The sequence below is a fragment of the Coregonus clupeaformis genome, chromosome 18 (genome assembly GCF_020615455.1).
Source record: "Coregonus clupeaformis isolate EN_2021a chromosome 18, ASM2061545v1, whole genome shotgun sequence".
NCBI lineage: Eukaryota > Metazoa > Chordata > Actinopteri > Salmoniformes > Salmonidae > Coregonus > Coregonus clupeaformis.
Window position 1 is genome coordinate 8,844,399 of NC_059209.1, and position 72,089 is coordinate 8,916,487.

A 72,089-nucleotide genomic window follows, 5' to 3' on the forward strand; every position below is an offset into this window, starting at 1 on the left:
TGGACATGCAAGTCATTTACAAAGTAAGCAAATACAGAGAGAGACATGTAACCCAGACATATTTAGAGCTTTGAAAACTGGTCATTGAAACCAAATCAGTAGTGAGCAGTCAGTTGGGTAAGAGGAGTCAACTTTATTGTTGTTTTTTGCTCTGTGCTATTGAGCATTCCCATAAGGGCAGACAGGCACTTAAGATATTCAGACAGACTGTCTTTGTTAAATAATTAACTTAGCATAACTATTGTGAATGGTCAATTTCTCCAAACAACTACATTTTGTACTTCATTTAATGGCCTCATAATCCGCTAATGCCAGCCAAATCAGTATAATATTCATTTGTATTGTGCTTCTATTATGGCAACTAAGCTATTAGACTTTATCCCTGAGCTTAACACTTATCTCTCCATGTGGGCTGCAGACATCCATATTGGGATTGGCTGACAACATTTTGGGAATATACAGCCAGTTCAAGTAAGAAATTCAATACCTTCATTGCCTCCATTTGAATTAGCGTTTATCACCTCAATTGTTCTATTGGCCAAACATTACATTTACAAGTCCTGTAGTTCAAGTTTCCCACTATAAAACCGCTATATAGCAACACCTGGGGAACTGTTACTGTGGAATGCTGGTAACCTGGTCCCACATCTGTTTGTCATGTCAACTCCTTGCTCCATGATTTGGGACCAGGCTAGAACGCTGGGGCCAGTGGGTTCTTCACTCTGGTCCTGTGCAGAAATGTACATGTGCAGCTAACTGTGGTTATGTCACAGTGATGATGAGGCAGCTAAGCCTCTCTCATTGAGGCCTTGGACGTTCCTGGTTACAGGCCTCTATGGGCTGACTGACTGACTGACTGGAGCAGTGGTTGCGGTGTCTGGATTAGCCTGTGAGAGGAAACAGCTGAGGCCTGCGTAGCGTCAGCACTAGCTAATCAGCGCGCTGCTCCCCCCAATAATCCCACCCTCCTTTATCCCTGCCCCAGGGGTCAGCCAGGCACAAAGGGCCAGACCCACAAGTGTGAAAGAGACCAGGCCAGGGAGAGCGGGGCCCGGGGGGGGGGGACAAAGGGACACAAAAGTGCTAGGTCAAAGCTGAGCAGGCCGCTGACTCATCATGGAAAAGAAATGTGCGCGGAACGATTACCTGGCACTTCTTTGACAGTCATGCGTCAAATATGGTTAGCGTCCATACTTCGGAGAGCAGAAAATCATGTTAAATGTTCTACTCATGGCCAGATTTATGTGCAGCTGGGTGTAATAAAAAATACTGCCATGATCAGTTAACTTGACACAGGCTCGAGTAGAGCCAATAGCCTTGCTTGAGCATAGTGCATTTTTCATTACTCAGAATGATCCCATCATTGTGCGTGAGATTCTACACTCCTCTTCTTCCTTTGTAATCAATTATTACATAACATAGCTGACGTAATGCAATGGGTTGACTACGTATTACATTGATCGGTTTGTTACCTCACAGTATAAATAGGTCATGTATCTCTTACCCATGCCAACCATGTAAGGCATTTCAAACACAACTTCAAAGTGAAAATACTAATGAAATCATGCAAACTTGCTTTGTTTCTTCTGAACTATTACGAAATAAATGTATCGATTTGTCTTCCTTCATTTTGCTCAGTACAAGACAGTTTGAATGAAATGAACAATGTGTACAGTTAGTACAATGGCTATTGGAATAGAAACACCCATACATTGTATTTAATCTGATGGCCATCCTTTGATATCAATGCCTGATTGGAAGAAATCATGTTCAAAGCACAATAAAACCGAGTTTGTTCTGATCAAACATGGTGTGAGACAACCAGGTGAATTTCGACAAAACGTCCTATCCCCTTGATGAGAAAAGTTAGCATTCAGTGTGAATCAATATACTGTATCATGCGTGACATTGTACAGTGCCTTCAGAAAGTATTCACACCCCTTGACTTTTTCCACATTTTGTTGTGTTACAGCCTGAATTTAAAATTGATTAAATTACATGTTTTGTCACTGGCCTACACACAATACCCCATAATGTCAAAGTAGAAATATGTTTTTTGACATTTCTACAAATTAATTACAAATGAAAATCTGAAACGTCTTGAGTCAATAAATATTTAACCCTTTTGTTATGGCAAACCTAAATAAGTTCAGAAGTAAAAATGTGCTTAACAAGTCACATAATAAGTTGCATGGACTCACTCTGTGTGCAATAATAGGGTTTAACATGATTTTTGAATGACTACCTCATCTCTGTACCCCACACATACAATTATATTTAAGGTCCCTCAATCGAGCAGTGAATTTCAAACACAGATTCAACCACAAAGACCAGGGAGGTTTTCCAATGCCTCGCAAAGAAGGGCACCTATTGGTAGATGGGTAAAAATTAAATAAAAAGCAGACATTGAATATATCCCTTTGAGCATGTTGAAGTTATTTATTACACTTTGAACAGTGTATCAATACATACAGTCACTACAAAGATACAGGCGTCCTTCCTAACTCAATTGCCGGAGAGGAAGGAAACCGCTCAGGGATTTCATCATGAGGCCAATGGTGACTTTAAAATATTTTATTTACAGTTTATTTACAGAGTTTAATACTAACCTAAATGACAGAGTGAAAAGAAGGAAGCATGTACAGAATACAAATATTCCAAAACATTCATCTTGTTTGCAATAAGGCACTAAAGTAAAACTGCAAAAAATGTGGCAAAGAAATTAACTTTATGTCCTGAATAAGTGAATACAAATCATTATGTTTGGGGCAAATCCAACACAACACATCACTGAGTACCACTCTTCATATTTTCAATCATGGTGGTGACTGCATCATGTTATGGGTATGACTAGGCAGTTTTTTTTAGAATAGAGCTAAGCACAGGCAAAATCCTAGAGGAAAACCTGGTTCAGTCTGCTTTCACTGGGAGACAAATTCACCTTTCAGCAGGACAATAACCTAAAACACAAGGCCAAATATACACTGGAGTAGCTTACCGATACAACATTGAATGTTCCTGAGTGGCCAAGTTACAGTTTTGACTTAAATCGGCTTGAAAATGTAAGAAAATACTTGAAAATGGCTGTCTAGCAATGATCAAGAACCAACTTGACAGAGCTTTAAGAAGTTTAAAAAGAATAATGTGCAAATATTGTACAATCCAGGTGTGCAAAGCTCTAAGAGACTTACCCAGAAAGACTCACAGCTGTAATCGCTGCCAAAGGTGATTCTCTGTATACTTATGTAACTTAGATATTTCTGTATTTCCTTTTCAATAAATGTGCAAACATTTCTGAAAACATGTTTTCAATTTGTCATTGTGGGATATTGTGTGTAGATGGGTGATCATTTTGGGGGGATTTAATCCATTTTGAATTCAGGCTCAAACACAACAAAACGTGGAACAAGTTAAGGGGTGTGAATACTTTCTGAAGGCACTGTATGTTCTTCTGTGTTTCCATACTGCTGTAACCGTGTTGGGTGGAGAGGGGGGTCACCGTGACTTCTCAGTCATATTGTACCTGTCCAATCTCTGTACTCAACCCATTGAGTGACCTATGACCTTCACATGGGTCATGACCCCTGAAGCCCCCTGACGAGGAAAGGTCATTGAAGAACTGGAGTCAGTGTCCTTGGTGTCTGCGTGTCCAGCACCTCAGATATCAGCTTGGGCCTGACCCCTGAACCCTCACACCCTGCCAGAGGAACACATCCATGGTCTCTCTAGAAGATTAGCCCACCTCAGCATTTCACATCCCTATAAGTAAACACATTGTATTAGGCTAGAGTATGGCCGGGATTCAATCCAAGGCACATTACAGAGCCGCACTTCGAATTGGACTTTTAAAGGTAATTTACACTTGAGCCGACAAGTGCAGCGTTTACAGTGAATGCGAACATCAAGAAAAATGCCTTTAAAAAGGCGCCTTGTCAGCTGTTGAGCTCTATAACATGGAGATAAGCTGGGAGGAGATAAACGTGTGGTTTGGGTTGGGAGGCCTTACAGCAAGATCACTTTACAGTCCCACACACAACTTTTACCAAGACAAGTAAAACCATGTACATTTGGATATAACTGTCATGCAAGTATTGCTATTCTTTATTTATTTTTGATTGTTTATAGCTACTTGCTTGACATTTCTTTCTAGAAAACCACGACCAAGGGCTCTATTCAATCCGTAGCGCTGAAGAGCGATAGAAATGTAAAGGCAACGTTCCCGCATTAGCAGAGACCGCATTCGCGGTAAACGTTGCACATGTCAGCTCAATTCGGAAATTACCTTTAATTTCAATTGCGCTATAGCGCTGAACTTCAACAAACGGATTGAATCGAGCCCCACGTCTTGTGTCAGGCTCATAAAATTGGAATAGTGGATGCAGTGGAGTGAAGTGTATGTTTTAGGAACAACAAGCAGGGGCGCTGTTGCACTAGTTATGGAAGCTTGGGCTGTGTGTGTAGTGACGCCTTGCTTTCTTTCTAAATGTGGGACTGCTGTACTGATGTTGAGCCCTTGATCTTTATATCCTCTATGGTTGGTTGAGCCTAACTACATTGATTTCAGACAACCTACCTGATTTAAGTTATCAGATTTTTTTTAATCCATATGCTGAAGTTTAATTAGGTCTCATCAAGAAGAAAGAAATGACTGATTCCCACGACAATGTACAATTTTGAACAAAAGTTTATTAAACTCAAAAGAAATACTAGACAAAAGGTTACAATCATTCAGGACATTCATACAATATCTATATATGATCGTGATTAAGAAACTATAAAAGACAAAGGAGAAACTAGACATACAAATAGTGAAGAAAACTAATTCAAATGAGTAATATTGCACTTTGTTTCTAAAACATTTCAGATCCATTCTCCCATTTCTAACGGCTTGATTCCTCACTTCAGTAAGTCAGGAATTTAGCTTTTAACACTGGACTACACTGAGGCCCGAACAATGGACTATAGAATTGACCAACCTGAAACAGATTTAAGCTTATTAATTTTCCTTCTTTTAGCTTGATACATATTCCCCACATAAAATCGAAACAAAACAAAAGTGATTTTATCTTAGAATAGCGGTCTATTCCATTTGTAAGCTAATTCGTTCTCAGTGGGAAGGGAGGGTTGCTGATCCACAGCTGTTCCCTGAAGCTGAAAGGTGAGTAGAAGTTAACTCAATGGGGTTGTCTGACTGGATAACAAACCATCAATGCCCAAGTACATAATCTAGCCCAGTCATCACTAAAACGCATTCAGAAAAACACACAAAGAGGCTTGTCCGGGGATCGTCATTTTTTAAAACACTTTCTTCCCTTTATGTCCCTTTGAAAAGCATGAAAGGACTAAATCACACATACAGACAGACAAAGAAAAGAAAATAGCAAAAAGAGTAAGGTTGTAAATTATATCGACACTCGATAATGAAGCATCATAATTAGGTCAGTTCTGTGTCAAGGCCACTTAGAGAAGATCACTTTAATTCGTAGTTTGTCTGTCACTGTAAGCAGTATTATTATAGTTGCTAGCTAGATCTAAACAGAGCACACACACACATACAAACTTGTCGACTAATTATAACTGTAAACTTTCAAAAAACGTCTTAGATTAAATAATGCATTTATGTCCAACTCAACACTGCTTGACTAAATGTCTCATCAGGAAATGATGTGGTTACCCAACTTTTTCCAGACCTTCACCGTCAATGCAATTTTAAAATGTTTTCCTTATCAAAAAGTGCCTCATGTTTAAGACGATGCCAAATCTCCACTCTTACTGGTCTAGGTGTTGAATGAGTTTGAAAACCAATGTATTACTCATTTCAACCTACCACTACTTGTTCTGGCCAGTTCGAGCAGAGCTTTAGCAATGTCCAATTCTTTCCCAGCATTTAGCCAGGCTGGGTTTGAGTCTGCGTTATTTGAAGCAGATCATACCATGTACTCTTACTTCTTTATATATATATATATAATTCTAGCATTTCAGGCTTCACTGGTCTGGAAAATAAAACAGTTGGTGAATGAAGTCAGCAAGTGCAGTGATGGCAAAAAGGGAATGTCGTTCATCTTGGAAAACTACCTTGCTGCTCTGTGTATGCCTCATCTCTCTTGTTTTGGTAATATACCTTTTTTTTTGTACTATTTGAAACAGTGCAATTTAAACAAAACATAACATTTTCAACCATTTGGCAAGTGAGAAGATCACCTGAGACAGTGCTTCTTTTTTAGGCAGTATGTAAGCCTCTGTGCTGTGAGTAGAGGGGCTGTAGACACAGAGTGTGGGAATTCTGATATGTCCCACTCTTTCCGTCTCACACACACACACAATTCTCTGTGTTTCATGCTCTACTTGAGTGGCAAGCACTAGCCTGCGGCTCCTCCACTCCAGAACAAGCACAATATAAAACACGAAGCAAACAATGCTCGGCTTAAAAGGCATTCTAAGTTTGAAACTAAATCAAAGGACAGAACATAGTACAGAACCAGAAAAAAGGATGCCACACTTGGATCCAAACGGAGGAGGCAATATCGAAAAAGAGCTTTCGGATGGAGAGTGTGCTGCTGCATTCAAGTCCAGTCTGCAAATCATTAAGGAAATGTAATTAGGAAAAATAACATTTTAAAACAGCTTAAACAAGGTCAGTGCATTGTTTTTGTCCAAATATGTTCTCTGCGTTGTTCGAAGTTGTGCGGCGAAGGAGTCTAGGAGTTAAGCCTGCAGTCTCTTTAGTTCAGCATGCTACTAGGCTGAAAAAAAAAAAACTAGTGATAACTGCTTTCTTCTTAAAATGAAGCCACACAACTCAAGCAAAAAATAACATGTGCAAAAATCACAAATGAGGCAGGAGGAGGCTAGTCTTTGCTCCGTTGAATGCTGCTGAGCGCTTCAGACAGTGGTGGTTATATTGTAATCTCTTCTTCCTGTTTTTTTCTGCTCAGGTCTCGACATGATAGTTCTGCTCTGTGTGAAAGCCATGTCCGCGTGTGCCGTGGTTACAGAAAAAAAGCAGGCGATTAAGAGCCATAGGCAGACATTGCCCTGGTGTGTCATCACTCACTCCACCAAGGCTGTCTCCACTACAGGTTAGGTGGATGTTCGACTGGCCTTTCCCCCCGGCCAGGCAGGCAGGCTGACAGGAAGGCAGACTTCCTGTGCCTTTCTCTGTGGGAGGGGGCAGGACTTTGTTCACCTGTGGTATTTGTTTGCTTTGTTTTTTTTCTCTCGACGTTGACGGTGGAGTGCGAACGCTGTCGCCGGGGAAAAATACAAAAACAGAGTTGACTAGAAATGCCCAAAACGTATCCGGGCAGGGCTCTGTGTTTCCTTCAGCGTGATGGACAAGTGTCAGGCCTCCGCTCCTCCGTCCGGCTGGCTTGATCAGGATTGGGATCAATCTGGCGGAAGAGGAGGAAACACTGCTTTAATGAAAGGACCAAGACCTCTTGGCTACCAGACTTTATTATGATCACTAACTGCAGTGTGTAAAAGCATTAGTCTTAGTCGAGGGTGTACGCTGTGCTGATGCATACCTCAGAGTAGAGTGGAGGGGGCTGGAAGCGGAACTCCTGGATATAGGCAAAGAGTGGTCCCTCAAACTCATCCCTGGCTGAGGTCACCTCCAGGCTCTGTCTCTGCTCCTCTGTCACGATCTCTGAATAGCTTGGTGGGGCTTCAGGGCGCTCTGGCAGGGCCATGCCTAGCCAGCTCATGGTCATGCTGCACTGGCTGCTGACACTGGAGGTGCGGCTGCCGAAGGGGTGCAGCGGGATGGTGCCGATGACCAGTGGCAGGTTCAGAGACAGGTTCATGGCTCCGGGGATGTCTACGTACACCTGGAGAGGGTAAGCAGCACACAACTGAGGGTTAGAACTGTAGGCCCACCTTCATTGAACAACAAACCTGTGTGTTCTACAGTGTTAGACTTAGGCAAGGGGCCGTCCGATGACAGGGTAAAGAGGTCATTAGCACCTATAAGACAGGTGTTGCCTCTGATATTCTAGACTGATCCTCTTAACTGCGTATGGAGAGAACACCAGCTAATAATGGGAGTGTCTTTGCTATGACTGCCTAGGTGACAGGCCTCGATGGGAAACGTAGAGAGCTTTCTAGAAACCTATTCAAATGTGCCTAGTATCAATGTGGATCATAATGACGCATATTCTCATTTTACAGCACATATTTATATGGATGATAGCTACAGATCTCTCTCAACCGGTTTGAATTGGTTTACAAATGTCAGAGCGAGAAAGAGGAAGAGGTGGTCTCTCCAGGGCAGTAGCTGTACTAACCATGAGAGAATACTCCACTCGGATGATGCTGCAGTCCAAGATGGAGGGAGAGATGGGGGGGATCTTCAGCATTTTGCCACTCCACGTCTCCGTCTTGCCCGAGGACAGCGACTCTCCTCGGAGGTTGGCCACCAGCTGTTTGACCTCCTTCATTTTCCCTTTGGCGTAGAAGGTCTGTGTTTGGTAAATGGCTGCCTTTGGCACAACCATGCGAGACGAGCAGTTCTCGATCTCGGCGAAGATCTGAATAGACTCTCCTGCAAAGACAAGAAAGAAGGGGTTTAGTTAAATCAGTCAAAGGATAATTTGATTGAGATGGCATCATCAAACATAATACGGCAGTCATCTATAGTCATTAATCTACAAGAGTGCCAAATTACTAATCAATAAGAGTGACAGAGTCGGGGTGTTCTTCTTACCTGGGGTATAACCCTTCCTTTCGATTTTGGCACTTAAGGAGATTGGACCTGAGGTGCAGAACCAGCAGCATAAAGTCTTGTCTTTCGTGCCTGCCTGGGGCGACTGTGAAACAGAGAGCGAAAACAAGAAAATGTAAGTGTTTGGAAATTTCCGTATTCCTCTACCCAATCATCCCTAGAGGGGGGGGGGGGGAATACCTGTTCTTGGCCCCCTGACAGAAACTGCACCTTGTGCAGCTAACATGATGACATACAGCGCCTGAGGCCCGTCATTCAAATACAGGGAAATACCGGTTTCTCTTTCCATATACCCGGAAGACATGTTTAGACAGCAGAGCACATCACTATACAAAGTGGCTGTCCCAGACTATCAAACAATATTTCAAATAATTTCCCCCTCAACAGTCATTTCACACACACACACAAATCAACACTTCATTTTAACCATGTGCTGTGTGTATTAATTTATCTACTATACCAACCGATCAGGAAATAATCTCTGTTAGGTATGGGGAAACAGTGTTTTCCACAACCAATGTCCACGGGTGTCCTCTGTGCTTTGGGTATGGGGTCAGCTGGTACAACACATTCTGCGACCACAATAACATAGGCACTGGCAGCCCACTACACCAAATCAAATTACAACGAATGAAAATCAAGGGGCCTGAGTGCTGGTACTGGCTAATTCTTTCTATATTTGGACAACAATTGTGGCTAGAAATGAGTCACACTTCTGCCTTTTAAGTCACTCTCTTGGCTGCCAATGTAACTCGATCGCCGCTGCCAACTGAACCATTGAACAATTCAAAGACCCTGAAGAGATTAGGGGTAACCAAGGAAGTGCCTATGGTCCTACTACACATACACAACGCACAAACATACAGAAAACTGGACAAGAGAAAGATCCTTAAGCTCACCAGCAGTAAGGGAGTGTTGATGTCGATGTGTTCGAAGACGGTGAATTCTTTCTTGGTCTTCATGGGCAGAAGCCATGGCCTGTGTAGCTCCGCCTTCACCCAGTAGCGCACACTGCCATGTTTCCCTTCGAACGAGGTAGCCAGAGGTCTGAGAGGGATAAGAGAGGGGACAGAGAGAGACAAGGGGGGCAAAAACAGGTCATTTCAGGAGAACATAAAGCCAGCAGCTATTTCAATCTTCAACTAAGGACAGACACACACATATAATGTATATATATATATATATATATATATATATATTATATATATATATATTTGTCCTTAATCTGTCTTTTGATAGGTAAAGAGGAGATACTCACGTCTGTGGAAGCTCAAGGCTGAATGCATACTCGTGTCTTCCTGAATGGATAGTGGTGAGTCCTTCTTCTGAGTTGTCATCATCTGAAACAAGAGAGGGACAATATTCCAACACGTATACCATACCTGGAAAATATGCAGTACGATGTCACCTAAGTATAAGAACACAGATATAAAACAATACCACCACAACAGAGAGGAACAGCACAATATAACTTAATTTCATAATTATTATAATTTTCATTTTTGGACACCAGGAAGGCACAGGCTGTAATGACAATGATGAGGAAAAAACTATGAAAATGTGAAATTATGATCTCTGTGATGAAAATTTTGACCCTTCTGGAAACAACACATATTTACCCATCTATCAAAAACCTTCAAGTCTTGAACAAGAACCTTTTGACACATTGTTTAAATCAGTATTGAAATTAAAATATTGTTTTTATAAAAGCACATAATGTGATATAATCTGTCTGGGAACTGCACAATTGAGAATCTAATAATTATTTATCTCACATTATGTATTCTTCTTGTGTAACGGGGGGGTTGCGTTATTAAGCATTATATGATTTGTAAGAAAATATGTTGATATTTTTTCCTTTACATAAAGGCTACCCTGCTGTGTAATATTTGAAAATCACGCGTTATGGAGCGGGAGCTCCGTTTCTGCCAGGTCAGCGCTCCCTCCCAGCCTTAAGCAGCGGCAGAGTCGTGGTAAACAACTGCCGAACTGTCACTCAAAAGCAGACTGGAGCAGGAGAAGACCAGCCTAAACCGGAGCGAGCAGCTTCCCCAAGCCAGCTCTCTCATAACGCATTCACTGTGTGCGGCATTCAGTCAGTGGCTCAACCGAACTTGCTCACTATCAGGCACAGCCCTCTCAAGACCTGACGCGTGTACTGCAGCATGTACCAGAGAGATTTCACCCACTCAATATTACACGTCAGAAATATTGTAACAGACAGAAAAGAGAAACAAACACCGTTATTGAAAAAGAGGACAGACAAAGAAGCAATTATATTACTTAAACCTTTATTAAGCGCCACTGATACCCTTAACTGCATACATGATTGCAATAGAGACACATAGGAAGGCTTTTACCATTTCAAGAAACTTAAACTATTCAACAATTGATATGAAAACATTAGCAACATGCATATGTTATTCCCCATTCATAGACAGATCAAATACATTATTTTCACCATCAAGAAACGTTCACTCACAGCAAGAAACAAGGAACAGGTAACTACGTTATAACTTGGGCAACCCTGTACAAAATACTTGATGGCATAAATTCCCACCCCACATTCAATTAAACTACTTCAATTATCGGACTGACCTTTCTATCTAATCAGCTGAAAGATCTACTACCCTAGGCAAAGGCTAACAACCCTGTTCTAGTAACTAGGACTACCAAGTTTCAGTGAACAAAAAGTAGTAGCCTACATTCATTATCCGCAAATAGGCTAAATTGTTATGGCTTCAGATTATTATATTCCAACTTCTAGTTCATAGTCAATTGCAGGACTTGTTATGCATCATTCATTCGGATACACAGTAGGCTAGCACTAATCACTAGATAAATGCAGAATAGAATAGGCTAAATGGAACGAATGCAATTTTTCTTTTCATGCGACTTTGTAACATTGTGCTGACAGGTCAGATACAAAGTTGCAGACTTTTTTCTGTCATTTTCTGCAAAAGCATGAGGTAATTGGAAGACACATGAGCACTTCAGCCAATCAACGGAGAGGAACCCAAGTCCCTTCACCCCACACAACCAGTTTCTGAACAGGATTGAACCGCTTTGAACAATGGTGGAAACTTAAGAAAAACTACAACGTTAAACTTTACATGATCGCTCGATAACTATTTTTTGATGAAACTGCACATATGTAAACGGAGACTGTTATGCACCTTCATGTACTGTGTTTTAGAAAATATTGTAATTCATATAATTGTTATATAGGCTGCAATGAAGGATAGAGAATACTGTCATTCAGTCTGCAGCCCAGACAGCCAACTTGATAGACTTTAGAATTTTGTAGGCTCTCTTTAGCCTATATGCTCGAATATGCCTACATGATTATGAAGTATCATGCTTAAATAAATTCCCATATCTTAAATCTTAAAATTCATTGAATACTGTAGTTGACATGTCTCAAGACATAGCCTACATAATGTGTTATAGACGGCTGTATGGCCAGTATTAAACAAAATAAAAAAGGTATTGTTGTGAGCTAGATAAATCGTCCCCAAATCTTTCTCTGTTATACATTCAACTGTGTTCATTGTGAGCCTGTAGTATAGGTTAACAGCATTCTCTGTATGAAACCTCAAGAGCCACCATGACTAGCCTACACAGAGCATCTCAGGAACAAAGTGATTTCTTTAGCTACAAAGAAGGTTGTATATTCTTACCTCTTTCATGTCCAATTAGGATGTCTCTATGGTTTAGATATTCCACTTCTTCAGTGTAATTTTGCGTATAGGCAGTGTTGGATCCAGCATTTCGCGATTCAGTCCAACGAACTTTTGCAAATCCTTTTGCGTGAATTTTAAGAGATTTCACACGGATTTCTCCGGTGACTTCGATGATCACCCTCCCTGAGACGGAGTCCCCGCTTGCGAAAACGGGGACATTGCTGTCATTGAGACAGTCGTAGCTTACGGTGAAGCTCTTCACCTTTCCTAGCACCATGGTGAAAAAAATACAGGTAGCCTACCGACAAATAAAAGTATATGAAAAATAATCTCATAAGAAAAAAAATCTGTATTTTAACGCCGATCAATATCTTTGCCCTGCAAAAGCAGTGGGCATGATCAGGGCTTTCTCTGACAAAAGTTCATTTAGATGTAAAGGCTTAATAACAGCAGTGGATGCTGTTATCGTCAGCCCGTCTGCGCGTTGGTCTCTGGTCAAAGACAAGGAACTTTCGTCGCTCAGCTCACTTTAAGCGAGGATTTTGTGAAAAACAACCTATAGAGCATGCGCAGAACTTTATCTGCCCCCTCCTTCCGCCTTATGGAACAAGGGAGAGAGCAGTGGCATTCAGTCAAATGACAAGTTTGGTTAAACAGCTGATTGTATTGCAAAAGCATCCCCTGTAAATAATTCAAGTTTAATGTTAACCCTACAGAGCAATATTCAAAGTGAAATAAATAACATAAACCTGTCACTACAGGCCTATGTTATGTTGGTAGGCCTATAGCCTAAATCTTACAGTGGATTTCCACAAGGATTGATGCATCACACAGCCACACTGACTTCCCCCAGAATGGTTCACCATGTGGTTGCTAGCAAGTCGACAGCATGCTAGGTAGTGTTAGGTATCAACAGCCAATCCAATAGCGTCTGGAAGCTATCAGTGGTGTAAAGTACTTAAGTTCAATTTTTAAAGTACTACTTAAGTAGTTTTTTGGGGTATCTGTACTTTACTATTTATATTTTTTACAACTTTTACTCCACTACATTCCTAAAGAAAATAATGTACTTTTTACTCCATACATTTTCTCTGACACTCAAAAGTAGTCGTTAAATTTTGACAGTAAAACATTTTTGACAGTAAAATGGTCCAATTCACGCACTCATCAAGAGATTATCCTTGGTCATACCTTCTGCGTCTGATCTGGCGGACTCACTAAACACAAATGCTTCGTTTGTAAATTATGTCTGAGTGTTGGAGCATGCCCCTGGCTATCCCTAAAGAAAAAAATCAAAAAAAGTGCCGTCTGGTTTGCTTAATATAAGGAATTTGAAATGATTTATACTTTTAATTTTGATACTTAAGTTTTAAAAAAAATAGTAATTAACTTACTTTTGATACTGAAGCATATTTAAAACTAAATTGTTTTAGACTTACTCAATTAGTATTTTACTGGATGACTTTCACTTTTATTTGAATCATTTTCTATTAAGGTATCTTACTCAAGTATGACAATTGGGTACTTTTTCCACCACGGGAAGCTATAGTGGGCTTCGATTGGTCAATAGCGCCGCGATATCGCAGAGTTTTTGCATAGATTCGGCTTTCCCCAACTTTGGTCCCGCCCTGTTCAAGCTCCCTCGCCCATGCTAGCATCGCCCAATGATCCCTGCCCACCTCGCTTCCCTCTTTTGTAAATTAATGGCTTCCGAAGTTTAATCGCCCCCTGTCGTCTCCTGTGGACATCCACTGTTAAATGTACGCTATTATGTATTTATGGCTATAGTAGGGACTAGGGCCTACACACCTGTCCACAACTATGAATAGGCCTAAACCCATTGCTGGTGGACATGACAGCGTTCAAAATAGCCTATAATACCCTCATATTCATAACCATTAATCCTGATTAAAATCTAAATAATACACAAAGGCTGCGTTTACACAGGTTTCCCAATTCTGATCTTTTTTCCACTAATTGGTCTTTTCACCAATCACATCAGATCTTTACACATCAGATCTTGTTCAGAGCCGATCTTATTGGTCAAAAGACCAATTAGTGAAAAGAATATCAGAACTGGGCTGCCTGTGTAAATGCAGCCATAGATCCTTGGTTCCAGTCAAACAATTATGATCTGGCATTGCAGACTTTGAGACACGGGACGCCATCTCGTGGCTATCTTAGATATTGTTGTCAATTGGTGCAAGTGAGCATGACAACTGTTGCATGTTTACTTCACACCAATTTCAAGGAGAGATCGTAGTGGCACAATGCATATTTAGAAAATCCCTAGTTGATAAATAAGATAAGAACCGATAATTTAAGTAAAATGCCAACTGATGGAGGCTCCAAACATTATACTTCCACAAAGCAATGTATGATTAAACTTCTTGTAAATACTGAAATCGAGAGGTCCTGACCTGAACCGAGGATCTTCAATCACGATACAATGTCTGATCAGTGGTGTAGTGGGAGCTATACGCTGGTATACGCCATAAACCAACCTTTTCTTTAGTGGGCATTGCGTAGGCTATACTCACTTCTTAATCCTCACTGATGCGTATCAAAGTAGTATAGTGGAGGTATACGCCGTATCATTTTACTATCTGTGATGTGCTAGATGCCTTGCTTAAAATGTATGTAAAAAAAAATCCACTAGAGCTTATATGCTTGATCCATTTTTGCTGCAGCTCTCTGCCCCCCTGACTGCTGAATCATTAACCCATATTTTTTACCTTATTATAGCTGGTACTATCCCCGAAGTTTGGAAGGCGGGCCCATGTACCCCCCCTTCACAGAGGTGGTGACCCTCTTTCTTGCCTAGCTAAAATATTAGAATCCTTGATTAATTCTCAGCTAAAATCTTTCTTATCTTTGTAATCCATTCTAAATGTACATCAGTCAAGTTTTAGACCAGGTTATAGCACTATCTCTGCTGCATCCCTAGTTATAAATTACGTGGTTAACTGTATGGATAAAAGGCAACATTGTGCTGCCCTCTTCATTGACCTGTCAAAGGCTTTCAGAACTGTTGATCGCTCACTGCTAATTCAGAGGCTTTCCTCAATTGACCTACATCAGGCTGCATGTAACTGTTTCAGATAGAACTCAATGTATATCTACTGATGGTGTTAAAACATGCTTGAAACATGTTGGTATTACAGACTCAGTCAGGGACATGTTGAAAATGTCAGTGAAGACACTTGCCAGTTGGTCAGCACATGCTCGGAGTACACGTCCTGGTAATCCGTATGGCCCTGCGGCCTTGTGAATGTTGACCTGCTTAAAAGTCCTACTCACATCGGCTACGGAGAGTGTGATCACATAGTCATCCGGAACAGCTGGTGCTCTCATGCATGCTTCAGTGTTGCTTGCCTCGAAGTGAGCATAGAAGTGGTTTAGCTCGTGAAGAGGGCACGACAAAGCCTATTCCCCCTCAGGAGACTGAAAATATTTGGCATGGGTCCTCAGATCCTCAAAAAATTATACAGCTGCACCATCGAGAGCATCCTGACTGGTTGCATCACCGCCTGGTATGGCAACTGCTTGGCCTCCGACCGCAAGGCACTACAGAGGGTAGTGCGTACGGCCCAGTACATCACTGGGGCCAAGCTTCCTGCCATCCAGGACCTCTATACCAGGCGGTGTCAGAGGAAGGCCCTCACAATTGTCAAAGACTCCAGCCACCCTAGTCATAGACTGTTCTCTCTGCTACCGCACGGCAAGCGGTACCGGAGTGCCAAGTCTAGGTCCAAAATACTTCTCAACAGCTTCTACCCCCAAGCCATAAGACTCCTGAACAGCTAATCATGGCTACCCAGACTATTTTCACTGCCCCCCCACCCCATCCTTTTACGCTGCTGCTACTCTGTTCATTACTTATGCATAGTCACTTTAACTCTACCCACATGTACATATTACTTCAACTACCTCAACTAGCCAGTGCCCCCGCACATTGACTCTGCACCGGTACCCCCCTGTATATATAGCCTCCCTACTGTTATTTTATTTTACTTCTGCTCTTTTTTTTCTCAACACTTTTTTTGTTGTTGTTTTATTTGTACTTTTTTGTAAAAAATAAATGCACTGTTGGTTAAGGGCTGTAAGTAAGCATTTCACTGTAATGTCTGCTCCTGTTGTATTCGGCGCATGTGGCCAATAACATTTGATTTGATTTGATTTGAAATCAGGTTTCCTGGATATTACTAAAGGTGTCTCGCAGGGGTCGATTCTGGGTCCTGTACTTTTTACTGTTTACATTAACAATATCGACTTGTCAGAAAAAAATTGTAGCCTGCACTTGTATGCCGATGATTCTGTTGTGTATGTATGCTATTGCCCCCACGGTTGACCAGGCTATATCTGAACTACAGTCTGCCATCATTGTATTACAGAAAAACTTTACTTACCTGAAATTAGTACTGAATGCGGGTAAAACTAAGTATATGTTGTTCTCTAGAGCGCATCAAAATAAGTCTGATGATTTAAGCATATGTACTTTGGATGGTGTCCATATTGATCGTGTCCCTGCTTACAAATATCTGGGCGTTTGGATAGAAGAAAAGCTGTTTTTTAAAAAGCATTTTGATGAGTTAGTTAAGAAGCTGAGAATAAAAATAGGCTTCTTCTATAGAAATAAGTCCTGCCTCTCACTAAATGGTAGAAAGCAGATTATTCAGTCAATGTTCCTTTCGGTCCTAGACTATGGCGACATCGTCTATATGAATGCAGCTGCCTCTTCATTAAAGCCGTTAGATGTAGTTTATCATAGCACACTGCCCCTTTTTACGGCAACAATTTTAGTACTCATCACTGCATTTTCTACCAGAAAGTTGGTTGGCCCTCTTTGATGTCATGTAGGTTGATACATTGCTATGTTTTCATTTATAAATCCTTTTTACAAAAAGTCCCACTGTACCTAACATCATTACTAAACTTTAGACATACGTGTTACCACACCCGGTCTCAGGGCTGGCTAACTCTGGAAATTCCTTTGGTCTCTATTGCGTTAGGTTAATTAGTGTTTCGTTTTCTTGCACCTTATTTGTGGAACAATCTTCAAAATGTTCTTACATTTGATGTTCTGGTGCCAATTCAGAAAGTTCATTGAGGACTGTCTTGCTGATGAATGTGATTGTTTTTTATTATGTGTTTTTCTTTCTTTCTGCTTGCATTTTGTTTTTATATTTTGATGTGTGTATTTTCTGTAATTTATGTAATTCAGGGCTCATCTGTAAAATAGAACTTGGTCTCAGTATGACTTCCTGATAAAATAAAGGTTAAATAAATAAAATAAATAATGTAGTACAATAGAGAAATCATGCACAAAGCCTACACAATCGCAAAGTACGTGAAATATATTAACATGTGCACTGCACCCATACACTATATATACAAAAGGACAGCCCTTCAAATTAGTGGATTCGGCTATCTCAGAACCACACGTTGCTGACAGATGTATAAAATCGATCACACTGCCATGCAATCCCCATAGACAAACATTGGCTGTAGAATGGCCTTACTGAAGAGCTCAGTCAATTTCAACGTGGCACCGTCATAGGATGCCACCTTTCCAACAAGTCAGTTCGTCAAATTTCTGCCCTGCTAGAACTGCCCCGGTCAACTGTAAGTGTTGTTATTGTGAAGTGGAAACGTCTAGGCGCAACAATGGCTCAGCTGCGAAGTGGTAGGCCACACAAGCTCACAGAACGGGACCGGCGAGTGCTGAAGCGCGTAGCGCGTAAAAATAATCTGTCCTCGGTTGCAACACTCACTACCGAGTTCCAAACAGCCTCTGGAAGCAACTTCAGCACAAAAACTGTTCATCGGGAGCTTCATGAAATGGGTTTCCATGGCCGAACAGCCGGACACAAGCCTAAGATCACCATGCGCAATGCCAAGCGTCGGCTGGAGTGGTGTAAAGCTTGCCGCCATTGGACTCTGTAGCAGTGGAAACGCATTCGCTGGAGCGATGAATCACGCTTCAACATCTGGCAGTCTGACGGACGAATCTGGGCTTGGCGGATGCCAGGAGAATGCTACCTGACCCAATGCATAGTGCCAACTGTAAAGTTTGGTGGAGGAGGAATAATGGTCTGGGGCTGTTTTTCATGGTTTGGGCTAGGCCCCTTACTTCCAGTGAAGGGAATTCTTAACGCTACAGCATACAATGACATTCTAGATGATTCTGTGCTTCCAACTTTGTGGCAATAGTTTGGGAAAGGGCCTTTCCTGTTTCAGCATGACAATGGCCCCGTGCACAAAGCGAGGTCCATACAGAAATGGTTTGTCAAAATCGGTGTGGAAGAACTTGACTGGCCTGCACAGAGCCCTGACCTCAACCCCATCGAACACCTTTGGGATGAATTGGAAAGCCGACTGCGAGCCAGGCCTAATCGCCCAACATCAATGACCGACCTCACTAATGCGCTTGCGGTTGAATGGAAGCAAGTCCCTGCAGCAATGTTCCAACATTTAGTGGAAAGCCTTCCCAGAAGAGTGGAGGCTGTTATAGCAGCAAAGGGGGGACCAACTCCATATTACTGCCCATGATTTTGGTCATGTAGCGTAGCTAGTTTCAGCTGGATTTTATCAGGCAGCAAGAGTGTGCAGCTCTCAACTGGTTGTTGCATGGAGAAGCTCACAGAATTGAATGACATCTGTAGCCGGTAGGGTAGGAAAGACATTTCAACTTATGATATCTACCAGTAAATTCAAACTAAGGTATGCAAACCAGGTATTGAAAAAGTTTGGTTCGAAGTCTTGGTTAAATCTTTGCAATGCACAGTTCAGTCATCATGCACTGTTTGAATGAAAATGTCTAAATAGGGCATTCCCAAAAAACTTTCCCAATTAAATGTTGACTGCAAAGTAGTCCTACCTGGCAGAATGATATCATGATGATTTGAAGCCTAACAATTGGAGGGCATTTGTTTTGCAAACTCTGCCATCACATGTAGCCTACATTGTACAGTAGGGTGAATTCAGAAAGACTGGGACATCATATAAACTGGGAAAGCTTAATCCTGATGCGTTTATTTATTGGTCTGACAAGAGAAAATCAAAACAATTGTTACTAAGCCCTTGAAGAGAAACCACATGATCAAAATCACATCACTTCATTGGTGCGGCATCAGAGGGGGGCAGAGCAAGCTTCAAATAGGAAGCTCACCCTGCGAAGCACACAGCAAGATCAGTGACATTGCTTTTTTTGTGTTTTGATGTTATAAAACTGTCAAATAATGCACTGTGCCAAATTGTGATTTAAATGTGCATACTATGTACTGGTGCATCAAAATACATTAAAAAGTTGACAATATTATGTTTAAATTTTGTAATTCAGTCATTTGTTTAGTTGTCCCGCTTTACCAACTATAGTTAGCTAAAGTAGGACAGCATGGAGTAGCTAAAGTGGGACAGTTTTATAGGCTTTTCCAATGGAGAAAATAGATCCATAGGTCTCTGGTTCTTGTAGTACTATATCCTGTATTTTGTTTTATTGTGGTTCTGTTATTTGAGTGAATTCAGAAAAAGTGTGACACTTTTTGCATTTCTGTCTTCTATAACCTACAACCATCCTGTCCAACATATTAGCCCAACACATGATACATTTATGAAATCCTCAGATGTTTCCTAATCACAAAAAATTGAATTGTCATTGGGGTACAATTAGGACTATAATAATGGTGTCCCAGTATATCTAACCTGCTGTCCCAGTCTACTAAATGCGAACTGAAAATATGGTTTTGAGTCATGACTCCTGTGAATATGATATCAACATTCATAATTTTTTTGTGTGATTACGAAACATCTTGAGGATTTCAGAAATGTATCGTGTTGGGCTATTATGTTGGATAGATGTTGAAAGAGATTACAGAAGACGGAAATGCAAAAAGTTTCCCACTTATTCCGAATTCACCCTACAGAAATATAGCTAGCTAAACAGTCTCTTGCTAGGTGTGCAATTGAATTAAAGGCCAACAACACCCTCCTGATGTGGTTTAAGCATTGTTGTGAACATCTATTTTTTTGTGTCTTTCTATAAAAGAAAGGTGTGGTTTTGAGAGTGAAAACCAGAAAAATATATAGCAAAAGTCATTAAAAACTATAGGAAAACATATAATTATTCACACAGGGTGCAATTTGGAAAATTTCTGTCAAAATTAGAGTAGGGGAGATCGGGGCACAAAGTAACAATTTTAGACTTTTGCTTATTTTGAAAAGATTGAGGTAGATTCATAATATTTTTATACAAACAACATACATATCTTAGCCACCATTACACACTGTGACAACGTTTCTAGGACATACCAGTCGTTTACAATTCAACCGAAAGTGACAGAAGTAAAATGGACTCCCCTATACCCACTTCTCCAAGCACCACTACACCACTGATGATCATGATTCATGAACAATGTTGCAGTCATACATACATTGTTTAACTTGTATAACGCTTTTCAAAGAATCTCAAAGCGCATAAAAAGTTAAACCACAAGGCAACAGTAAACATGTCACCTCCCACGAATAATGCAGGCTCCGTGCTAATTAGTGACAGTTATTGAAATGTATGTTGCGTGGATTAATGAGAGAAATGTATGTTGCGTGGATTAATGAGAGAAAAAAGTATATGTCTAATTTGCAGAAAATGTAATAGGTCCTTATGGGAAACGTGTTGCACATGAGGATATGCATATATGTACAAAATCTCATGACTGTAGCTCAAATGGGACAGGAGATATGCTTGTTCAAAGTTTGGAATTTCAGTTGATTACTATAGCACCACCCTTGGGCCAACAAGTGTAATTTTGTAAATACGCATCATTCAACCAAGTTTGTGCAAAATCGGCCCAGTGGTGTCTGAAATATTGCGTGTGACTAACTTAAGAACGGACGGAGACAGATCCATAGTCCCCCCCTCGATTTAATTGTGGGGGACAAAATAATAATAATGAAATGATGAAAATGGTCCTCTGTAGCTCAGCTGGTAGAGCACGGCGCTTGTAACGCCAAGGTAGTGGGTTCGATCCCCGGGACCACCCATACACAAAAATGTACGCACGCATGACTGTAAGTCGCTTTGGATAAAAGCGTCTGCTAAATGGCATATTATATTATTATTATTATAAAATGTAAAGTCTCTTCGGATTAAGTTGAGGCAGTTTGGGCTGGAAAGGCAGTCATGAATACAGTGTTGCAAAACTAGACCTCTGTCTCCCTCTACTGTTGACGTCAAGCTATTTACATATTACTGCCCGTCACCAGAGTTCGCCATCACGGCCCCGTTTTGTCTTGCAGAATACTTTTTGGGCAACTGGGCCACCGTAGTTACTTTGCCAACGGAAAGTGGTGAACGTGTGATATCTAGCTAGCTAACTACTTGAACAGGTGAAAGTATGTTTTGAATTACATTTTTTATTGTATTAATATTTTCCCTCAAACATACCCAATGCAATATTTAATGAACTGATTTGATTTCCAAATTATAAAAGCATTTGAGTCTGTCATGTAAACGAACCATAATACGAGCTAGCTACTTAGCTAGTTTACAGCTGCAACACATGGATATGGCTGCAATATGTAGCTATATGTGCTAGCTAGCCATTTAGCTAGAACTCTTCTATTTCTGACTGAGCTAGCTAGCTAGGCAACAACATTCGATGCTTTCGTTGAACCAAGCTAATCGGACGACACGGTTTCTTTCGGTAACACAAGTTAACTAACGTTACTTTAGCTAGATATCCAATAACCTAATGCCAACTTCCCTCTGCGCCGAGTTGTAAACTTTAGTTTGAAACAGTGTCAACCGACTATAAAGGCAACCCAGTTAGCTAAAGAAGTGAAATGCCAGCACAGTAGCCCTTCATCGTGACTCAGTTCCATTCCATTACACATAGCTAAATAATTGTACAAAGTCGTCTTCTGTACGGGTGAGTTTCTTTATGTGCCCCGAGGCTCGGTCTGAACATTAGCACCACTTGCGGTACGGCATTGGAAGCATAAGGACCTTATTTCATATCAGCGAGAAATAATTGTGTAAAATGTTCTTACACAACTTTATCAGGTTAGGGTTCCCACACGGCCATATTTCCATGTTACAGCGCTTGTTTACGGAAACCAGAGGGAAGACACTGTTCTAATTAGCTATGTCTCCCCGAACAGCCTGCTCTCATAGACTAGACCTAACATGGTAAACGTAAATCCGGTGTGTGAAATTAGAATGATGTGTTACGTTTGGTATGGTTACATAAGACAGAAGGAAACTTAAGACAAAGGGAGGGTGGTTGGTCGGGCGTATAACGCAAACGTTCGAATCTCATCACAGACAATTTTACCTAATTAGCACATTTTCAACTGCTTACTACATTTTAGGTACTTTGCAACTACTTAGCATGTTAGCTAACCCTAACCTGTAGCACTAATTCCAAAAAGTTTTCCAAAAGGTTTTGGGACACTGTAAAGTCCATGGAGAATAAGAGCACCTCCTCCCAGCTGCCCACTGCACTGAGGCTAGGAAACACTGTCACCAACGATAAATCTATGATAATCGAGTATTTCAACAAGCATTTTGCTACTGCTGGCCTCTTCAAAGAGGGTGACACTCTAGATCCAAAATGTTACAGACCTATATCCATCCTGGCCTGCCTATGTATATCTCACTGGTCATCCCCAAAGCCAACACCTCCTTTGGCCGCAATTCCTTCCAGTTCTCTGCTGCCAATTACTGGAGTGAACTGCAAAAATCTCTGAAGCTGGAGACTCTTATCTCCCTCACTAACTTTAAGCATCAGTTGTCAGAGCAGTTTACCGATCACTGCACCTGTACACAGCCCATCTGTAATTAGCCCACCCAACTACCTCATCCCCATATTGTTATTTATTTTGCTAATTTGCACCCCAGTATTTCTATTTGCACATCATCTTCTGCACATCTATCATTCCAGTGTTTAATACTAAATTGTAATTATTTTGCACTATGGCCTATTTATTGCCTTACCTCCATAACTTACTACATTTGCACCCACTGTATATAGATTTTCTATTTTTCTATTGTGTTTTTGACTGTACGTTTTGTATATCCCATATGTAACTCTGTTGTTGTTTTTTATCGCACAGCTTTGCTTTATCTTGGCCAGGTCGCAGTTGTAAATGAGAACTTGTTCTCAACTGGCTTACCTGGTTAAATAAAGGTTAAATAAAAATAAATAAATAAATATCCCTTTTAGCTAAACCTTCCCTAACGTGAACATCTAGCAACCCAATGGTTGCGTGTTCGAATCTCATCACGGACAACTTTAGCATTTTTGCTAATTATCAACTTTTCTACTACTTACTGCTTTTTAGCTACTTAGCATGTTAGCTAACCTTAACTCTTTTAGCTAACCCTTCCCCTCAACCTAACCTTAACCCTTAACCTAACTCCTAAACTTAACCCAAACCTCTAGCCTAGCTGACATTAGTCAATGTTAGCGATAGCCACCTACAGTGAGGGAAAAAAGTATTTGATCCCCTGCAGATTTTTGTACGTTTGCCCACTGACGAAGAAATGATCAGTCTATCATTTTAATTGTAGGTTTATTTGAACAGTGAGAGACAGAATAACAACAAAAAAATCCAGAAAAACGCATGTCAAAAATGTTATAAATTGATTTGCATTTTAATGAGGGAAATAAGTATTTGACCCCTTCTCAATCAAAGATTTCTGGCTCCCAGGTGTCTTTTATACAGGTAACGAGCTGAGATTAGGAGCACACTCTTAAAGGGAGTGCTCCTAATCTCAGCTTGTTACCTGTATAAAAGACACCTGTCCACAGAAGCAATCAATCAATCAGATTCCAAACTCTCCACCATGGCCAAGACCAAAGAGCTCTCCAAGGATGTCAGGGACAAGATTGTAGACCTACACAAGGCTGGAATGGGCTACAAGACCATCGCCAAGCAGCTTGGTGAGAAGGTGACAACAGTTGGTGCGATTATTCGCAAATGGAAGAAACACAAAATAACTGTCAATCTCCCTCTGCCTGGGGCTCCATGCAAGATCTCACCTTGTGGAGTTGCAATGATCATGAGAACGGTGAGGAATCAGCCCAGAACTACATGGGAGGATCTTGTCAATGATCTCAAGGCAGCTGGGACCATAGTCACCAAGAAAACAATTGGTAGCACACTACGCCGTGAAGGACTGAAATCCTGCAGCGCCCGCAAGGTCCCCCTACTCAAGAAAGCACATATACAGGGCCGTCTGAAGTTTGCCAATGAACATCTGAATGATTCAGAGGAGAACTGGGTGAAAGTGTTGTGGTCAGATGAGACCAAAATCGAGCTCTTTGGCATCAACTCAACTCGCCGTGTTTGGAGGAGGAGGAATGCTGCCTATGACCCCAAGAACACCATCCCCACCGTAAAACATGGAGGTGGAAACATTATGCTTTGGGGGTGTTTTTCTGCTAAGGAGACAGGACAACTTCACTGCATCAAAGGGACAATGGACGGGGCCATGTACTGTCAAATCTTGGGTGAGAACCTCCTTCCCTCAGCCAGGGCATTGAAAATGGGTTGTGGATGGGTATTCCAGCATGACAATGACCCAAAACACACGGCCAAGGCAACAAAGGAGTGGCTCAAGAAGCACATTAAGGTCCTGGAGTGGCCTAGCCAGTCTCCAGACCTTAATCCCATAGAAAATCTGTGGAGGGAGCTGAAGGTTCGAGTTGCCAAACGTCAGCCTCGAAACCTTAATGACTTGGAGAAGATATGCAAAGAGGAGTGGAACAAAATCCCTCCTGAGATGTGTGCAAACCTGGTGGCCAACTACAAGAAACGTCTGACCTCTGATTGCCAACAAGGGTTTTGCCACCAAGTACTAAGTCATGTTTTGCAGAGGGGTCAAATACTTATTTCCCTCATTAAAATGCAAATCAATTTATAACATTTTTGACATGCGTTTTTCTGGATTTTTTGGTTGTTATTCTGTCTCTCACTGTTCAAATAAACCTACCATTAAAATGATAGACTGATAATTTCTTCGTCAGTGGGCAAACGTACAAAATCAGCAGGGGATCAAATACTTTTTTCCCTCACTGTAGCTAACGTTAGCCACAACAAAATATAATTTTAACCTATACATTTAGCAAATTTGTAACGTACGTTTTGCAAATTCGTAACCCATACGAATTGTAATTTGTAATGTATCATACGAAATGGTGATTGACATCCACAAATGTAATACATACCATATGAAACGTAACATATGATACTAAATGGAGTGCCACGGATTTACATACAGAATAATACGAAATGGTCTGAGACCAGGTTGCTCCGAATACCTGTGTGTAAACTGAAGACAGATGACACAAAAATGTCACTGAAAAATTATGTCGGCTGCAACAGTGTTAAAACCAATTAAAACTGTGTACAGTAAGTGTGTATTTAGCATTTGTGAAAGTATGCTAATGTGATCTGAAAGTAGAGGATTTGTGTTTCGATAACAGTACCACAATTGAGAATTAATTCAAGTTTAGATGGAGTATTTGGCTGTTTTGGCTTCCAGAGCCAAATCACCTTTAAACAGAACATGTAAGGTCCTTGGACTATAAGGTGTAACGTTAGGCTCCTTTAGTCCATTATTGGGCAAGTGCAGCAGCAGCAAGCTGCTGTTTATGAGTAGCATGTGACATGTAAAACTAATCTCCATCCAGCTAGCTAACCAGCAAGTGTTTTACTACTGTGCTTGCTCGCTAAAACAGGTTCATAGGCTATGTAACAAAAGTTGTATTTTAGTTGAAGACCAGAAGTAGGCAGGCTAGCTAATTGTAGAACCAGGAATTGACATTGTATTGGGCATAGAATTAGGAATTAGAATACTAAACTGAACAAAAAGATAAATGCAACATGTAAAGTGTTGGTCCCATGTTTCATGAGCTGAAATAAAAGATCCCAGAAATGTTCCATACCCACACAAAAAGCTTATTTCTAATGATTTTGAAGAATTTATCTGCACTGTATGTTAGCTAGCCAGACAGTTTTAGAAGAATAAAATACAAAATAAATAAAAAAGTGTTTTAACTGCAAGTACAGCGTATTCAGACCCCTTCCCCTTTTCCACATTTTATTACGTTAGTCTTATTCTAAAATGGATGAAGAAAAAAAAAATCCTCATCAATCTACACACAAAACCCCATAATGACAAAGCGAAAACAGGTTGTTAGAAATGTTTGCACATTTATTAAAAATGAAAAACAGAAATACCTTTTTTTACGTAAGTATTCAGACCCTTTGCTATGAGATTCGAAATTGAGCTCATGCGCATCCTGTTTGCATTGATCATCCTTGAGATGTTTGTACAACTTGATTGGAGTCCACCTGTGGTAAATTCAATTGATTGGACATGATTTGGAAAGGCACACACCTGTCTATATAAGGTCCCACAGTTGACAGTGCATGTCAGAGCAAAAACAAGCCATGAGGTCGAATGAATTGTCCGTAGAGCTCAGAGACAGGATTGTGTCGAGGCACAGATCTGGGGAAGGATACCAAAACATTTCGGCAGCATTGAAGGTCCCCAAGAACACAGTGGCCTCCATGATTCTTAAATGGAAGAAGTTTGGAACCACCAAGACTCTTCCTAGAGCTGGCCGCCCGGCCAAACTGCGCAATCGGGGGAGAAGGGCCTTGGTCAGGGAGGTGACCAAGAACCCAATGGTCACTCTGACAGAGCTCCACAGTTCCTCTGTGGAGATGGGAGAACCTTCCAGAAGGACAACCATCTCTGCAGCACTCCTCTTTTTGGCCAGACGGAAGCCACTCCTCAGTAAAAGGCACATGACAGCCCGCTTGGAGTTTGCCAAAAGGTAACTAAAGAATCTCAGACCATGAGAAACAATATTCTCTGGGCTGATGAAACCAAGATTGAACTCTTTAGCCTGAATGCCAAGCGTCACGTCTGGAGGAAACCTGACACCATCCCTACGGTGAAGCATCGTGGTGGCAGCATCATGCTGTGGGGATGTTTTTCAGCGCCAGGGACTGGGAGACAAGTCAGGATCGAGGCAAAGATGAATGGCGCAAAGTACAGAGATATCCTTGATGAAAACCTGCTTAGGACCTCAGACTGGGGCGAAGGTTCACCTTACAGGCCTGTGCTCTGGAGCGGGATCGATTTGGAGGTGGATGGTCCGTCATGGTCTGGTGCGGTGTGTCACAGCATCATCGGACTGAGCTTGTTGTCATTGCAGGGAATCTCAACCCTGTGCGTTACAGGGAAGACATCCTCCTCCCAAATGTGGTACCCTTCCTGCAGGCTCATCCTGACATGACCCTCCAGCATGACAATGCCACCAGCCATACTGCTCGTTTTGTGCGTGATTTCCTGCAAGACAGTGTTCTGCCATGGCCAGCGAAGAGCACGGATCTCAATCCCATTGAGCATGTCTGGGACCTGTTGGATCGGAGGGTGAGAGCTAGGGCCATTCCCTCCAGAAATGTCCGGGAACTTGCAGGTGCCTTGGTGGAAGAGTGGGGTAACATCTCACAGCAAGAACTGGCAAATCTGGTGCAGTCCATGAGGAGGAGATGCACTGCAGTACTTAATGCAGCTGGTGGCCACACCAGATACTGACTGTTACTTTTGATTTTGACCACCCCCCCTTTGTTCAGTTAGTCACATGTCTGTGGAACTTGTTCAGTTTATGTGAATCTTGTTATGTTCATACAAATATTTACACATGTTAAGTTTGCTGAATATAAACAACATTTCTGGTCTGTTTACAACATTTAGACATTTCTGGTCTGTTTATATATTTTAGAGGCAATTTACACCCCCCCCCCGTATATACTGTATTTATAATTAGAAACAGAAAATATTCACACCTCTTGACATTTTGTTTTGTTGTTAGTCTGAATTTAAAATTGATTAAATTGTTGTTTTTTGTCACTGGCCTACACAAAATAACCCATAATGTCAAAGTAGAATTATGTTTTTAGAAATGTTTACAAATTATAAAAAAATGAAAAGCTGAAATGTCTTGAGTCAATAAGTATCGTATTCAACCCCTTTGTTATGGTTAGCCTAAATAAGTTGTTGTAAAAATGTGCTTAACAAGTCACAAGTTGCATGCACTCACTCTGTGTGCAATAAAAGTGTTTAATGTGATTTTTGTATGACTACCCCATCTATATAACCCACACATACAATTATCTGTAAGGTCCCTCAGTCGAGAAGTGAATTTCAAACACCGATTCAAACAAAAAGACCAGGGAGGTTTTCCAATGTCTCGCAAAGAAGGGCACCTATTGATAGATGGGTGTGTGTGTGTATATATATATATATTTTTTTAAAAGCAGACATTGAATATCCCTTTGAGCATGGTGAAGTTTAAATACACTTTGGATGGTGTATCAGCACACCCAGTCCCTGCAAAGATACAGGCGTCCTTCCTAACTCAGTTGCTGGAGAGGATGGAAACTGCTCAGGGATTTCACCATGAGACCAAAGGTGACTTTAAAACAGTTAGTTTAATGGCTGTGATAGGAGAGAACTGAGGATGGATCAACAACATTGTAATTACTCCACAATACTAACCTAAATGACCAAGTGAAAAGAAGGAAGCCTGTACAGAATAAAAATATTCCAAAACATGCATCCTGTTTGCAATAAGGCACTAAAGTAAAACTGCAAAACATTTGTCAAAGAAATTACCTTCATGTCCTGAATACGGGCGGCAGGTAGCTTAGTGGTTAAGAGCGTTGTGCCAGTAACCGAAAGGTCGCTGGTTCTAATCCCCGAGCCGACTAGGTGAAAAATCTGTCTGTGCCCTTGAGCAAGGCACTTAACCCTGATTGCTCCTGTAAGTCGCTCTGGTTAAGAGCGTCTGCTAAATGACTAAAATGTCAAATGCATTATGTATGGGGCAAACACAACACATCACTGAGTACCAATGTTTGTCATGGGCAAGGACTAGGGAGTTTTTAAAGATAAAAATAAAAAGGAATAGAGCTAAGCACAGACAAAATCCTTGAGGAAAACCTGGTTTAGTCTGCTTTACAACAGGCACTGGGAGACATTCACCTTTCAGCAGGATAACAACCTAAAACACAGGGCCAGATACACACTGGAGTTGTTTACCAAGACGACATTGAATGTTCCTGAGTGGCCTAGTTTTAGTTTTGACTTAAATCGGCTTGAAAATCTATGGCAATACTTGAAAATGGCTGTCTAGCGATGATCAACAACCAACTTGACAGAGCTTGAAAGATTTTAAAAAGAATAATGTGCAAATATTGTACAATCCAGGTGTGCAAAGCTCTTAAGAGACTTACCCATAAAGACTTGCAGGCAATTGCTGCCAAAGGTGATTCTAACATGTCTTGACTCGGGTGTAAATACTTATGTAAATTATATATTTATATATTACATTTTTTTTTTAATTGCTACAATTTCTAAAAACATGTTTTCACTTTTTGCAATTATGGGGTATTGTATGTAGATGGATTAGGGGAAAAAATCTTGTCCATTTTCAGTTCGGGCTACAACACAATGTGGATTATGTCAAGGGGTATGAATACTTTCTGAAGGCATTGTATATGACAATATAGGTTGAAAATAATTATATTACACGATATGATAGATCACATACCTTCCTTTTATTTTCCTGCATAAGTAAAATCAGGATTATGCCTCTACTGCCGTTCTTTCCAATTAGACTGGTTTGGATATCTTCCTGACCAATATGGCTGCAATTTTCATCCCATTCTGGAACTTTGAGGGTTTATGACATAGCCCCTCTAGTAATTTAATAGGATCTCTATGGTATTGGGTCTGTTTTTATATGGCTTTCTTTTTGTTTATTATTAGGGTTGCACTGTAGAGGTTCAGATTAGAAAGGTTTTGTTGTTATCCATTGCCTAATTTGACATGTTTCCTTTCTGCCTGTATCTTATTTTGTTGTGCACAGGTCAGCAGATGGCATCAGCAATGATCTCCGTCCACACCACAGCTTCTCGCTTTGCCTTGCTTCAGGTCGACTCTGATTCGGACTCAGATTCCGAGTCAGGAAAGACCAGAGGTGGCCGGGACTCTGGAAAGGCTCGGCCTGGGAAGGCAACCGAGGGGAAATCCACCGCGAGCAACGACAAGAAGAAGGAGAAGAGGAAGAAGAAGAGAGAGCAGCAACAGAGCGAGGCCAATGAGGTGACTGGCAGAGGCATTTAACCTCCTCGCTGAACACCAATTTCTGGTGTTCCCAACGTCAGGTCTCCTAAGGTTTCACTTTCCCTAATTCACCTGAGTTTGTAGACTGATGATGTCTCCTGTCCCCAGTTAAGGAGTCTTGCCTTTAAGAAGCTCCCTCAGAAGTCCTCTGCCCCGCCCCCCTCCCTGTCACTGCAGGGTGTGGCCAATGAGCTACTCCATCCCGCGGTGGGGGACCAATCCATGCACCCGGAAGGCTGGCAGCAATGGAAGCAGAGAGACTACCAGGTACAACCGACAGAACCCCCCCCTCCCATTTTAAAAATATCTACATGATTGCTTAGGGGTGGTTTCTGAACAGGGCCCATGGTAACACCTGACATGGGTATGAATGGACATAAAGATTGCTTATGGATGTTACCCTTTGCTGATCCCCCAGCTGATCCCATCCTTAATTTTCGTCTTTGTTTCTGCCCAATGCAGTTAACGAGCGAGCTGTATGAGGCAGACCTGGAGAAGGCGCTGATTATGAGTAAACTGGAGTTTGAGGAGCACAAACAGGTACCATACTGCCCCAATGCTACCCGAGCCCGATGGGCCCCGACATTATACATCGTGTTAGGGCATGTTTTTTTCATTAATAACTAGGGTACAGGTAAGGCTATTGCGGTGACCCTATTACCACTCATGAAGGCAGTCAAATTCCACGTGACTGTTTAGTCACGGTAACTAGGCTTCTCCAAGCTCTGATGCTGCTGCTGGTCATTAGTAGCCTCCCAAACTTGCTAACTGCCTGGTACTCAGCACTCTATTGTCCCTCTAATCACTCTGACATCAATGCAAATGTTTTCGAAAATCTAATCGAACACTTCATGAGAGCCCATGAGCTGATGTTGCTTAACATTTCTATAGACTATGCAGTTGCGGGAGAACAAATGTCACATATTATTTAGTAAAGACTAGATTAAATCAAGAATACGCTGATGGGTGACTATTAGCCTGTCACTTGTGAATTATATATTTTCACTTGTGAATAAGAAACCATGCCTTTTTTTTTCTTCTAATCATAGTCGCACACCTCATGTAGTAAAACATAGGCCTATATGTTTTAATAAGGTTTATATCACAACTAAAGTGGCCAAATAACTTCTTAAAATTAAGCACATTAATCTGCTTTACAAGGGGTGTAGAGCCTAACTGGCATATAAACTCAGCAAAAAAAGGAACGTCCCTTTTTCAGGACCCTGTCTTTTCAAAGATAATTTGTAAAAATCCAAATAACTTCACAGATCTTTATTGTAAAGAGTTTAAACACTGTTTCCCATGCTTGTTCAATGAACCATAGACAATTAATCAACATGCACCTGTGAAACGGTCGTTAAGACACTAACAGCTTACAGACGTTAGGCAATTAAGGTAACAGTTATGAAAATTTAGGACACTAAAGAGGCCTTTCTACTGACTCTGAAAAACACCAAAAGAAAGATGCCCAGGGTCCCTGCTCATCTGCGTGAACATGCCTTAGGCATGCTGCAAGGAGGCATGAGGACTGCAGATGTGGCCAGGGCAATAAATTGCAATGTCCGTACTGTGAGACGCCTAAGACAGCGCTACAGGGAGACAGGACAGACAGCTGATCGTCCTCGCAGTGGCAGACCACGTGTAACAACACCTGCACAGGATCGGTACATCCGAACATCACACCTGTGGGACAGGTACAGGATGGCAACAACAACTGCCCGAGTTATACCAGGAACGCGCACAATCCCTCCATCAGTGCTCAGACAGTCCGCAATTGGCTGAGAGAGGCTGGACTGAGGGCTTGTAGGCCTGTTGTAAGGCAGGTCCTCACCAGACATCACCGGCAACAACGTTGCCTATGGGCACAAACCAGGGGTGATGGTCGGATTCGCGTTTATCGTCTAAGGAGCGTTACACCGAGGCCTGTGCTCTGGAGCGGGATCGATTTGGAGGTGGATGGTCCGTCATGATCTGGGGCGGAGTGTCACAGCAGCATCGGACTGAGCTTGTTGTCATTGCAGGCAATCTCAACGCTGTACGTTACAGGGAAGACATCCTCCTCCCTCATGTGGTACCCTTCCTGCAGGCTCATCCTGACATGACCCTCCAGCATGACAACGTGATTTCCTGCAAGACAGGAATGTCAGTGTTCTGCCATGGCCAGCGAAGAGCACGGATCTCAATCCCATTGAGCACGTCTGGGACCTGTTGGATCGGAGGGTGAGGGCTAGGGCCATTCCCTCCAGAAATGTCTGGGAACTTGCAGGTGCCTTGGTGGAAGAGTGGGGTAACATCTCACAGCAAGAACTGGCAAATCTGGTGCAGTCCATGAGGAGGAGATGCACTGCAGTACTTAATGTAGCTGGTGGCCACACCAGAAACTGACTGTTACTTTGTTCAGGGGCACATGATTCAATTTCTGTTAGTCACATGTCTGTGGAACTTGTTCAGTTTGTCGCAGTTGTTGAATCTTGTTATGTTCATACAAATATTTACACATAATAATAATAATAATAATAATATGCCATTTAGCAGACGCTTTTATCCAAAGCGACTTACAGTCATGCGTGCATACATTTTTGTGTATGGGTGGTCCCGGTGATCGAACCCACTACCTTGGCGTTACAAGCGCCGTGCTCTACCAGCTGAGCTACAGAGGACCACATGTTAAGTTTGCTGAATATAATCGCAGTTGACAGTGAGAGGACGTTTCTTTTTTTGCTGAGTTCATAAGCAGCGAGTGAGTTTCAAGTTTGAGGAAAATTATTTTCACCATACAAATGCACCTTTTATAATTAAAGCATTACATGCATAATTGCATTTGCGGTCACTTTTGATAATGGTGTTTTCCCGCTAATGGAACATTCGCGCATATAGCCTACTGCCGTGTGCGCATTGCTGCGCTTATAATGTGAAGAAATAGCCAAATAGTTTATCAACATTTTAAGCTAAACGTTCTGATCTGTTGCGTCAGACACATTGCATAAAAAAGGTTTTTTGATGCTAGTGGTTGTATTAATTTGGGATCTATCACACCCCACAACTGTCCCAGACTATGTTAATGTAACAGCTCTCATATGGCTCATCAACAAAGGACACGGTGCTGTTCTCTTTCACTGTTTATTCTGCAAATACATACATAACACAATGTAAACGTCCGAACAACTGCAACCCACCAAGCAATCTCCAAAGTTTAACAACTTTTACTGGAACTGTAACAATTTTATAAAAATGTATATTTATAATATACATTTTATACATTGCATATATAACAACATGGCTACAGAGGACCGCTCAACTTATAATGACTCCGCCTGACTGCCATAACACATCACCACAGCACATAGGCTACACCTGTACAGGAACATAACATTATTCCATATAATTTGGGAGCACATACCTGCAAATACATACACAACACTGTGTAAACGTCAGAACAACTGCAACCCACCAAGCAATCTTGAGTGACATGAAATAACATAAAATAAAAATAAATTTACAATTCACGAGGTGGCTAGCCTCATTAGCAAAGAAAGTGCAAGGCGAACGTTAGCTAGCCTTTAGCGTAACGCAACGTGCAAATTTTGTAAATGTCCATACAATTGTAAATACATGACACAACTCTAACACTATCACATAACATGTCAACATCGATATTGATTTATAAAACAATATGGTTTTCAGCCTAACTTACATTAGATATCATTTTAAAAGTGAAAACACTGGGTGCAGCATGGATCACGATACATACCTCCATCAAAGTTTAACAACTCTTTGACTGGATGCTGCGTGATCATGTGCACATATATTATATACAATGGGATGCAGTTACTCAAATAATACAGCAGGTGGCTCGACAACTATACCTACATATACATAAACTGGCTGCTTAATTATGACAACTCATAGAACTAAGGATGTCTATTTCAACACTGTTACATTGGGACAGAATAGTATAGGTCGACTTTTGTACAATGGGGGATAGTAGATTGACATAGGCTAGTCCTTTTGCAGTTCGTTAGGCCTACTCCTCTTGTTGGCTGACGAAAAGTAAATGTGGACAGTTCTTCCGACATCTTCAATATGCACCTCGGAATTGGATGTGTCTCTTAACTTGTAGCCAGTGAGAAAGACCCGATCATGTGACGGAGAGCTGAATGAGTGAGAGACTTTTCGAGTTGCGCAGCACACTGAGGGAGAAGGGCACAACGCAGCATTCCAGCCCGCAAAAGGCATGGATTTTTTTAGGGTGCATTACGGCCACAAAGGTGATGCCGCCGTGAAATTCAAGGCATTATCAAGTCCTTGTCAAATTGTGAATGAGAGACTTGTAGTGTTTACAGCCTGCGCAAAAAACTCAGCAGAGCTCATGCCTTTCAAGCTACTTTTTTCAAATTATCATTAGAGTTAAATTAAGCATATAGGAGTACCTATTTCTTTGTTAACCGCTCAACACAGAAAAGCCGCATGTGCGCACTCCCTCAAATCATTTGGAGAAAATATTTATACTTCTTCATACTATAAAATAATGCCACGGAATTATAAGCAAATATTGTCTGCTAAATTAACTAGTGTAGCCCACAGCCATTTGGCATAGCCACATCAGGACCTAAAATAAGGACAACTCAGAGTATGCTATTCTGTTCTTCTGAAATAGACTACATTTTCTTCATATCATGCTTTTTAGACCTGTCTAAAAAAAAATGGATTTATTGTGAAGGTGTAGGCTAAATTACATGGATTTATTAGACTTTTTAAAAAGGCTTGAAGGCTATGTGTTAAAGGTCAATTACCTTGAGACCGACAGTTATTTGCTTGACAGTCATCGGCTGATGAAATGTTGTTACTGCCACAGCCCTAGGTACAGGTATCACTAAATTGATCATTATCATTTTGAAGCTGAGCCATTTCAAATCAAATCAAATGTTATTGGTCACATACGTGTTCAGCAGATGTTATTGCGGGTGTTGCGAAACGCTTGTGCTTCTAGCTCCGACAATGCAGTAATTAAAAACAAGTAATATCTAACATTTCACAACATATACCCAGTACACACAAATCTAAGTAAGGAAGGAATTAATTAAGAATATATACATATATGGACGAGCGATGTCAGAGCGGCATGGACTAAGATACAGTAGAATAGTATAGAATACAGTAAATACATATGAGATGAGTAATGCAAGATATGTAAACATGATTAAAGTGACTAAGATACCGTAGAATAGTATAAAATACAGTATATACAGTGGCTTGCGAAAGTATTCACCCCCCTTGGCATTTTTCCTATTTTGTTGCCTTACAACCTGGAATTAAAATATATTTTTTGGGGGTTTGTATCATTTGATTTACACAACATGCTTACCACTTTGAAGATGCAAAATATTTTTTGGGGTGAAACAAGAAAGAAGACAAAAAAACAGAACTTAAGCGTGCATAACTATTCACCCCCCCCAAAGTCAATACTTTGTAGAGCCACCTTTTGCAGCAATTACAGCTGCAAGTCTCTTGGTATGTCTCTATAAGCTTGGCACATCTAGCCACTGGGATTTTTGCCCATTCTTCAAGGCAAAACTGCTCCAGCTCCTTCAAGTTGGATGGGTTCCGCTGGTGTACAGCAATCTTTAAGTCATACCACAGATTCTCAATTGGATTGAGGTCTGGGCTTTGACTAGGCCATTCCAAGACATTTAAATGTTTCCCCTTAAACCACTCGAGTGTTGCTTTAGCAGTATGCTTAGGGTCATTGTCCTGCTGGAAGGTGAACATCCGTCCCAGTGTCAAATCTCTGGAAGACTGAAACAGATTTCCGTCAAGAATTTCCCTGTATTTAGCGCCATCTATCATTCCTTCAATTCTGACCAGTTTCCCTGCCGATGGAAAAACATCCCCACAGCATGATGCTGCCACCACCATGCTTCACTGTGGGGATGGTGTTCTCGGGGTGATGAGAGGTGTTGGGTTTGTGCCAGACATAGCGTTTTCCTTCATGGCCAAAAAGCTCAATTTTAGTCTCATCTGACCAGAGTGCCATCTTCCATATGTTTGGGGAGTCTCCCACATGCCTTTTGGCGAACACCAAACGTGTTTGCTTATTCTTTTCTTTAAGCAATGGCTTTTTTTCTGGCCACTCTTCCATAAAGCCCAGCTCTGTGGAGTGTACGGCTTAAAGTGGTCCTATGGACACATACTCCAATCTCCGCTGTGGAGCTTTGCAGCTCCTTCAGGGTTATCTTTGGTCTCTTTGTTGCCTCTCTGATTAATGCCCTCCTTGCCTGGTCCGTGAGTTTTGGTGGGCAGCCCTCTCTTGGCAGGTTTGTTGTGGTGCCATATTCGTTCCATTTTTTTATAATGGATTTAATGGTGCTCCATGGAATGTTCAAAGTTTCAGATATTTTTTTATAACCCAACCCTGATCTGTACTTCTCCACAACTTTGTCCCTGACCTGTTTGGAGAGCTCCTTGGTCTTCATGGTGCCGCTTGCTTGGTGGTGCCCCTTGCTTAGTGGTGTTGCAGACTCTGGGGCCTTTCAGACAGGTGTATATGTACACATGTGACAGATCATGTGACACTTAGATTGCACACAGGTGGACTTTATTTAAGAAATGATGTGACTTCTGAAGGTAATTGGTTGCACCAGATCTTATTTAGGGGCTTCATAGCAAAGGGGGTGAATACATATGCACGCACCACTTTTCTGTTATTTATTTTTCAGAATTTTTTGAAACAAGTTCTTTTTTAAATTCCACTTGACCAATTTGGACTATTTTGTGTATGTCCATTACATGAAATCCAAATAAAAATCCATTTAAATTACAGGTTGTAATGCAACAAAATAGGAAAAATACCAAGGGGGATGAATACTTTTGCAAGGCACTGTACATATGAGATGAGTAATGCAGGATATGTAAACATTATTAAAGTGGCTAGTGTTCCATTTCTTAAAGGAGGAGCAGCAGCATTTGGTTGTGCTCTGCTGCGCAGTACATATCATGGTGTCAGAAGTTCTTCAACCTCGTCAAATATAAGACCAGAACATTGTCAGAGTACACAGGAGAGATTATTTTACAGAAATTAATAATGTTCCTTGAGTTCTGTTGAAGTTTAGAGTGACGAAAAGTAGCTAGTTTATAGCTAGCTGCTATCCGTCTCGTCATTGAACAGAACAGCAAGCAGAGGCGTTGCTATGGATACTCACACAAGCAGAGACATGCAGGGAGCAAGGGACAGATAGACTAGCAGCTAATGGATACTAACGTAAGGTATTTCTGGGTTCGGGCAGGGCCGGGCCTTCAATTTGGCAGAAGCAATCGGGCCTGAGTAGGACCTGAACACCGCGGGCATGGGTAGGGCCCCGTGCAGGACTCTATACAGCACGCAGGACTCTATACAGCACGCTGTCACTAAACATCTATCATTAAACGATTAACAGCAATCAGAACCATAGAGAGATACAACTACTGACCAAAATGTTTATTTTTTGATGAGGAAATGAATGTTCCATTAAAGCAGATGCTGTTCTTTTAAATTGTCTCATGTCAGGATGATGATGGAACAGATACTCCCTCTCCCAAGTCCCGAGGAGGAGGAGCAGCGGCAGGGAAGAAAGACAAGAAGAAGAGCCAGCAGGGGAAAGACAAGAAGATGACTGTGTCTCTGAAGGACTTCCAGGCAGAGGGGGGTGAGACCACCAGTGGCTAGAACTACTCTTATGTTAAAGGCCCAGTGCAGTCAAAAAAGTACAGATTTTCCTGTATTTTATATATATTTGCACACGATGAGGTTGGAATAATACTGTGAAAATTATAATAATGCCGTTTTAGTGGAAGGGCTGTTTGAAAAGACTGCTTGAAATTTCAGCCTGTTTTGGTGGGAAGGAGTTTTGGCCTGCCTGGTGACATCCGGTGGTAAATCTGTTAATATAGAACAATAATGTGTTTGAACAGATGGGAACTTTCTGTACCCCCTCGTCTCTCTCAGTAACTTTCCATACACATATTTTCTGTTCCCCTAAATCAATAAGTTATTATATAGTGACAGTAATAAGTATAATTCAAGTTAGAACCCAACAAGACCAATAAGAAAGAGTTCCCAACCTCTCTGCCAATAATAATAATAATACATTATAATAAGAAAACATTTGGTGAATGCTTATATTTGTCCTATTTCAGACATGTACAAGTATGTATGTGTGAATTGGAAATGTTTTTTGTTTTTTTGCATGAGACAGCCTTTGGAGAGTGGGGTCATGGCCAGGGTCTGTCATTATCAATGGTGACTTTGGAGCAATTAGGGTTAAGTGCCTTGCTCAAGGGCACATCGTTTTTTCACCTTGTCGGTTCGGGATTCGAACAAGCAACCTTTCGGTTCCTGGCCCAACGCGCTAACTCCTAGGCTACCTGCCGCCCCAATAATCGCTAGTTTTCAGTTTTCCACTCAGACCAGTACCAGACAGTCCTACCTAAATTCTTGCTTGAGAAATTACACTGGCTAAGAAGCTATTTTTGTTTCTTTTTTGACCATTTTAATTGAAAACCATCACAGTAAGGTACTTAATTGTTCCCCAGAAATGATTTGACATTGAGATGCTGCATTGGGTCTTTAACATTGAGCACTGCCCCCATTTCATCAATACAATGCCACCATAGCAGTAACACTAGGACTACTTGTTTAGCAATCAACGAACAGCAGGTGCTGTGTATAATATGCTATAAATGTCTCGTTTTCTCAGTGGTCCCACTCATGTTGTTATTCTGTTTTTTGATGACATTCACTTGACTTGTTGAATTCTCCTTAAAAACCACAATTCTCCTTTACAGATCAGCTGAGTAAGAAGCAGGAGAAAGAGGTGAGGGATGGCATCATTGTTGTATTCGCTGTTTGCCCTACAGTGCTTCGGTCGAGGGTTTAAACCCTGTAATGTAAGGATGAATGTGATGGACAGGTGATGATATGACGTGAACAAGCGCCAATTGTGTAGGGTGTGTGTGAGTGATTTTAATCATTCAAATGCTGAATCCATTGATGACATCACTCTCCAGGAGCCCAAACCGCCCACACCTCCAGAAGACAAGTTCTTCAACAAGCTTGAGGATGACGTTAGCAAAATCGTACAGCAGGAAAAAAGACGGGAGCAGTTTTCTAACAGCGCTGGCGCCGAGGTCACGACTTCAACGGAGCATGAACCGGTGAGACCGACTGCAAATCAGTTCATTCCAAGCATAATGGTTTGGTGTTCAAATGATATTTACAAGTCGACCATTGGAGTGACTGCTGATGAGACCATGGAGGACAAGGTAACTATCGCTCAGAGCCTAACTGTGACTCCCATCACACCTCCCAGGACCCCCGAACTGAGCAGCTAAAGGACGACCTGGAGAAGAAAGACCAAGAAATCGACAAGTTAAAGAAGGTCATTTCACAATGGGAGGTGAGTCATTGGAGGGATACTGTACTGGGCTTTGGCTGGAGCATGTCACGAAGGCAAAGGACAGAATGCCGCCATTTGGCATTTACAGTTGGTGTGAATGTGTGTGACATCTATATGGTCCCCATGGGGATGTTGAGCTCATTTATTGTTCTCGATCCTCAGGTGAAATACAAAGAAGTAAAAGCCAGAAACTCCCAGCTCCTGAAGATGCTGCAGCAGGGAGAGAGTACAGCTACTGCACTCCTAATTAAATCTGAGACTATACAGTCATCCATTACTGATGCATTATGTAGGCCTACTTGTTCTCATTCATTCTCTTCTTCTCTCCACAGTGAAAGATAAAGCGGAGATCCTACTGCAGGTGGAAGAGCTTCTAAATATCAAAGAGGAGCTGTCTTCACAGGTGTGTGTGTGCTGTGCGTGTGCCTCAAACCATTAATCTTGTGCAAAGCTGGCATCCTGGATGAATGACATTTATTTCACTCTCCAGGTGACATCACTACATGCCTCACTTGAACAAGAGAAGTCAAAAGTGAAAGGTTTACAAACAGATCAGCCAAAACACCATCAGGTAAGACTGCACATAGATACTCATCACACTTGCAACTAAAACTCAATACAACACACATTTAGTGTATCTCATAAAGTGTCCCTGTCTAAAATCAAACCAACAGCTCTCGCCTGGTTCAGAGAGAGGGATTAGGGTTGCAGTGTAGAATGACCCCAGTTTGTTTGTTGTGCTGTTCAACCTGTGTAAAGCTGTGAGTCGAATGTGATGTCTTTAAATCTGAGGTATGTGTGTGCCCGCGTGCATCTGTGTGTTCCACTCTTAGATCAGGCAGGAAGTCACCTCTAGGGAAATTACCATGGTAACAGTGCAGCAGCAGTAGTCCTCACCCTCCAGAACAGTACACTAAACGGACACAAAACGAAACCATTAACTTTGTCCAACTCATTTTTTAAACTTAATTTATGAATATTGACAAATATAAACATGAATATAAAAAATTAAATTAAATCATTTTAGATGTGGAAAATTGTTCTATATATTGTTGAACATAATATACTCTATGGGCATATCAAAGTTACAGAGTGGGATCTCTGCTACTTTGAGAATGATGATACAATTTGGAAGCGTTATCAACCGAGTGAATGTGAAAATATATTGAAAATGGTTGCCCTCTGCTGGTGATTTGCAGGATGTGCAATTTTACAAGTAGGAGGACTGTGATTGCTATTATGCCAATTTTGCTGTATAGTATGGGCCAAATCTTTAAAAGTAGCAGATTTCCCACTCTGAAACGTTGATATACCTGTATAGTATATTATGTTTAGGGCTGTCAAACTATTAAAATAATTAATTGCATTAATGGCATTAGTTAATTTGCTCAAATTTGGCCCTAAAGAAAGATTTTTCCATTTAAAAAGCAATGCATTGAGTTACAGGCATACTATGCTTTGATTGCAAGGGACGGAAACACAATTATCTAGGCTACATCAGAATGTTTTAATAGCATTTTCACTATAAACAACACAAGTCACTAATATACAGCTAACTATTAATGCGCCCAATGTTTAAGTAGGCCTACTCCCTCTTATCAATGTTCCTGAAGTTTAACACTTGCGCACACACACAGCTTTAAGTATTGTTAAAGCTTCAGGCATTCTAAATGAGTGTGACTAAAGGAAAAAAATAACTGGCTCTATGGATACATAGCTTTTAAATCTTCTACTGTTCAGAGAACTTTATACACAGGCCTACACACTCTCCTTCCCTTCCCACACCCTCACTTATGGCCTAAACTCACGAAAGACATGCGTGCAAGGCATGTGATTTATTTTAGAACGCATTGTTTTGAATTAAAATGAGCCAAATGTTGTCATTATTCACTTTTTTTTTTTTTTAAAGCTCATTTGAATTGGAATAGGTAGGTAAGGATTGAGGCTTTACCATACAGGCTAAATTAGACCAATTCATCCACTAATGGAAACACAACATCGCTATGAGCAAAGATTATTGGAGATATGGACTATCCTGCTAGCATACAGTCACTGTTCTGCCTGTCCCATCTTTTTCACCCGCCTCACTCTGCTCAACGCTTTTGGTGAGAAGGGAGCAACTGCAGCCACAATTTGGGGCATTCCTGCATCTGCAAGAACCCCTCTTTATACTTCTATTGGTCCATTTTTAAGATATGACTGCAGTACATAGGTGGGAGGCACGGGCGATCCACTACAGTCGGCGAGGGCAGGTGTTCCTTTTCAGCCTATTCCGTTTTTTGTTCTTGCAATCCAAATGTGTGCATAGTCAGTGGTCAAGTTATCATGTTGCTAGCTAGCTAGGTAACATGACTTGCTAAACAATGTAGTTTGTTATAAAACCCCAAAGTACTGACTCGAGAGTAGTTTAAAACGACATGCGCACGAATCCTAGGCAGAAAGAAAAAAACCTAGCTTCGGTAATTGGGCGTAACGTTTAAATTATTTTGTGGAATGGCACATTGTCAATAGCGATGTGTTCTGCGCTTAAAAGGGCCCGTGCGGAAACACGTATGCTTCACAGGTTCCGTGCGGTGATTAAATGGAAAAGCGATAAACAGGTCACGTGTTAACGCTATTGACCCGTCGCCAGACCTCAGTCTTAAGGGGGGCATATGAAATGCATGGGAGGGCAGGGCACAATTATTATTAGCCTACAGTACTACAGTATGTATATTTAATAATAAATTACCTCAAGTGGGGGGAGGGCACAAGCCCCCCTATGGCCCGTCCATAGCGACGGGTGTGGCTATTGGTGTTTATATTTGTCTTTTTTCTTTTCTTTTTTAAAATCTAAATACTATTCATATTACAGAGCATGCGTTAAAGCTTCATATGACACCAATTTTTGCTTTGTAGCACCTACAGATTAAACATTATAGAGTCTTAAAGGAGGCCTGAGTAATGCCAAAATGTCATAAATATACCAGCTTTGATTAATTACTTCTCAAGTATGCTGAACTGTTAGTGTATTTCAGTTGAAGAGTATTAGTTTAGTAACAACTTATCATGAAATGTTGAATCTCCTGAGCTGTCTTAAGCCTTTGGAGACGGTCAAGCCCCAGACAAGCGGACCACCAAACTAACTATGTAAGAAACTCTCTGTACTCACTCCATATTTTCTGGTCTCCTCTGATTGGCAGGGAAACAGGAAGGGGAAAAAGGGTTCAGAGTCTGATCTATGAAGACCGCAGAGGGAAGAACATCGACTGCAAAATACAACGAAGCAAAGCACTCCTGTTCTTCAGGGTCTCCTTGTTTGTACGGTTACTCTCTACTCTGTCTTCATGCACTATGCATGCCTTGTATACCATACACACCAACTCCTGGATGTGCTGCACTGCAGAAGTTATTAAAAGGCTTGTAATAAAGGCTGCTCTGATTAAAGATACGTTTTCTGTTGACTGACATCATCGCAGCTCCTCTTTTTGTTCTGGTATGGAGCTCTAGCACACTGTCTGCTCCCCCCCTTTTCTGGTATGATGCCAAATGACAGGTGTGAAATGTATGTTTTTTTTTTCTTTTCACTGCAAGGTAAATAAACGACTTTTTCAGTGTAAAATCATCTCTGCTTTTGTGATATTACTATGTGCTAATGGTACAACACAAGATGTAAAACTTCTGTTTTTGGTGCTGATGAGAGGTTAGCATCTTTTAGTGGAGCCTCTTCATCACTCATCATTCATTTATGACAAATCATATAGGTCATGGCTGCATCGGAATGAATTTAGGAGTGTTCAGAAACGTCTGGAAATGCATTACAATAGGTGAAAATATTCAGACCTGCTATCCCTGCACTGTTACCTCTGATGCAGTTTGAAGATCGTTTTCGAAGCAAAACTGACTCTTTCCACACCCTGTGAGCAGAGAGATGGCTGATACTGTGGGTGAGGACAAGCAACCATCCACTGCTGAATGTAAGATAATCAGAGTTACTGTGAAAACACCAAAAGAAAAAAAGAGGACAGCACCATCACACAGGTCTGAGGTCATCGGAGCTGTCATATTTGCTGCGCATGTGGAACCCCGTTTATTCGGTCTGGTGTCTGATCTGAACATGGGCTAAACCACACCTCTGGCAACTCAAAAAATGTATACTGTACACCTACTCATTCAAGGGTTTTAATTAATTTTTACTAGTTTTCTACATTGTAGAATAATAGTGAAGGCACAAACTATGAAAATAACACATGGAATCATGTAGTAACCAAAAAAGGGTTAAACAAGTCAAAATATATTTTAGATTCTTCAAAGTAGACACCCTTTGCCTAGATGACAGCTTTGCACACTCTTGGCATTCTCTCAACCAGCTTCACCTGGAATGCTTTTCCAACAGCCTTGAAGGGGTTCCCACATATGCTGAGCACTTGTTGGCTTCTTTTCCTTCACTCTGTGGTCCAACTCATCCCAAACCATCTCAATTGGGTTGTGGTCGTGTGATTATGAAGGCCAGGTCATCTGATGCAGCACTCCATCACTCTCCTTCTTGGTCAAATAGCCCTTACACAGCCTGGAGGTGTGTTGGGTCATTGTCCTGTTGAAAAACAAATGATAGTCCCACTAAGCGCAAACCAGATGGGATGGCGTATCGCTGTAGAATGCTGTGGTAGCCATGCTGGTTAAGTGTGCCTTTTTGAATTCTAAATAAATCACAGACAGTGTCACCAGCAAAGCACCATCACACCTCCTCCTCCATGCTTCACGGTGAGTTGTGCATTGAAGTCCACAAGCGAAGGGAAGTGGTGAGAGTAGGAGAGCGCAGAGATGCGAGAAGGAATACAACGTGGCTGTGTGTTTACGCGTGATCAGGGGTGTATTCATTCCGCCGATTCTGTTAAATCGTTTCCTTAACGGAAGCAAACAGAACAAAACGGGGATAAACATACCTGAATTTGTCCAATAGAAACTCTCGTTTGCAACTGTTGGACTAATGATTAGATCCTATATCAGCTAGATGCAGGCAAGAGTGTGCAAGGCGGTATTGTAAACTTTAATTCATAGACTAGGTTGTAGCAACCTCATGATGGGTATAGGGAAAATTAGAGTATCATGTAGTAGCCTAAACCTATTGCTGTTACATTGAACTGGGTGAATGGAATATGAATGACAGTCATCCAATATACTGTAATAGAAGGCCATGCTCATGAAAAAAATGTGTCCTCCCTCATCTTAAACGGCACTGACCGCCACTGGTGTGAGTAGGTGCGAAAAGAAAGCCTTAATGCTGTCCCCAAAATTGGACACTATAACTGCCCTCCCTTTCTGTTGAAGGCCTCCAGAGTTGTCTGCCTCTCTTTCCAGCAGCACTGCCTCAGAACTTGCCCAACTGGCAGGCCCTCAACAGAAACAACCCCCTACTGCTCCCCCTTCAACCACCCCCTCCCCTCAGCCTGGTTAAGACAAGCTGCATCCCTCCCCTTCCATCTGGGGCTTCCTGTGGAGCAGATGGGTGTGGATGAGTTTGTAGCCAAACATTTGATGGGTATTTGCTACCTCAAAATCAACCTTTGTCCAATGAAACTGAATAGAAATGGACATCTTTCTCTCCTCTCTCACCCTCTGTCTATACCCTGTAGGTCATCAGGGATGGGCAACTGGCAGCCCACGGGGCAGCATTTTGTAGGTCTGCGGACCAATTTCCCAAAACAAAAATATATATATAGTACCTTCAGAAAGTATTCATACCCCTTGACTTATTCCACATTTTGTTGTGTTACAGCCTGAAGTCAAAATGGATTAAAACAATTATAATCTCACCCATCTACACACAATACCCCGTAATGACAAAGTGAAAAAGTGTTTTGAATTTTTTTGCAAATGTATTGAAAGTTAAATCCAGAAATATCTCATTTACATAAGTATTCACACCCCTAAATCAATACTTTGTAGAAGCAGCTTTGGTGGCGATTACAGCTTTGAATCGTCTTGGGTATGTCTGTATCAGCTTAGCACATATGGATTGGAGATTTTCTCAAGTTACATTTACATTTTAGTCATTTAGCAGACGCTCTTATCCAGAGCGACTTACAGAAGCAATTAGGGTTAAGTGCCTTGCTCAAGGGCACATCGACAGATTTTTCACCTAGTCGGCTCGGGGATTAGAACCAGCAACCTTTCGGTTACTGGCACAACGCTCTTAACCACTAAGCCACCTGCCGCCCATTCTGTTAAGTTAGATGGGGCGTGGTGGTGAACAGCAATCTTACATTCACATTTTAGTCATTTAGCAGACACTCTTATCCAGAGCGATTTACAGTTAGTGAATACATTATTATTATTTTATACTGGCCCCCCGTGGGAATCGAACCCACAACCCTGGCGTTGCAAACGCCATGCTCTATCAACTGAGCTACATCCCTGCCGGCCATTCCCTCCCCTACCCTGGACGACGCTGGGCCAATTGTGCGCCGCCCATGAGTCTCCCGGTCGCGGCCGGCTGCGACAGAGCCTGGATTCGAACCAGGATCTCTAGTGGCACAGTTAGCACTGCGATGCAGTGCTTTAGACCACTGCGCCACTCAGGAGACAAGTCTTGGTCTTCACAAAGTTCGCTGCTTCAGTGTTATGAGATATTTTTGTCAGATGTTACTATGGTATACTGAAGTATAAATACAAGCATTCCATAAGTGGCAAAGGCTTTTATTGACAATTACATTAAGTTTATGCAAAGAGTCAATATTTGCAGTGTTGACCCTTCTTTTTCAAGACCCCTGCAATCCGCCCTGGCATGCTGTCAATTAACTTCTGGGCCACATCCTGACTGATGGCAGCCCATTCTTGCATAATCAATGCTTGGAGTTTGTCAGAATTTGTGGGTTTTTGTTTGTCTACCCGCCACTTGAGGATCGACCACAAGTTCTCAATGTGATTAAGGTCCCTGGCCATGGACCCAAAATGTCGATGTTTTGTTCCCCGAGCCACTTGGCCTTATGGCAAGTTGCTCCATCATGCTGAAAAAGTCATTGGTCGTCACCAAACCGTTCTTGGATGGTTGGGAGAAGTTGCTCTCGGAGGATGTGTTGGTACCATTCTTTATTCATGGCTGTGTTCTTAGGCAAAATTGTGAGTGAGCCCACTCCCTTGGCTGAGAAGCAACCCCACACATGAATGGTCTCAGGATGCTTTACTGTTGGCATGACACAGGACTGATGGTAGCGCTCACCTTGTCATCTCCGGCCAAGGTGTTTTCCGGATGCCCCAAACAATCGGAAAGGGGATTCATCAGAGAAATTGACTTTACCCCAGTCCTCTGCAGTCCAATCCCTGTACGTTTTGCAGAATATCAGTCTGTCCCTGATGTTTTTCCTGGAGAGAAGTGGCTTCTTTGCTGCCCTTCTTGACACCAGGCCATCCTCCAAAAGTCTTCGCCTCACTGTGCGTGCAGATGCACTCACACCTGCCTGCTGCCATTCCTGAGCAAGCTCTGCACTGGTGGTGCCCCGATCCCGCAGCTGAATCAACTTTAGGAGACGGTCCTGGCGCTTGCTGGACTTTCTTGGGCGCCCTGACACCTTCACAACAATTGAACCTCTCTCCTTGAAGTTCTTGATGATCCGAAAAATGGTTGATTTAGGTGCAATCTTACTAGCAGCAATATCTTTGCCTGTGAAGCCCTTTTTGTGCAAAGCAATGATGACGGCACGTGTTTCCTTGCAGGTAACCATGGTTAACAGAGGAAGAACAATGATTTCAAGCACCACCCTCCTTTTAAAGCTTCCTTTCTGTTATTCTAACTCAATCAGCATGACAGAGTGATCTCCAGTCTTGTCCTCGTCAACACTCACCTGTGTTAACGAGAGAATCACTGACATGATGTCAGCTGGTCCTTTTGTGGCAGGGCTGAAATGCAGTGGACATTTTTGGGGGGGATTAAGTTCCTTTTCATGGCAAAGAGGGACTTTGCTATTAATTGCAATTCATCTGATCATTTCATGACTTTCTGGAGTATATGCAAATTGCCATAATCAAAACTGAGGCAGCAGACTTTGTGAAAATTAGTATTTGTGTCATTCTCAAAACTTTTGACCACGACTGTAGGCAGGGTCTGGTTAGTTCCATATTTTTTCAATTTCCCAATGATGGAGACCACACTCTTCCCCAGATACAGTGGGGAGAACAAGTATTTGATACACTGCCGATTTTGCAGGTTTTCCTACTTACAAAGCATGTAGAGGTCTGTAATTTTTATCATAGGTACACTTCAACTGTGAGAGACGGAATCTAAAACAAAAATCCAGAAAATCCCATTGTATGATTTTTAAGTAATTAATTTGCATTTTATTGCATGACATAAGTATTTGATACATCAGAAAAGCAGAACTTAATATTTGGTACAGAAACCTTTGTTTGCAATTAGAGATCATACGTTTCCTGTTTGCACACACTGCAGCAGGGATTTTGGCCCACTCCTCCATACAGACCTTCTCCAGATCCTTCAGGTTTCGGGGCTGTCGCTGGGCAATACAGACTTTCAGCTCCCTCCAAAGATTTTCTATTGGGTTCAGGTCTGGAGACTGGCTAGGCCACTCCAGGACCTTGAGATGCTTCTTACGGAGCCACTCCTTAGTTGCCCTGGCTGTGTGTTTCGGGTCGTTGTCATGCTGGAAGACCCAGCCATGACCCATCTTCAATGCTCTTACTGAGGGAAGGAGGTTGTTGGCCAAGATCTCGCGATACATGGCCCCATCCATCCTCCCCTCAATACAGTGCAGTCGTCCTGTCCCCTTTGCAGAAAAGCATCGCCAAAGAATGATGTTTCCACCTCCATGCTTCACGGTTGGGATGGTGTTCTTGGGGTTGTACTCATCCTTCTTCTTCCTCCAAACACGGCGAGTGGAGTTTAGACCAAAAAGCTCTATTTTTGTCTCATCAGACCACATGACCTTCTCCCATTCCTCCTCTGGATCATCCAGATGGTCATTGGCAAACTTCAGACGGGCCTGGACATGCGCTGGCTGAGGCAGGGGGACCTTGCGTGTGCTGTAGGATTTTAATCCATGACGGCGTAGTGTGTTACTAATGGTTCTCTTTGAGACTGTTGTCCCAGCTCTCTTCAGGTCATTGACCAGGTCCTGCCGTGTAGTTCTGGGCTGATCCCTCACCTTCCTCATGATCATTGATGCCCCACGAGGTGAGATCTTGCATGGAGCCCCAGACCGAGGGTGATTGACCGTCATCTTGAACCATTTTCTAATAATTGCGCCAACAGTTGTTGCCTTCTCACCAAGCTGCTTGCCTGCTTGCCCATCCCAGCCTAGTGCAGGTCTACAATTTTATCCCTGATGTCCTTACACAGCTCTCTGGTCTTGGCCATTGTGGAGAGGTTGGAGTCTGTTTGATTGAGTGTGTGGACAGGTGTCTTTTATACAGGTAACGAGTTCAAACAGGTGCAGTTAATACAGGTAATGAGTGGAAAACAGGAGGCCTTCTTAAAGAAAAACTAACAGGTCTGTGAGATCCGGAATTCTTACTTGTTGGTAGGTGATCAAATACTTACGTCTTGCAATAAAATGCAAATTAATTACTTAAAAATCATACAATGTGATTTTCTGGATTTTTGTTTTAGATTCCGTCTCTCACAGTTGAAGTGTACCTATGATAAAAATTACAGACCTCTACATGCTTTGTAAGTAGGAAAACCTGCAAAATCGGCAGTGTATCAAATACTTGTTCTCCCCACTGTATATGCCTCATCACAATTATATCTCGTAGATCTGCAGACAGTTCCTTGGGCTTCATGGTATAGTTTCTGCTCTGATTTGCACTGTCAACTTTGGTAGCTTATTATAGACAGGTATTTCTTTCTAAATCATGTAAAAACAAGTGAATTGGCCACAGGTGGACTCTTAGTGGAGATCACTGTCATTATGGGGTATTGTGTGTAAATGGGTGAGAGAAACAATCTATACTGAACAAAAATATAAACGCAACATGTAACAATTTCAAAGATTTAACTGAGTTACAGTCATTTTAAATAAATAAATTAGGCCCTAATCTATGGATTTCACATGAGGGAATACAGATATGCATCTGTTGGTCACAGATACCTTAAAAAGGTAGGGGCGTGGATCAGAAAACCAATCAGTATCTGGTGTGACCACTATTTGCCTCATGCAGCGCGACACATTTCCTTCGCATAGAGTTGAGCAGGCTGTTGATTGTGGCCTGTGGAATGTTGTCCCATTCCTCTTCAATGGTTGTGCAAAGTTGCTGGATTTTGCCAGAATTGGAACACGCTGTTGTACACTCCGATCCAGAGCATCCCAAACATGCTCAATGGGTGACATGTCTGGTGAGTATGCAGGCCATGGAAGAACTGGGACATTTTCAGCTTCCAGGAATTGTGTACAGACCCTTGCGACATCAAGTGGTTTGTGATGATGTAATATGATTTTTAATTCTTTTTTAATCTCACCTTTATTTAACCAGGTAAGCCAGTTGAGAACAAGTTCTCATTTACAACTGCGACCTGGCCAAGATAAAGCAAAGCAGTGCGATAAAAACAACAACACAGAGTTACATATGGGGTAAAACAAAACATAAAGTCAAAAATACAACAGAAAATATATATACAGTGTGTGCAAATGTAGCAAGTTATGGAGGTAAGGCAATAAATAGGCCATAGTGCAAAATAATTACAATTAGTATTAACACTGGAATGATAGATGTGCAAGAGATGATGTGCAAATAGAGATACTGGGGTGCAAATTAGCAAAATAAATAACAATATGGGGATGAGGTAGTTGGGTGGGCTAATTTCAGATAGGCTGTGTACAGGTGCAGTGATCGGTAAGCTGCTCTGACAACTGATGCTTAAAGTTAGTGAGGGAGATAAGTGTCTCCAGCTTCAGAGATTTTTGCAGTTCGTTCCAGTCATTGGCAGCAGAGAACTGGAAGGAATGGCGGCCAAAGGAGGTGTTGGCTTTGGGGATGACCAGTGAGATATACCTGCTGGAGCGCATACTACGTACGGGTGGGTGTTGCTATGGTGACCAATGAGCTAAGATAAGGCAGGGATTTGCCTAGCAGTGATTTATAGATGGCCTGGAGCCAGTGGGTTTGGCGACGAATATGTAGTGAGGACCAGCCAACAAGAGCGTACAGGTCACAGTGGTGGGTAGTATATGGGGCTTTGGTGACAAAACGGATGGCACTGTGATAGACTACATCCAATTTGCTGAGTAGAGTGTTGGAAGCTATTTTGTAAATGACATCGCCGAAGTCAAGGATTGGTAGAATAGTCAGTTTTACGAGGGCATGTTTGGCAGCATGAGTGAAGGAGGCTTTGGTGCGAAATAGGAAGCCGATTCTGGATTTAACTTTGGATTGGAGATGCTTAATGTGAGTCTGGAAGGAGAGTTTATAGTCTAACCAGACACCTAGGTATTTGTAGTTGTCTACATACTCTAGGTCAGACCCGTCGAGAGTAGTGATTCTAGTCGGGTGGGCGGGTGCCGGCAGCGTTCGATTGAAGAGCATGCATTTAGTTTTACTTGTGTTTAAGAGCAGTTGGAGGCTACGGAAGGAGCGTTGTATGGCATTGAAGCTCGTTTGGAGGTTTGTTAACACAGTGTCCAATGAAGGGCCTGATGTATACAAAATGGTGGCGTCTGCGTAGAGGTGGATCTGAGAATCACCAGCAGCAAGAGCGACATCATTGATATACACAGAGAAAAGAGTCGGCCCAAGAATTGAACCATGTGGCACCCCCATTGACTGCCATAGGTCCAGACAACAGGCCCTCCGATTTGACACATTGAACTCTATCTGAGAAGTAGTTGGTGAACCAAGTATTATCAGATTAACTGTTTTGTACAGATAATTATCAGACTCAAGTTACAAATGCTGGTAAACATTTAGTTTACAGTTTTTCACAAAAGTATTGCACTGGGCCTTTACTAGTCCTGTATTAGCAGACCAACAGTGGACCAAAAATTGCAGCTCTCCCACCCCAAAACTACTTCCTGCGGCTATGAAGCTCTGTCAAATTGGTTGTTGATCATTGCTAGACAACCATTTTCAGGTCTTGCCATAGATTTTCAAGTAGATTTAAGTCAAAACTGTAACTCAGCCACTCAGGAACATAAAACATATCTATTTAAACAATTTTGAATTGATGTTGTAACACAAAAAAATGTGGAATGAATCAAGGGGTATGAATACTTTCTGAAGGCGCTGTATATATTTTTTAATTGCTCAAAATAAGTGACCAAACTACTACTGTATATTGCTACTTCTGGGACACGCATTAGGCTAGGCTATTGGTTCGAGAGCTACAAGAGGAATACAGAGGATGGAAGAGAGAGGCCAGTGGAGATGCCAGCAGAGATGCATGAATTGCGCAAGGGAACAGTGATGTGAAAATTAGAAGTTTGATCATAGGCTGGGTTATTAATCCACCATTCGTATGCTAGCCTATATATTAGTCCTAGCCTACTACAGTGAATTTAGGCGACCACCACCTGTGCTATGCAAGCCCTGAAGCACGTTTTGTGCCAATGAATTGAAGTTGAGCTTCGCAAAATGCGTCAGTTAAACTAGTTTAATAAAAAAGTATAGTACCTTGGCCTATTTAATTAAACCCTGGCTGGGAGAGTTATATTTGGGAGTTGTGGTGAGGGAGGCCCCGCTCTCTCCTTTCCCAGATATTTAGTTCATTTTATTCCGATCTCCTCTGCATTATTGTAGCCATCTGCTGCAGCCTGTCAACTATGCCTCTGCCTATCCCTGTTCTCTCCTCTCCGCACAGGCTACACAAACGCCTCACACCGCGTGGCTGCTGCCTCTCTAACCTGGTGGTCCCTGCACGCACGACCCACGTGGAGTTCCAGGTCTCAGGCAGCCTCTGGAACTGCCGTTCTGCTGCCAACAAGGCAGACTTCATCCCAGCCTATGCTACCCTCCAGTCCCTCGACTTCTTGGCGCTGACGGAAACATGGATTACCACTGAAAACACTGCTACTCCTGCTGCTCTCTCCTCGTCTGACCATGTGTTCTCGCATACCCCGAGAGCATCTGGTCAGCGGGGTGGTGGTACAGGAATCCTCATCTCTCCCAAGTGGACATTCTCAATTTTTCCCCTGACCCATCTGTCTATCTCCTCATTTGAATTCCATGCTGTCACAGTCACTAGCCCATTTAAGCTTAATATCCTTGTCATCTATTGCCCTCCAGGTTCCCTTGGAGAGTTCATCAATGAGCTTGACGCCTTGATAAGTTCCTTTCCTGAGGATGGCTCACCCCTCACAGTTCTGGGGGATTTCAACCTCCCTACGTCTACATTTGACTCATTTCTCTCTGCCTCCTTCTTTCCACTCCTCTCCTCTTTTGACCTCACCCTCTCACCGTCCCCCCCTACTCACAAGGCAGACAATACGCTTGACCTCATCTTTACTAGATGCTGTTCTTCTACTAATCTCACTGCAACTCCCCTCCAAGTCTCCGACCACTACTTTGTATCATTTTCTCTCTCCCTCTCCTCCAACACTACTCACTCTGCCCCTACACAGATGGTAATGCGCCGTCGCAACCTTCGCTCTCTCTCTCCCGCTACTCTCTCCTCTTCCATCCTATCATCTCTTCCCTCTGCTCAATCCTTCTCCCTCCAATCTCCTGATTCTGCCTCCTCAACCCTCCTCTCCTCCCTTTCTGCATCCTTTGACTCTCTATGTCCCCTATCCTCCCGGCCGGCCTCGGTCCTCCCCTCCAGCTCCGTGGCTTGATGACTCATTGCGAGCTCACAGAACAGAGCTCCGGGCAGCTGAGCGGAAATGGAAGAAAACTAGACTCCCTGCAGACCTGGCATCTTTTCACTCCCTCCTCTCTACATTTTCTTCATCTGTTTCTGCTGCTAAGGCCACTTTCTACCACTCTAAATTCCAAGCATCCGCCTCTAACCCTAGGAAGCTCTTTGCCACATTCTCCTCCCTGCTGAATCCCCCCTCCTCCCTCTCTGTGGATGACTTCGTCAACCATTTTGAAAAAGAAGGTTGACGACATCCGATCCTCGTTTGTTAAGTCAAATGACACTGCTGGTCCTGCTCACACTGCCCTACCCTATGCTTTGACTTCTTTCTCCCCTCTCTCTCCAGATAAAATCTTGCGACTTGTGACGGCAGGCCGCCCAACAACCTGCCCGCTTGACCCTATCCCCTCCTCTCTTCTCCAGACTATCTCCGGTGACCTTCTCCCTTACCTCACCTCGCTGATCAACTCATCCTTGACCGCTGGCTATGTCCCTTCCGTCTTCAAGAGAGCGAGAGTTGCACCCCTTCTCAAAAAACCAACACTCGATCCCTCCGATGTCAACAACTACAGACCAGTATCCCTTCTTTCTTTTCTCTCCAAAACTATTGAGCGTGCCGTCTTTAGCCAACTCTCTTGCTATCTCTCTCAGAATGACCTTCTTGATCCAAACCAGTCAGGTTTCAAGACTGGTCATTCAACTGAGACTGCTCTTCTCTGTGTCACAGAGGCTCTCCGCACTGCTAAAGGTAACTCTCTCTCCTCTGCTCTTGTCCTTCTAGACCTGTCTGCTGCCTTTGATACTGTGAACCATCAGATCCTCCTCTCCACCCTCTCCGAGCTGGGCATCTCCGGCGCGGCTCACTCTTGGATTGCGTCCTACCTGACCGGTCGCTCCTACCAAGTGGCGTGGCGAGAAGCTGTCTCCGCACCACGTGCTCTCACCACTGGTGTCCCCCAGGGCTCAGTTCTAGGCCCTCTCCTATTCTCGCTATACACCAAGTCACTTGGCTCTGTCATATCCTCACATGGCCTCTCCTATCATTGCTACGCTGACGACACACAACTAATCTTCTCCTTTCCCCCTTCTGATAACCAGGTGGCGAATCGCATCTCTGCATGTCTGGCAGACATATCAGTATGGATGACGGATCACCACCTCAAGCTGAACCTCGGCAAGACGGAGCTGCTCTTCCTCCCGGGGAAGGACTGCCCGTTCCATGATCTCGCCATCACGGTTGACAACTCCGTTGTGTCCTCCTCCCAGAGTGCGAAGAGCCTTGGCGTGACCCTGGACAACACCCTGTCGTTCTCCGCTAACATCAAGGCGGTGACCCGATCCTGTAGGTTCATGCTCTACAACATTCGGAGAGTACGACCCTGCCTTACACAGGAAGCGGCACAGGTCCTAATCCAGGCACTTGTCATCTCCCGTCTGGATTACTGCAACTCGCTGTTGGCTGGGCTCCCTGCCTGTGCCATTAAACCCCTACAACTCATCCAGAATGCCGCAGCCCGTCTGGTGTTCAACCTTCCCAAGTTCTCTCACGTCACCCCGCTCCTCCGCACACTCCACTGGCTTCCAGTTGAAGCTCGCATCTGCTACAAGACCATGGTGCTTGCCTACGGAGCTGTGAGGGGAACGGCACCTCCGTACCCTTCAGGCTCTGATCAGTCCCTACACCCAAACGAGGGCACTGCGTTCATCCACCTCTGGCCTGCTGGCTCCCTACCTCTGCGGAAGCATAGTTCCCGCTCAGCCCAGTCAAAACTGTTGGCTGCTCTGGCACCCCAATGGTGGAACAAGCTCCCTCACGACGCCAGGACAGCGGAGTCACTCACCACCTTCCGGAGACATTTGAAACCCCACCTCTTTAAGGAATACCTGGGATAGGATAAAGTAATCCTTCTACCCCCCCCTTTACTCCAACCCACCCACCCCCAAAAAAAAAAAAAAAATAAAAAAAACATTGTAAAGTGGTTATCCCACTGGCTATAAGGTGAATGCACCTATTTGTAAGTCGCTCTGGATAAGAGCGTCTGCTAAATGACGTAAATGTAAATGTAATCACAAAGCAGGGAATCCCCACAGAGCTCATTTTTGGAAATGTCAAGTTCACTTTCTCATCCATAAATGCATATCAAGTGCAATTACGATGTCCATCAGCTCACATCAACAGGATCGGGGCCTTTTCATTAGGAGGGACGTCTAACGTGGATCGCTAAAATAATGATTATCACATTTCCTAAATTTAAATATTAGACCTATGGGGACACCTATACATTTGGCAGCCAAGCACAAGTGATCATTGCAGCCTTTTACAGTGGCGACACGTCATTCAGTGCCGGTGGGGCAGAGCTCCACCTGTTTAGCAAAAATAATAATAATAATAAAATATAAATACATCTGTTTTGCATGTTATTTTGGCATTAATACATGTCACATATCAGTTCGCAAACAATATAAATAAATAAAAATCATTGAGTTAATAAAGCCGCATACAAACATGGTCTCTTTTTTGCTTTCTTGAATAAGGCAGCTCCAAAATGCAGGTGTTTCAGCCTAGCTCAGTCTTTTTTGTGGTGGTGGGGCAGCCAGCGTAAAAAACGGAGCGTAGGTGTTGGTAATGTTCTCTAGTTGCGCCGTGATTGGCTCAGTGTTCTGTCACTCATGGGGACACTACGTCACCGCAAAATGTACGGGTAGAGCTCGAAATTCATGCCCCTTGGGTGCTGCCATAAACTTACATTAGAGGTGCCCATCCAAGAAGGCTCAAGGTCATTGGCCACATATAAAATGACGTCAAATCACATTATATCTACCTTAGCTTTGATTGGACTGATCATGTCAACATCATACTTTCAAAATCTTAGCTAGCAAGCTAGACAACTAGTCATCCTCATGCATCAAGTCGACAATCTACTGGCAAATCCTTGTCATATAAAGAGAAATTATAGATAAAATGTATCGGTGCTCATCGGCCATTGGACATAAACATTACACAACAAGTTGGAAATCACAAATTCAACAATGAGTGCTAAGGCGCCACTGCAGCCCCAGGTTCGATCCCAGGCTGTGTCACAATTGGCCCAGCATCGTCCGGGTTAGGGGAGGGTTTAGCCGGCCGGGATGTCCTTGTCTCATCGTGCTCTAGCGACTCCTTGTGGCAGACCGGTCGGTCTACTTCGGTCGTCAGTTCGACAGTGTTTCCTCCAACACATTGGTGCGGCTGGCTTCCGGGTTATGCGAGCAGTGTGTCAAGAAGCAGTGCGGCTTGGCTCTCGACCTTCGCCGAGTCCGTAGGGGAATTGCAACGATGAGAAAAGATCGTAACTACCAATTGGATATCACGAAAAAGGGGGTAACGCCATGGGCCAGAAACGTTTTAATACATTGGCCTTCTGCCGCGTTCAAAACAACTGGAAACTGGGAAATCTCAGACTTCATTGAGTTCACGACAACTGGGAACTGGGAAAATATGGAAAATCATTTTGAACGGTCGTCCAACTCTGAATTCCAAGTCAGGATTTCGGGCCTCTTTCTAGAGCCCACAAGAAGGACCGCTGCGCCACCTTCCTGTTCAAGTGAGCACAGCACAACAAGGTGAGTCCAAAAATGTACTGTATGCTGCTGCATAAATGATGTAATATGCCAGGGAGATATGTATAATGTAGCTAAGAAAGTAATACTAAGTGTATGCTGTGTAGTAAGCTGTTAGTAGCCCATGTGCCTCACCCTAATAATTTGCTCCCTTTTCACCTCATAACTTAGCCTACTGTTTGGACTTGGTGGTGCACATTTAGCCTATAGCCTGTTTTAGAGAAATGTCATCATTGTCATGACTTGACTTTAACATTAATCTGAAGACTGTTATTTATCTAATTAATTAGCTAAATTGTTACCCGATTAAATGAATCATGTAACAATTAACTCATTAGGATCTGGGGCACCACAAGAGTGGTTCTTTAAAGAGTTACCATCTCCTGAATTAAACTCTAAAAGGTCTATACCTATCACATCTATAAACAGTCAACTTATTAATCATAACCTCTTATCATATCATCATGCTGACAGTCGTAACCTTGCATCTGCAAAAACCTGAGCCTTACTTATGATTCAGTACTACACAAATTGGTTTAATTATTTATTTACTAGCTAATTAAATGGAAACACAGGATAAACATACACACTCTGCACCAGTTATTGACTGGAGACTTAATACGCTGAAATCAGGTCCCTAGCGGAATGACAACAACATGGCTGCTTGTTAAAGAAGAGATAGAGAGGGACAGAGACACTTATACTTGATACATTCAGAAAGCCATATACTTTGCACATGAACCGCCGTCCGCATTGAGTAAGAAATCATGAATGGATTTACGTGAAATGCCTGGGTTCGCCGGGGGTCTCTCGGTGAACAGGGCAACCTTGGAAAGGGGGTTGGGCCTTTTCTCTGCACGCTTGTAAGGCTCTGATTGTCCGAAATGGTTCCAACAAGTATTCTACTGTTGTCCTTCTTTGAAGTTGTCCAGTATCTGGTAACTTGTCTTGTAGTCCTGAACAGAACTACAGAGTTTATTTTCCTTCCATTCGCTCATGAAGAGGCTTCTTTGAAGATAGGCTAGCCAGCCGTATCGATGGTTCCCCAGTGGGGTGATGAGAGTAGCATAATACGATGGTTTGAGCAGAGTAATAGGATGGTCCTACTTACATTTACATTTACATTTTAGTCATTTAGCAGACGCTCTTATCCAGAGCGACTTACAGTTAGTGAGTGCATACTTAAATTCACTTTCGTGCATACTTAAATTCACTTTCGAAGATACTTTACTTAAGACAGCTAATCAGCCGTACCAGTGATTGTCCGGGAAGTGAGTTTATCGTCTACTCCTCGTGTTGAGATTCAAAGTTCAAACCATTTTAAACACGAAACTTCCGATTCACGCTTTTCTGGTCTGATGTGTTAATTCGTAACCCATCATTTATACATTCTGCTCGAAAGGGGCGGTTCCGACAGGCTGACACCCTCCCTGACCTCACTCCGGGGCGGTGACTACTCACTGTGCAAAGTTCATAGAAAACAATTATCTCTTATAGCTTCTCAAATCACAACCCTCTCTTAACCCTCCTATTATGTTGCGGGTCAATTTGACCCATTTCCATTTTTGAGTGGTCTAAAATACTAGTTAACCTCTCTTTTTCTCCATGAAATAAAATTCCTTTTCCTAATTTAGGGTCATGAATCTAACTGCAAAATGTGGACACACTGATGTATAGATTTTGTATACATGATGTTGTGGGTCATTTTGACCCGGAGGCTTTCATGTGTATAGATATTTGCTCAGGTCCAAGTGTCTTTGGTGTATTTTGTTTTGACTGGTTCTGGTTGCACTTTTATAATTATGTTTGGGTGAAAAGGAGCTTTCCCAAGCTTCTCCTTCTCAGTGCGAGAGCAGCAGATCTCTGAGCTCCAAAAGATTTTCAGTCAATGAAGCCTTATCACAACTTCTGGACTGTGAATATTGTAAGAGCTTTCATTGTCTGCTTATATGCCCCCTTTATTTATCCTACGGTTCTGACTTGGTGTACAGGCAGAACACTATAAGAACGGCCCATGTTCTGAATTCTGTCTCTCTACATTTCAAAAGTGCTGAACAAATAGTTATATTGACTACGTCCGTCCTAGCTCACTCATTAATGTCTTAATAGAAATGACGGATTGCCTCTTATGCGCTTGTCGTCCCCTTATGCCATAGTTTGTACATCTCAAATGTCAGTAGAAACCACATTTGTTTAAGCAAGTCAGCCATATCAGCTATGTTTTTTTAAAAGGCAGCAAACGAGGCTGAATAAACACTTTCGCTGCCAGACAAGGCTCCGCTGATAGCCAGGTGTAGCAGTGGTAAGGTGTTGGGACTCTGCTGTTGGGACATCTTTATGTAGGCCCTAACAGTTTGTCGGCACTGTTTATCACCGTTATACTGCAATTAATATATTGTTTAGTGTTGTGTAGTGGCTTTGCTGAAATGTAAAAAAATAAAATAATGGGAGTTTGCCCCACCAAGATTTACATGCTAAAATCGCCACTGGCCTTTTATCGTCTAGACATGATGTTGAAATATCTTCTCCCTTACAAAAAAAGATTGCAAATGTGCAGTAACTGCAGTCAACTGTGGTATTTTGGACACAGTAATTGCAGAATAACTGCAGTGTACTGCAGGTGATTTGTAGTTATACTGCACTCTGACTACAATCTTTTTTCATAAGGGCATGCCTAGAATAAAAACCACCAGGCTTCTGTCATAGAATCAATTTAATTTAAAAAATCAAGAATTACAGGGGGTAGTTTGGAAAAATGAATCCAATGCAAATCTTCGTCTGGAATAAGGCACTTGTATAATAATTACATAACCAACACCACTAGTAATACTATAGCTGTCTGTTGCTCCCCACTTCAAACTTTCCTTGTCAATTCATTTGATAGGCAACCCAGATAACACATTTTGGTTCTGGGAACGTTCCCTGAAGGTTATGAGAACGTTCACTGAACGTTGTGGGAACATTACCTGAACGTTGCACCAATGTTCCCTAAAGGTTCAAACGGATGGTTTTCTTAACGTTCTTTGAACATTCTCTTTTGGTTGTATGAAGGTAGCGGGGAACGTTTTGGGAACGTTCTCTGAAGGTTACAAAGTTGGGGAAACACACACCCAGGATTACAGAAGTAAACATTAATAATTAACACAATTATCATTTCAGTTATCAATTTGTTTTATAAAACAGGTTTGGCGAAATCTGCAATCTGATTGGTACACACACACACACACACAATTAAATATGAACAGTTGGTTCTTCTATTTATTCTCAGTAATACCAATTACCCAGCTGAAGATATTTGTGACTCGTTTCAGGAAACTAGGCATATGTTGCACGTCACTACTTCACAGGAGAGGCATTTGAACGTAAACATGTTCGTTTTTTAATCAAAATGCGTTTTTTGGCAGAAATGCCTTCTGGAACATATGAACTTTCATGTGCCTTAATAACAAACGTGTATGCCATCTGTAAATACGAACAATATTGTTAGATTACAAGCTTAGTTGGTTTAGCCACAGAAAAAGACAGGAACCTTCCCGCTAGCCACGATTGACTGAGATAATGGATGGGCTGGACATGCCGAGAGATGGGTTCAGATTGGTCTGCCATGTAGCACGCTTCTGTCTATAATGAGCTGCTCAGTATGTGTAGGTAATCCTTTCTAATGCAGATTTTTTTCAAAGATAGCTCTCCACTTTCTGAAGGACCGAGTTTTGAAATCAGTGGAATGCCTGGTGGAAGCAGAGTATGATAGCTAAGGAGATGACAAAAATTCAGGCGTTTGATTGCAAATGTGGAGGGAGTTGAAAAAAGAACACAAAAGAATGTTGTATAAAACACCTGTCTCCGGATTACATCTTCACACTAAGGGCAACCATGGCATCTGTGACAGAGAGGGACAAGCATTCATCCATGTATATGGGTAAGAGAGTCTATCTAGCTACATTTTCAGATGTTATAGCTACGTTTCTAATTTTGTCAGTCGTTTTCATTGTAAGTTAAAGCGTACTGTTAGCTAGCTAGCTAACGTTAGCTGGCTGGCTCGCTAGCTAACATTACATGTGTGATCTGTGTAGTAATATTATTCGTATCTCAGAGCCATTTGCATTGCTAGTTATAGCCTAATGTTAGCTAGCTAGCTAACATTGAACCTAGCTAGTTGGTTAGCATTTGGCATTCAGGGTAGTTATGAGTTGGGATTATGGTTAATTGTTTAGCTAGATTGCTAGCTAGCTACATGTCTAAACAAAAGACTCCATTATGCAAGTAACCATTTCACTGTACCGTTTATACCTTCTGTAGAGTGTGCATGTGACAAAGAAACTTTGATTTTATTTGATATAGTGTGTGTTTACCAGAGACGGTAATGTGAAGAACAACATGACCTGCACCAAAGTCAAATTAGGATATAACGTTAGGCCAACGAGACAGTGTTCAAGTTCTAAAATTCTCCGGTAGAATGCCCTGCTTTTAATTCGTGTCACTTACAACCGTAAGCTATTTTCTGTAATTAGCTCGCCATTAACTTGTAAATAATTATCTTGTGAGTTTATTTTCATGTAATAATGAATGACAACTGTAGACAGACATGTCGATAGACGTAGTATAAACCAGCCTTTAGTCTTTAAATCTTTGGTTGTTTAGTACACGACAGTACTCACTGTTTTGCACATGGCCTCACATGTGAATCCTTAAAGAGATGGGTGGGGCTAAGACTTAAGAGGGTGTGAACGATGCTGAATGGGTGTAGACAAAGAAGAGCTCTCCAGTAGGTGTACCAAAACATTCAAGGGCCATTTTCTCAAAAGTGTGGTTACAAGTTTATCAACTGTCAAAGCAGAATTACGTTCCCATTGTTCCTCAACTGTAGTGTATGATATACAATTTTCTAGCTCTGAGTCTCTACTTTTATCTAAAGTAAAAAACACAATTTCAAATTTTGCTACATAAGACCAAATCGAGCCGATCGGTCACATAAAATAAGACTTTATATGGACAAATACAACTCATAGAATAAAAAAGAAAGTTTAGTCTTCCAAGACTTAAAAATAACTGATATTGGCACAAGATGGAGTGAATGTTGGAACATCACTAATGAAATTACAGCTAACAAAAATGTACAATTAATCCAGTATATACTAATGTATAAAATGTATTATACAAGAGAAAAATCACATTCTACAGCACAACAGCAGAGTCATGTCTTAAGTGTAAAAGTAACAATGACTCAATAATCCATGCCTTCTGCGAATTATATTAAGTCCAAAAGTTATGAGCATGAGTTAGAAAGTTGTCTGTCAGAAGTTTCACAATGTAAATGTACTTTTAATCCATCTGTCTGCGTATTTCAAGACATGGCTGTCACGGATTCCGCCGAGGCTGCTCCTCCTCCTTGGGGTATCAGCCGGTTCTGGCACCCTGGCATCAGAGCCAGATCGAGGCTCCTGCGGTGGATGTATGGTTTCGGCGCTCGGAGGAGACATGGAACGCTGCGCATGTCCATCTGCAGCGGGCTATCCGCAGTGAGGGTCCAGTGTATGCACCTGGAGATCGAGTCTGGCTCTCGACTCGAAACCTGCCCCTTCGCCTGCCCTGCCGGAAGCTGGGTCGGCGGTTTGTGGGGCCATTTAAAGTCCTGAGGAGATTGAACGAGGTATGTTACAGGTTACAACTGCCAAATGATTATCGCATTAACCCCTCGTTCCATGTGTCTCTCCTCAGGCCGGTGGTAGCTGGTCCACTCCAGGACAATGAGATACGGGAGGCTCCCTCCGCCCACACTGGACATCGAGGGGTGCTCCGGCGTACTCAGTCCGGTCCATCGTGGATTCGAGACGTGGATGGGGGGTCTGCAGTATCTCATGGAGTGGGAGGGGTACGGTCCGGAGGAACGGTGCTGGGTGCCTAGGAGGGACATTTTAGATCCCTCCCTCCTGACGGAGTTCCACCGGAGTCATCCCACTCGCCCCTGCTCCGCGTCCTCCTGGCCGTCCCCCGAGGCCGGGTCGGCGCACGGCTGGAGCCGCCGCGTCAAGGGGGGTACTGTCACGGATTCCGCCGAGGCTGCTCCTCCTCCTTGCTCGGGCAGGCTTCGGCGTTCGTCGTCCCCGGAGTACTAGCTACTACCGATCGATGTTTTCGGTGTTTGTCTTGTGTTGTCTAGTTTGTACACCTGTTGCTTATTTTGTGTTGATTGTGTAACATATAAGTTCCCTTGTTTTACGTTTGGCCTTTGTGTGTTATTGTATTTTTGTCTTGTTGATGTTCGGCATACCTAGTTCGCCTTTTACGCACAGAGTGTGTTACTCCTCCAGTGTTGTGGAGACTTTTGTTTGTGCGTGTTAACTTTAAGTAAAGTAGTCATCCTGTTTCTCTGTGTCCTGCGCCTGACTTCACTGCCACGTACACATCACCCCTTTTGACAGAATAACACACCACCATGGAGTCAGCAGGACCAGCGGTGGTAACGGAGTCTCTGGAGGATCGTGTCAGCAGCCAGGACGCCATGATCCGTAGACTTGGCACCGCCATGGAGGATGTGATGGACACTCTGAGCCGATGGGAAAGAAGAGGCTTGCCCACACCTCCTCCTACAATACCACCACCATCGGCCAGACCCATCGTTCCATCTCCGGAGTCCAGTGGGATTCGGCTCTCGCTCCCGAGGGCATATGATGGCACCGCAGCTGGGAGTCAGGGTTTCCTACTTAAAGTAGAACTCTACCTGGCAACCATTCACCCGGCGCCCTCGGGATACGAGAGTGTTTCCGCCCTCATCTCCTGTCTATCCTGCAAGTCATTGGTGTGGGCCAATGCCGAATGGAGGGGAATAGACGCCGCCACCATCAGCTATGCGGAGTTCTCCCGCCGCTTCAGGGCGGTTTTCGATCATCCCCCAGAGGGTAAAGCGGCGGGGGAGCGTCTGTTCCACCTCCGACAGGGGAAGAGGAGCGCGCAAGAGTTCGCCCTGGATTTCCGGACTCTGGCGGCTAATGCGGGGTGGAATGAGAGGGCCCTCATCGACCACTATCGGTGCAGCCTACGAGAGGATGTTCGCCGAGAGTTGGCCTGCAGGGACACCAACCTAAGCTTCGATCAGTTGGTGGACATGTCGATCCGTCTGGATACCCTGCTGGCTAACCGCGGACGTCCGGAGTTGGGGCCGTCCATTCCATCCCCCAGCACATCCGAGCCGAGCCCTATGGAGCTCGGGGGTGCTGGTGCTAGAGAGAGGAGAGAGAGACCCGAGAGAGGCCGTCCCTGCACCAACTGTGGCCGTAGAGGACACACTGCAGCTCAGTGCTGGGGAGGGTCTCCTGGGGATCGAGGCAACAGGTCACGCACTGATGAGTCATTTCAGGTGAGTAGGCGCCCAACTCACCCAGAGCTCTCTGTTGTCCACTTGTGTATTCAAGTTGAATTTCCCCAGGTTTCATCTCATTCCCAGCATAAGGCGCTAGTCGATTCAGGCGCAGCTGGGAATTTTATTGATCGTAACTTCTGTGTTAAGTTAGGGATTCCCCTCCAACCAGTAGATGTGCCTTTTCCTATCCATGCTCTAGATAGCAGTCCTTTGGGATCAGGTTTAATTAGGGAGGTCACGGCGCCACTAAAGATGAAGACGCAGGGGGGTCATGAGGAAATCATACAGTTGTATCTGATCGACTCTCCTGCGTTTCCCGTGGTGCTGGGGCTTCCTTGGTTAATCTCTCATGACCCCACCATTTCGTGGCAACAGAGGGCTCTCAGGGAGTGGTCTGATCAATGTGTCGGGTGGTGTATAGGTGTTTCCGTAGGGGCGACCACGGTGGAAAGTCCGAACCAAATGCCCGCACTGCACATTCCTCCTGAGTATGATGATTTGGCACTCGTGTTCAGTAAGAAGAGGGCGACACAATTGCCACCTCATAGACCGGGGGATTGTGCGATAGACCTCCAGGCAGGTGCTGCACTTCCGCGTAGTCATGTGTATCCTCTGTCTCAAGAGGAGACGGCGGCTATGGAGACATACATCGCTGAGTCTCTGGGACAGGGATACATACGGCCCTCCACTTCTCCTGCGTCCTCAAGTTTCTTTTTTGTGAAGAAGAAGGATGGAGGTTTGCGCCCGTGTATTGATTACCGTAGTCTCAATCAGATCACTGTTAAATACAGTTATCCTCTCCCTCTGATTGCGAGTATGACGGAGTCATCACACGGAGCGCGCTTCTTCACAAAATTGGATCTCAGGAGCGCCTACAACCTGGTGCGCATTAGGGAGGGAGATGAATGGAAAACAGCATTTAGTACCACCTCGGGTCACTATGAGTATCTCGTCATGCCATACGGGTTAATGAATGCTCCTTCAGTCTTCCAATCATTTGTGGACGAGATTTTCCGGGATTTGCATGGGCAGGGTGTAGTGGTGTATATTGACGACATTCTAGTATACTCTGCTACACGAGCCAAGCATGTGGCCCTGGTGCGTCGAGTGTTGGGTAGGCTGTTGGAACATGACTTGTATGTGAAGGCGGAGAAATGCCTGTTTTTCCAGGAGTCCATCTCCTTCCTGGGCCATCGGTTGTCCGCGTCAGGGGTGGAGATGGAGATTGACCGCGTTTCAGCCGTGCGTAATTGGCAGACTCCTACCACGGTTAAGGAGGTGCAGCGGTTTTTGGGTTTTGCCAATTACTACCGGAGGTTTATCCGGGGTTTTGGACAGGTAGCAGCTCCCATCACCTCCCTGCTAAAGGGGGCCCCGGTGCGTTTGCAGTCGTCGGCTGAGGCGGACAGGGCATTTAGACAACTGAAGGACCTGTTCACCTCGGTCCCGGTGCTGGCACATCCTGACCCCTCTTTGGCGTTCCAAGTGGAGGTGGACGCGTCAGAGGCGGGTATTGGGGCTGTACTGTCTCAATGCTCGGGCACGCCTCCTAAACTCCGGCCCTGTGCTTTTTACTCTAAGAAGCTCAGCCCGGCGGAACATAATTACGACATGGGGGACAGGGAGCTGCTAGCTGTGGTCCAAGCCCTAAAGGTGTGGAGGCATTGGCTTGAGGGGGCTCAACACCCTTTTCTCATTCTGACTGACCATCGTAACCTGGAGTACATCCGGGCAGCTAGGAGACTGAACCCTCGTCAGGCTAGGTGGGCCATGTTTCTGGCCCGGTTTGTCTTTAAGCTCACCTATATACCAGGGTCACAGAACGTTAAGGCAGACGCCCTGTCCCGGCGATATGACACAGAGGAGAGGTCCATTGAGCCCACTCCCATACTGCCGGAGTCTTGTCTGGTGGCACCGGTGGTGTGGGAGGTCGATGCGGAGATCGAGCGGGCGTTACGTTCCGACCCTACTCCTCCAGAGTGTCCGGAGGGGCGGAAGTATGTGCCGCTCGAGATTCGTGATCGACTAATTTATTGGGCTCATACATCACCCTCCTCTGGACATCCTGGTATTGGCCGGACAGTGCACTGCCTTAGTGAAAAGTACTGGTGGCCAACATTGGCAAAAGACGTGAGGGTTTATGTCTCCTCCTGCTCGGTGTGCGCTCAGTGTAAGGCGCCTAGACACCTGCCCAGGGGGAAGTTACAACCCCTACCCGTTCCACAACGGCCGTGGTCTCACCTAACGGTAGACTTTGTCACGGACCTTCCCCCCTCCCAGGGGAATACCACTATTTTGGTCGTTGTGGATCGGTTTTCTAAGGCCTGTCGTCTCATCCCAATGCCGGGTCTCCCTACTGCCCTACAAACTGCTGAGGCCCTGTTTACTTACGTCTTCCGGCACTACGGGGTACCTGAGGATATAGTGTCTGATCGGGGTCCCCAGGTCACCTCTAGAGTCTGGAGGGCGTTTATGGAACGCTTGGGGGTCTCGGTTAGCCTTACCTCGGGTTTCCACCCTGAGAGTAATGGGCAGGTGGAGAGAGTAAACCAGGTTGTGGGTAGGTTTCTGAGGTCTTATTGCCAGGACCGGCAGGAGGAGTGGTTGGGGTATATCCCCTGGGCAGAGATTGCCCAGAACTCCCTTCGCCACTCCTCTACGAATCTGACCCCTTTTCAGTGTGTGTTGGGGTATCAGCCGGTTCTGGCACCCTGGCATCAGAGCCAGATCGAGGCTCCTGCGGTGGATGAATGGTTTTGGCGCTCGGAGGAGACATGGAACGCTGCGCATGTCCATCTGCAGCGGGCTATCCGCAGTGAGGGTCCAGTGTATGCACCTGGAGATCGAGTCTGGCTCTCGACTCGAAACCTGCCCCTTCGCCTGCCCTGCCGGAAGCTGGGTCGGCGGTTTGTGGGGCCATTTAAAGTCCTGAGGAGATTGAACGAGGTATGTTACAGGTTACAACTGCCAAATGATTATCGCATTAACCCCTCGTTCCATGTGTCTCTCCTCAGGCCGGTGGTAGCTGGTCCACTCCAGGACAATGAGATACGGGAGGCTCCTCCGCCCACACTGGACATCGAGGGGGCTCCGGCGTACTCAGTCCGGTCCATCGTGGATTCGAGACGTCGGATGGGGGGTCTGCAGTATCTCATGGAGTGGGAGGGGTACGGTCCGGAGGAACGGTGCTGGGTGCCTAGGAGGGACATTTTAGATCCCTCCCTCCTGACGGAGTTCCACCGGAGTCATCCCACTCGCCCTGCTCCGCGTCCTCCTGGCCGTCCCCGAGGCCGGGGTCGGCGCACGGCTGGAGCCGCGCGTCAAGGGGGGGGTACTGTCACGGATTCCGCCGAGGCTGCTCCTCCTCCTTGCTCGGGCAGGCTTCGGCGTTCGTCGTCCCCGGAGTACTAGCTACTGCCGATCGATGTTTTCGGTGTTTGTCTTGTGTTGTCTAGTTTGTACACCTGTTGCTTATTTTGTGTTGATTGTGTAACATATAAGTTCCCTTGTTTTTACGTTTGGCCTTTGTGTGTTATTGTATTTTTGTCTTGTTGATGTTCGGCATACCTAGTTCGCCTTTTACACACAGAGTGTGTTACTCCTCCAGTGTTGTGGAGACTTTTGTTTGTGCGTGTTAACTTTAAGTAAAGTAGTCATCCTGTTTCTCTGTGTCCTGCGCCTGACTTCACTGCCGCGTACACATCACCCCTTTTGACAATGGCATATGAGTAAGCAGTGAGATACCCGACGGGTTGGACGATATACAAAAGTATGTGGACACCCCTTCAAATTAGTGGATTTGGCTATTTCAGCCACACCCGTTGCTGAGAGGTGTATAAAATCGAGCACACAGCCATGCAATTTCCATAGACTAACATTAGCAGTAGAATGGTCTTACTGAAGAGCTCAGTGACTTTCAACGTGGCACCATCATAGGATGCAACCTTTCCAACAAGTCAGTTCGTCAGATTTCTGCCCTGCTAAAGATGCCACAGTCAACTGTAAGTGCTATTATTGTGAAGTGGAAAGGTCTAGGAGCAACAACGGTTCAGCCGCAAAGTGGTAGACCACACAAGCTCACAGAACGGGACCTTATTCTAAAATCTATTTAAATGTTTTTTTCCCCTCAACAATCTACAAACAATACCCCATGATGACAAAGCAAAAACAGGTTTTTAGAAATTGAACTCTATGGCATTCAGGCCAAAGAGTTCAATCTTGGTTTCATCAGACTAAAGAATCTTGTTTCTCATGGTCTGAGAGTCCTTTAGGTGCCTTTTGACAAACTCCAAGCGGGCTGTCATGTGCCTTCTACTGAGGAGTGGCTTCCGTCTGGCCACTCTACCATAAAGGCCTGATTGGTGGAGTGCTGCAGAGATGGTTGTCCTTCTGGAAGGTTCTCCGATCTCAACAGAGGAACTCTGGAGCTCTGTCAGTGACCATCGGGTTCTTGGTCACCTCCCTGACCAAGGTCCTTCTCTCCTGATTGCTCAGTTTGGCGGGCGGCCAGCTCTAGGAAGAGTCTTGGGGGTTTCAAACTTCTTCCATTTAAGAATGATGAAGGCAACTGTGTTCTTGGGGACCTTCAATGCTGCAAAAATGTTTTGGTACCCTTCCCCAGATCTGTGCCTCGACACAATCCTGTCTCGGGGGTCTCCAAACAATTCCTTCGACCTCATGGTTTAGTTTTTGCTCTGGCATGCACTGTCAACTGTGGGACCTTATATAGACGGGTGTGTGCCTTTCCAAATCATGTCTAATCAATTGAATTTACCACAGGTGGACTCCAATCAAGTTTTATAAACATCTCAAGGATGATCAATGGAAACAGGATGCACCTGAGCTAAATTTCGAGTCTCATAGCAAAGGGTCTGAATACTTATGTAAATAAGGTATTTCAGTTTTGTATTTTTAATAAATTATCAAAAATTTCTAAAAACCTGTTTTCGCTTTGTCATTATGGGGTATTGTGCGTAGATTGATCAGGACATTTATGTGGAAAAAGTCAAGGGGTCTGAATACTTTCCGAATGCACTGTATATATTAACAGTTAACACATTTATAATTTTAGTTAACAATTTAGAAATCTGCAATCTGATTGGCACACACAAACACACACACACACACAGGATTACACAATTGTCTTGTCTGAACACCGTCTATTGTACAGGGGAGTCAAGGGCTCACTCCTCCACAAACTCATCTGCAACCCTCTCTGCAACCTGTAAAACAAAGAGTTCTTAATTAGTTATATTCTATTATCCGGGTTCTTAAGGATATTGTGTCATTCCTAAAAGTTTAGCATTGTGCATTGGTAGTTCATTTGTAATTAACTTATGTTTAAAAAAAATTCTGTGCTTTGACCAGAAAAATCGGAAATCATATGCATTTGCTGGGTTTTAAATCCAAACCAGAATAGAAAAATAAAACATGACTCAATCCAATGGTTTAATGAGGGGTGCCATTGGTGCACATTTATGGAGGTAGAGTAGGGTTTCTTAAACTATGGGGCAGAGCCCAGGTTATATGAGAGGTGGGTTGCAAGTTAAAACATTTATAATCACATATACGTAATACTATTTCTTCTTAATTTGGCTTGTTGGAGAACAGTTCATTCCTAATTTGGGTCTCGAACTTAACCCCTTAGGTAGAGAACCAGGACATAACACAAATCATATCACATACACACAAAGGTGATGAGAGAGAGAATGCAGTATTGATCAGAAAGCAGACGGAGCAGGAACTCAGCAGAACCCTGACCGGGAAAGACGGTCACTACCTGGGCCAAATTATTGTCATTGACTGTTGGTGTACTTTGTAAGAGCCATTTTGCCAGTCTGTGGTCAGGTTTCAAGAAAACTGCACAGCGCAGAAAGCACACTGAGGATGATTACTTTCTGTGTAGCAGTGACATTGGTTGTGATGACAATTTGTCAAATTCGCAATCAAAGGATCAAGGAGGGGAAGCCTTTATCCTGCATCATCAAGTGTCTGCACTCACAATGATTAAGGCAGGGATGGCAACTCTTGCTGTACATGCTCCTGCTCTTAAAGAGAAATGTGTGCTGAAGGAATAAGAGAGAGAAAACAAACAAGGAAAAGTAGGCAGCTTGAACTGGACATCAAATATCTAGCAATATGGGTGCCCTCAATGTTTAAAAGCAGTGAGAAGAGGAGAGACATGAGGGGCGACACGAAAGCTCCCACTAGGATGGACTCACAACAAAAAAACCTTGCTCAATAACTAACACTGAAACAAAACCCTAACTCTCATTCTGTGTCACACACTCAGAATGTGCAGCCTAAGGATACAATATACACACAGGAGGACCAAGGACAAGATTAATCCTCCTCCAGACCCCCTGACTCTCTTAAGCCTCCAGCCTATGTCTCAATCAGGCATCAGACCCATGTCTCAATCAGGCCTCAGACCCATGTCTCAATCAGACCCCCAGAAATGTTTGGGCTCAACCATGTATCCGTCAGAGCCCTTGATTCCACCAGTAGACTCAGGCCTCTCTTAGACCCCATAAGTCAAACTTTCCTAACACTAACTGAAAATACACTCCATGTATCTAGATTGATCTGTGAAGATGGTCACTCAGTGTAACAGTGTACAAAACAAAGGAAATGCAAGGTGAAGATCACCTTTCTACAGGAAGAGAAATGTATTCTGGCTGCTCATAGGAACCTTGCTGCCTGCCTCTCAACCAAACAAATAGCCCTTGCTAACCATTAAACATCTGGTCATGTTGGGGCCAGGAAGCAAGTGTAAGAACTGGACACGCACTGAGGAAGGCACAAGCTGAAACATATCCGTGTAGTGAAATAAGACATTTTGCTACTATGAATAACAAAATAAACACAAAGCTTTAACTGCAAATCAAATCAAGTGAGTGCTGATCTGTTCTCAATTTTTAACTGAACAAGTTCAACCATTTGCTAGACCAGCAGGATAACTCCCTCGTCGATTGACGCATCAGTGCATAAATCTAAGTTACATAACAAAAACATCCCCCTTAAAATGGGTCAGTTTAAGCTAGAGATATGTTTTCTTGCATTGGATGAGTCTCACGAACACGATGGTGTTCTCCGTTTTGCTCACAAGTGTCCGGAGACTCGTCTGATGTCGGTAAAGTCGATGTGCCAACTTCTGTTTGGTAGCGTCCGAACCGCTTGGGCTACAAACTAATTGGAACCCACTGTGGAAAGGGGAGATTCTCATGAAGATGATGGTGTTTTCCGTTTTGCTCTACAACCCCCGCAAGTGTCACAGGACTCGTCTGAAGGTAACCGGTACCGGAT

At 43.2% G+C, this 72,089-nt stretch overlaps 2 protein-coding genes across 3 annotated transcripts; one reads left to right on the top strand and one right to left on the bottom strand.

Moving 5' to 3' along the window:
- Positions 1 to 4,666: 4,666 nt before the first annotated feature.
- arrdc3a (arrestin domain containing 3a) lies at positions 4,667 to 12,921 on the bottom strand. Its single transcript, XM_041904507.2, has 7 exons — positions 12,403 to 12,921; positions 9,981 to 10,062; positions 9,622 to 9,769; positions 8,705 to 8,807; positions 8,286 to 8,542; positions 7,527 to 7,829; positions 4,667 to 7,391 (listed from the first exon to the last, which is right to left on the bottom strand). The coding sequence occupies exons 1-7, from the start codon at positions 12,680 to 12,682 to the stop codon at positions 7,323 to 7,325; spliced, it is 1,242 nt and encodes a 413-aa protein (XP_041760441.1). The 5' UTR covers positions 12,683 to 12,921; the 3' UTR covers positions 4,667 to 7,322.
- Positions 12,922 to 21,691: 8,770 nt separating this feature from the next.
- On the top strand, positions 21,692 to 43,645 carry LOC121587510 (G kinase-anchoring protein 1-like). 2 transcript variants are annotated; one of them, XM_041904505.1, is made up of 12 exons: positions 21,692 to 21,795; positions 30,354 to 30,589; positions 30,719 to 30,877; positions 31,073 to 31,150; positions 38,154 to 38,292; positions 39,431 to 39,459; positions 39,653 to 39,799; positions 39,955 to 40,041; positions 40,204 to 40,267; positions 40,374 to 40,444; positions 40,532 to 40,612; positions 43,224 to 43,645. In XM_041904505.1, the coding sequence occupies exons 2-12, from the start codon at positions 30,362 to 30,364 to the stop codon at positions 43,263 to 43,265; spliced, it is 1,125 nt and encodes a 374-aa protein (XP_041760439.1). In that variant the 5' UTR covers positions 21,692 to 21,795; positions 30,354 to 30,361; the 3' UTR covers positions 43,266 to 43,645. The 2 variants fall into 2 exon arrangements, with proteins under 2 accessions (XP_041760439.1, XP_041760440.1); XM_041904506.1 differs by having other exon boundaries at positions 21,692 to 21,789.
- The last annotated feature ends 28,444 nt before the right edge of the window (positions 43,646 to 72,089 follow it).

Coding starts and splice junctions, on each gene's coding strand:
- arrdc3a (XM_041904507.2), bottom strand. CDS start 12,682: ATGGTGCTAGGAAAGGTGAAGAGCTTCACCGTAAGCTACGACTGTCTC. Junction 10,063..12,402: donor CCTAATTGGACATGAAAGAG/GTAAGAATATAC, acceptor CTCTTGTTTCAG/ATGATGACAACTCAGAAGAA. Junction 7,392..7,526: donor CCCCTCCACTCTACTCTGAG/GTATGCATCAGC, acceptor CTCTTCCGCCAG/ATTGATCCCAATCCTGATCA.
- LOC121587510 (XM_041904505.1), top strand. CDS start 30,362: ATGGCATCAGCAATGATCTCCGTCCACACCACAGCTTCTCGCTTTGCC. Junction 31,151..38,153: donor AGTTTGAGGAGCACAAACAG/GTACCATACTGC, acceptor GTCTCATGTCAG/GATGATGATGGAACAGATAC. Junction 40,613..43,223: donor ATCAGCCAAAACACCATCAG/GTAAGACTGCAC, acceptor TCTGATTGGCAG/GGAAACAGGAAGGGGAAAAA.